Source organism: Malus domestica, chromosome 10 (assembly GCF_042453785.1).
Source record: "Malus domestica chromosome 10, GDT2T_hap1".
Lineage (NCBI taxonomy): Eukaryota > Viridiplantae > Streptophyta > Magnoliopsida > Rosales > Rosaceae > Malus > Malus domestica.
In genome coordinates, this window is record NC_091670.1 from 4,995,167 (window position 1) to 5,066,775 (window position 71,609).

General features: G+C 38.8%; 3 protein-coding genes and 3 long non-coding RNA genes across 9 annotated transcripts; 2 read left to right on the forward strand and 4 right to left on the reverse strand.

Annotated features, from left to right (window-relative positions):
• Positions 1-7,401: 7,401 nt before the first annotated feature.
• LOC139188879 (uncharacterized) lies at positions 7,402-8,014 on the reverse strand. The gene is made up of 2 exons (XR_011572258.1): positions 7,909-8,014; positions 7,402-7,622 (listed from the first exon to the last, which is right to left on the reverse strand). It is a non-coding gene; the product is annotated as an uncharacterized lncRNA (long non-coding RNA).
• Positions 8,015-8,877: 863 nt separating this feature from the next.
• On the reverse strand, positions 8,878-14,153 carry LOC103418560 (disease resistance protein RPV1-like). 3 transcript variants are annotated; one of them, XR_011572257.1, is made up of 6 exons: positions 13,528-14,153; positions 12,179-13,271; positions 11,661-11,933; positions 11,121-11,543; positions 10,186-11,028; positions 8,878-9,496 (listed from the first exon to the last, which is right to left on the reverse strand). XR_011572257.1 is itself a non-coding variant. In XM_070806917.1 (6 exons), the coding sequence occupies exons 1-6, from the start codon at positions 13,986-13,988 to the stop codon at positions 9,392-9,394; spliced, it is 3,078 nt and encodes a 1,025-aa protein (XP_070663018.1). In that variant the 5' UTR covers positions 13,989-14,153; the 3' UTR covers positions 8,878-9,391. The 3 variants fall into 3 exon arrangements, 1 of the variants encoding a protein (XP_070663018.1); XR_011572256.1 differs by having other exon boundaries at positions 8,878-9,502; XM_070806917.1 differs by having other exon boundaries at positions 8,878-9,502; positions 10,312-11,028.
• A 9,575-nt stretch (positions 14,154-23,728) lies between these two features.
• On the forward strand, positions 23,729-31,293 carry LOC114827248 (F-actin-capping protein subunit beta-like). Its single transcript, XM_070806919.1, has 5 exons — positions 23,729-23,786; positions 29,810-30,083; positions 30,258-30,328; positions 30,642-30,760; positions 31,215-31,293. Exons 2-4 carry the CDS (start codon positions 29,955-29,957, stop codon positions 30,757-30,759), a joined length of 318 nt encoding a protein of 105 aa, XP_070663020.1. The 5' UTR covers positions 23,729-23,786; positions 29,810-29,954; the 3' UTR covers position 30,760; positions 31,215-31,293.
• Positions 27,715-27,985, forward strand: LOC139189064 (uncharacterized). The gene is made up of 2 exons (XR_011572553.1): positions 27,715-27,871; positions 27,906-27,985. It is a non-coding gene; the product is annotated as an uncharacterized lncRNA (long non-coding RNA).
• A 3,479-nt stretch (positions 31,294-34,772) lies between the features above and the next one.
• Positions 34,773-35,934, reverse strand: LOC114827512 (uncharacterized). The gene is made up of 2 exons (XR_003776597.2): positions 35,428-35,934; positions 34,773-35,109 (listed from the first exon to the last, which is right to left on the reverse strand). It is a non-coding gene; the product is annotated as an uncharacterized lncRNA (long non-coding RNA).
• Positions 35,935-44,855: 8,921 nt separating this feature from the next.
• LOC103411698 (TMV resistance protein N-like) lies at positions 44,856-53,406 on the reverse strand. Of its 2 annotated transcripts, none has more exons than XM_070806920.1 (10): positions 52,750-53,406; positions 51,210-52,305; positions 50,456-50,734; positions 49,499-50,314; positions 48,712-49,176; positions 47,483-48,412; positions 46,798-46,876; positions 46,201-46,381; positions 45,550-45,671; positions 44,856-45,463 (listed from the first exon to the last, which is right to left on the reverse strand). In XM_070806920.1, the coding sequence occupies exons 1-10, from the start codon at positions 53,256-53,258 to the stop codon at positions 45,321-45,323; spliced, it is 4,620 nt and encodes a 1,539-aa protein (XP_070663021.1). In that variant the 5' UTR covers positions 53,259-53,406; the 3' UTR covers positions 44,856-45,320. The 2 variants fall into 2 exon arrangements, with proteins under 2 accessions (XP_070663021.1, XP_070663022.1); XM_070806921.1 differs by having other exon boundaries at positions 49,499-50,311; positions 52,750-53,378.
• Between the last annotated feature and the right edge of the window lie 18,203 nt (positions 53,407-71,609).

A 71,609-nucleotide genomic window follows, 5' to 3' on the forward strand; every position in this document is an offset into this window, starting at 1 on the left:
CCGTAAGTAATCACACTCTTGACTAGTATAAATACCCCCTTATAGGGTTCATCTCTAGTAACGCAGTCATCACACTCTAACTCTCTTACTTACTACTTGAGTCTTATATTTACTTACTAACCCGATCTTTGGCTTTCGCACAGTTGTTTGTTATTTTATAGGTTACTCGAATTTGTGCATCTCTACCACCTATAGCGATGCACGAATTTGGTTCCAACACAGACGTATATTCACTTAATCTTAATGTACTCTTTTTAACTACGCTTAGATGCAATTTTTCTTTTGTTTTTTTTTTTTTGCTACCTGACGAGGTTTTAACAAGGCACCCATCTTAGGTTGGTCATATCCTTGTGTTCATTCTACTTGCGTCCTAAAGGTGTTTAGTTTTGACTTAATGTAAGTTCTCATTTTTCTCCTAAAACTATGGGGATTTATCCTACTATGAGTTTTACCATAGTAACTTTTATGAATTCTACTACTTATGCATTCTTTCGTTTAATTTAAGACTTGCATTCCCTCACTGTGACGACGACTTCATCAATTGAACTTACTTCATCCTTGAAGACCTGATGCAACATTTTGTTTTAGTATTTACACACTCAAGAGGGAGTGTTGCAGTCTTAGTTTAGTTAGGAATGTGATTATGGAAATCCTATTGAGATTCTCCCCTCTTTACTACTATAAATAAAGGCACAATGAAGTGAGATAACACACACCTCATAATTCATTGATTCAAGGATCTAAACTGCCTATATTTCAATTCATCAACAATAGATCATCCTTAAAAAAAAATTAGACAAATCCAAAACCACTAAGACATTCAGATGTATTGAAGAAAATGAATTTGGGTGGTTTTTGATAGAGATGATCATTAAGAAGGAGATACAAAAGATAGACGGTTGGATTGTTAAAAGACATTACGGAGTGAACCCCACGAAAAGATGTGTCAAAATGTTGTAAAAAAGGTGTGCCTCCAAATCATCCAAACCCATAAATATACATATACGTATATTTGGGAAGTTTGGGAACAACATATAGGCTTGAGTCCCTGTAGTTAGTGTGCTAATATACTTATTAACTTTTCAGAAATCAAACCTTTAAGTATATATTTAAGAAGTTTTGGGAAGTTAGTACTGACACACCCTGACTTGGGTATCCAAGCGAACACCAAAATCGAGGCATGTTAGCTGACACATGAATGGGTGGTGAGAGCCATAACATGCACTGTCAGAGCATAGTTTAAACTAAATTAACTAAGAGTGAAGTGCGGGAATGAACCCTTAGTACAGTGATGCAGTGTCATAGCATAGTTAAAATTGAAATAAAAAATAGAATATTCTATCTTGGTTAGGATGGATATTATACAACTAATAGGAGGTAGAATTCTGACATTATTGTACGCAAATGTCAAAACCACCAGTGGTCCCTCATCGCCACAAAATCCAACTACTTAGTCCGGGAGGGGCGCAAATCAAAGAGCGTGAGTAGGCAAAAATAAGGGTTTCTAAAACCTTCGCTTTTCATAACATAATAACCCTTTGTTGTGAAACCCTTGTTGCATCAAAATACAGCCCTAGCCTTTGTGTGATGCATCGATGTAAACTTCATATTCACCACTCTCGTCAGGAAGTACAAGTACTGGAGCGTGAGTGAGGCGATATTTAAGTTCTTGAAAACTATGCTCACAATCATCATTCCACTTAAAAGTCGCACCCTTTCGGGTCAACTTAGTAAGTGGGGCAGCAATTGACAAGAAATATTTCACGAATCTTTGGTAGTATCCGACCAAACCCAAGAAACTTCGAATCTCGGTAACAATCTTCGGTTACTCGCAATTGATAACGGCAAAAATTTTCTTAGGATCAACAAAGATTCCCTCAGCCGAGATGATGTGGCCTAAGTAACCAATGTTATCCAACCAGAATTGACATTTGTTGAACTTCGCAAACAACTTCCTCTTTCGTAACCTTTCCAACAGTAACCTTAGATGACAGACATGTTCTTGTTCACACTTGGAATATGCCAAGATATCCTCGATAAAGATCATCACAAATTCATCTAAATAAGATTAAAAATCCTATTCATCAAATCCATGAAAGTCGCAGGAGCATTTGTCAAGCAGAAAGGCAAGACAAGGAATCCATAATGACCATATCAGGTCCGAAATGCAATTTTAGGGACATCCTCATCTCGGATCTTCAACTGATGACACTTCAATCTTGAATCAATCTTGGAAAAGACTTCTTTTCCTAACAAACAAAATTGGAGCACCCCAAGGCGAGATACTAGGTTGAATAATACCCTATCAACCAGTTCTTGTAGTTGAATTTTCAATTCTCTTAACTAGGCAGATGTCATATGATACGGAGTAAGAGAGATTGGATTGGTACCTGGTAAAAAATCGATGGTGAATTCAATCTCCCGATCAGAGGGCAATCTAGATAAATCCTATAGAAATACATTGAGGTACTTATTTACGATCGTCACATCTTCAACATTAGGGACTTCTTTTTCTTTAACCGTGACATGAGCAATGTATCCCGCACATCCTTTAGACAATAGTCTTTTAGCTCGGAGTCAAGAAATAAGACTATTAGGTAAGATCCTTCGTTCGCCCTTGAATTTGACATATGCTCCTCCAGGTGGACGAAAGATTACCAACTTCTGAAAACAATCAATGTGAGCATGATGTCTCGATAGCCAAATCATACCTAACATAAGGTCAAAATTTACCATATGTAGGGGTACAAGATCCGTTTCCATGAGTACTGCACTCATAAAGATCAGACAATTTCTAAATTCCCAGTTAATTCGAATGGTTTCTCCCATAGGAAACATAATCCAAATTCATGATCTAATAAAGTATGTTGAACATTCTCCATACAAGTAAATTGAGGAGATAAACAAGAATGGGTAGTGCCTAGATCAATTAAAAACTCAAGCAAGATATCCAAAAGCATTTAACGTACCAGTGATAACATTAGGATCCTTATCGGCCTACTGACGATTCATTTCAAACATATGATTCTACGTTGCACCACCCGAACCACCAGAAGTAAGTCCACCATGAGATCTATGAGTTTAACCCCGATGACCCTATCGGTTAATCTAACTCCGACTACCAGAAACTCCACCGCTGGACTGTCCCTAGGGGTTGCGTTTATTGCACCGAACTATCTCAGACTGGACTAGCTTTAGGGATTAAGCTAGACTGCTTAGATTAGACTAAGTTGGACTAACTTAGTGAAGTATTTGGTACAATGTCGGACTAAAAAGAGAATAATAAAAAAAATTTCTTTTTTATTCTTTTTCTTTCTATTTCTGGAACTCTCTATCTATTTTTCTTTTTCTTATTATTTTTGTTTTCTAGGACTTTCTATTTGATTCTCCATCTATTTTTCTTTTTCATTTTTTTCTTTTCTTTTCTTTTCTAGAACTCTGTATTCTCTCCCTTCTCTGTTTCTCCATCTGTAGTCCCCTAAGTTAGTCAAAGTGCACAAATTGATAATCACAAAATGGAGACATGCCTCACTTTCAATTCTCAATTCCTAATATTTTTTTTCCCCAAATTTCCAATTCCCACCAAAAACCCCAATGACTGCTCATCCCAATTCCATCGGCGACCATGTCAAGTTTTGCCATTCGACAACCTCTCTCTCTCTTTCCTTTGTTTTCTCGTCTAAATTCATCCGGCCAAATCCCTCTCTTTCCCAATTTCATCAGCGGGCATGGCAAGTTTTCCGGTCTAGGTGGTTCTGATTCTAAGATTTTAGGGGGTTTTTGGTGGTTCTGCACTCCATCGCGATGCAAGATTATGGTGGTGGGTCGAGGGGCTTTAGGAAGACAAGAGGCAGTGACATAGTCCTAGCTAATACCAAAGTTTCAGTCGGGACTAGCTAGCGACGCTTAGCGAAGTTCAGAGTCGAGGCGAGTCCGACCTAGAATCATTTAAGTTAGTCCCTTGCTACGCCAAACACAGGACTACACAGACTATTAGTCCAGTCCTATCCAGTGAATGTTAACGATGTCAAACAAACACCCCCAAGAAGTATTCTACTGAACCAAATGCGGAGAAGATTATGGAACTTAAGGCATAACAGGTTGAGAAAGCTGGTGAATAAAAGGATAGGCATATAAACTGGGCTGAAAAAACTATTGCCCATCAGCAGGATAAGGTGCAAGCTATTTATATGAATTATGCGGAACTTCATGTTCAAGTTGCTAAGTCATTTCATAAGATATCCCCAACTGTTGCCTCAGATAAGGGCAATTCCTTAGAAAATGTCTTGACTGACAACAATTGAAGCAAAGTCTCATACCCGGTCTACACTCCCCATCATGGTATGTGAAGCAAATAGTGTAGAAAGGTATGTGGTCCTTACAAAAAGAGCCACCCCAAGATTCATTGCCAGAGAATCGGCCATTGCTGGTAAAACCCTTGCTGGCATGAGGTGTAGTATTGTTAGATCCACCGTTAGTAGACCCAGAAAACTGACCTTTCTTCTTAATAGCTACCTTACTCTTCATTCCGCCCATGGACAATGCTTCCTTGATATTTTTGGCCTTAAACTTACTCTTAAATACACCAAACTGTCATCCACCACCACTAGTGCTCGTTTGTTTACCCTTCGCTATCTGATTTTCCTTCTTCTAATTAATCACTTATTCAACTCGCTAAGCTGTGTGGAAAGATGTCTCATAAGTGACACCGTCGCTAACAATGGCATAAGTGCACAATTCCGGATTAAGGCCAGAAATAAACTGCTTTCTCTTCTCATCAGCACTATCTTGAATACCCGGGCAATACTTGACCAATCGCCAAAATTCTCGCTCATAGTCAACAACAGACATATCCCATTGCTCGAGAACCAAAAACTCTCATCTCCTGATAGCTTGAAACTCAAGACTCAAAAAATTACTCTTGAACTACTCCTCGAAAAGATCCCAAGTCCAAACCTCATCAGCCTGAATGTTGTGACGCTCTGTCTTCTACCAATTCTTAGCGTTGTCAACCATGAAGAAAGTTGTTGTGCTTACTCTCTAGTCCATCGGACATCATCCATATGCTCCAACCAAGATTCAACTTCTTCCCCGACTCCACGACCGTCAAGAAAGTAAGGACCATGACTCACGACAATTTTCGCCTAAGTGCGACCACGATTTGCATCAGGAATCAGTTGGGCTAATGCCTCAGTTAACTGTTGTAATCCCAAAATAGGAATATGTTCACACCTAGGTGGCATAATTTGCCAAGTAGACATTAAATAATTAGCACAATTACTGGCATCATACAATGCAAATGTATGTTTCCCCTAACCATGCTCTGATACCAAACTGACACACCGCAACCCTAATAACACAAGTTATAAGGCCATAATGTGCTGGCCGACACTAAATTGACCATATGACCCCATTAAGAGACAACGTCACATGCCAACTTAATGACGAAGCCATAGTAAGGTATTTATGATGTGCAAGAATTTGAACAAAAACGTTCATCACTAATAAATCCAAAGCTTCTACAAGTTCGCTTATCAACCTCCCCACTTGGGGACACGAATTATCTCGAGATTAACTGTCATTATTATCACATCACATTAGAGCAACTAGAAGTTTCACACAACTATAAACACATAAAAGCACAGTATTATGCATGATCAAAAGTGCGATCATGCAACTATTACAATAAAGATAAAACTATAGTAAATGAACCATCATCCTAAATCCATATGATGAAAGCCTCACTGCCAAGCCCACTCGTCACCATCGGCATTCTCCTTATTCTCGTTACGTCCTAAAGGGGTTGACAAAAAAAACGTAAATGGACCAGTTTTATCACATTTAAAGTTATTCAACATAATAGTCCCTGTTTTGAAAACATGTATAGTGAAATTTACATACACAGTAATACTACAATAATAGTAGTCAAGACCAACTCAATCGTGCTCATCATATCAAAGAAAGTAAATCAATCACAAATAACGTAATGTATAGCAAGCAGGTAAAGTGACATCTACCTGATCGATATCTAGCATCTACTAGCACATTCTAGCCTCTATTAGAAAAAAGGTACTTGCAATAAGTCCTACGGCCATAGCTAGCTATATGTATGATAACCATGTGATGAAAATAAATCACCAATGATCTCAAGATATCTTCTAAATACAATTCAAGCATAAGTCTTGTAAGACCCAACAATATCACCTCTCCAGTGGACATAACATAAGCACGCACCCTAGGACACGACTTGGAGTGAATAGAAAGCTAAGCCTACCCCCGAAGAGGATCGATCTAATCAGGTGATACCCTGATACTATCGAATACAAACAAATCAACTCTGGAGAGAACCAAGTCAATCAAGAGTACATACTCCACCAGCTGTCCAGGTACTAGGCTGCGCAGGCTAGCCTGCACAATACCTTCTAGGCCACGTGATGTGCCATGCGAGGCAGTTTGGCACAGCCACTCCTCTCACCCACGATGGAGAAAAGACAAAGTGTCCTTCTCCGACATGGCATTCGTATGTCAGATCGATCTCCTTGTTGGACCCTTTATTCCAAGCTATGCAAGGGAATGTCTAGTGATGTGGACCGACTTCATAGGGGGCCTATAAATATGCCTGGTGACCCTTCACCATAGGTAAGCCCATCAACACCCCCATAAATACACTTTGCACCCCTCTCTACAATCATTGACTTAAGCATCGGAGCCTCCACGCCAGGAAATACCCTTCTCGGTGCTCAGACTCACAATGTTGGCCTGTTCTTCATCTACAGGTTTCACTCCACGGTGGTGGAAAATCGGCTCCAACAAGTCTTATCAAAGACTAACATAAGTAATATGCATCCGCATATAAAATCATATATATATATATATATATATGATTTTATATATCTATATATAATCGTAAAAACATTTAGTTGTTCAAAGGGGTCCACTCATAGGTAAGTAGAGTATCCCTCCTCAATATGCTCCTTGCCTAAACTCTTTCGATCCTCTAATAAGTCAGTAATAATCATATAAATCTAAGTTATCTTTAATCGACATTTTATGGAAAATTGTCCAAAACTACCATTTAGGTAATGAATTTGCACAAACGGAGGGTGTCACGTGAATTTAAAACACCGAAAAACTATGGATAGGTCACAGATCATGCACGCGCCGTAGCGATTATGTCATGCACTGTCATGCGCCGCCATGGGCCGTCAACGTCGTACTCACCACCGTTGTTCAGTGAGTAGACGTCACGCTTGCCATCGCCAGTATGGTGAGGTTTTAAGTGAGTTAACCAAATATACCTGCTCCGTTAGTAGATAACGGAAATTCAGTTCCTTCTATTAAGGTTAATAGATGATCATCGCCCGTCGCCATCGCTGGTTCCTTAAGTCTCGCCAATTTGAATGATTTCAACGCCAAAATTTGTGTAATTTAGTCCTAAATATGATCAGGAACTTACCTAGACCCTTTTTAAGACGATGAGAGGTTGAATCCACCTCAAATTGAACGAGTGAAGCTAGAAACTGACATACAACTAGGTTAATTACTTGGGTTCGATTCTAGTGGAGTCCATGCACCACCAGTCATAAACTCGTTGGAGTTCATCCGTTCACACTCGCCGAGAACTGCAAAAAGATATAAGGTGCATTCAGGGGTTAGGACTCGATTATGGAGTTAAAAACCTCATCCCAAGTATCACAAAAACTATTGGAGAGAATAGAAGTACTAGGACACCCACCGGTTTCTAACTCAACGATATTTCACCGAAATTCGTCGACAAGGCTGGGTTCGAAGGTACAGAAAATTGCTTGCAGAGGTTGAAACCCTCGAGTTTCAACATAAAACTAACACCACAGGGTGAAAAACAACATGATTAAACCCGGAAATTCAAAGGATAAACAGAGGCCTCACCTGGGTATGAAGTTTGAGAGCTTCTAGCTCTTTGCTTTAATGGTGCCGAGGTCCACACTGCACCGATCTCACATGCAAGACCACTATTCTGATCCTTGCATCCCACAGACTTCGAACATGTAAAATTTAGGTTTGATTTGTGAAGGTAAGCGATGTAAGTATAAACTAACACACAAATTAAACTATAAATTATGCAATCGTAGTACGAGTAAGTAGGGATCGCTCTCTTCTGGAGATTAGAAGTGATGCTAATCAACACAGATTGAACTTAAAAAACTCAAAACTAAGTTAAACTAATAAAAAAACAGTGACTGGGGGGATTTTGGACGAATTTAATTAAAACAAAAGTAAATGGCAAGAAGTAAATTAACTTGTGAATGAAATATGGATTAAAATGTAGCTAAAGGATTCTTCTCCACACATGAATCATATGCATACAAATCGATTTCCAACTATTGTTCCTATAAACCATGAATGACAATGCCCAAATTAATCGTGAATAGCACTAATTAACTCGCTAAATCCATTGAATTAGACTCAGCGACGCAACCAAATTATTCTTCTCAAGTTCCCTAACTATGAAAACCATAATAAAGATACATCTCAAAGATCATTAAGTTCTGTGAAAATCATAAGCATCGACAAAGCATTCATAACTATGAAAAACATGATATTCCTGCCAAGGATTTACTTAACATAATCAGAACTAGTAACTTTTAATACTTACAAATATAAGTTTATAACAATTAGGTGAAATTCTCTTATATTCTAGCATAAAATCCCTGCATGCAAACTAAGTATGCATCCTTAACAAGCATACAAGAATAAGTTCTCTATAAAGCAGATAAGTAAATCACATTCATGTTTTATGAAACAATAACTGGATGTAATCAATTTATATAAAACATGTGATCATGGCTTCGAATTCATCTCTAGCTGTAAAAAAAACTTAGTTGCACATGTTCATCATAAACGAAAAATATTCTAAAATAAACATTGAAACTTAAAGCAAAGATAGAGAGAAATTTGGAAAGTAAGGTTTACAAACTGATCCCTTGTAGATGGAATGGGATTCAAATGGGATGCCGCAAAGCCTTACAAGAAGGCTTATTTATACATGTCAGAAAAGTAAATAACCATACAAGTGGCTTTGATAAACAACACAAAGCAAGGACTAACACATGCAAAACAAATGATGGTGTTCAATGTCTTTACACCTTGTCAAACACATGCAGCAACTTTGGGCCTTTTACACACACATTTTCTGCTATCTTTCTGTTGTCTTTCCACTGATAGGAATCGACAGTTTCAGCCAACACATGGAAAGGTAGTGTGAAGGAAGCATGAGTGCACAAACAGCTAGCAGCACATGGGAAGGTAGTGTGAAGGAAGCATGAGTGCACAAACAGCTAGCAACACATGGGAAGCTCTTTTTGAACTTCCAATCTCTTTAACTAGGATTCCTTCAGATTTTAGCACACGTTCAACGCCTTTTAAACACCAAAATGTCCAAACCATATGCTATCCAACCCAAGTCCAAAACTGTTCCAAATTGCTCCATTTGATTATTTATTGTCATCTTTACCCACTGGACCTACAATAATACGAAAATGACTTAAATTACTATAATAAATGAAAAATAACTAAGTAAATGCAAAGAAATAAGATAACAAAGTCGCATGTATATGCTACTACCAGTAAGTGAGAGAGTGAGAGCTTTCTTCTCTTGGTGCTAGAGAGAGAGAGAGTGAGTTTGAGAGAGAAAAAGAGTTTAGAGAGGGAGTGTTCTAAAAATGAGGGAAGAGAGAGGACCGGATGTGGATTTAATCCCGCTTAAAATAATTTAAATGAAATCACCCAATTACCCTCCATAGTTGCAAAAATAACAATTATGCCCTCATGGTCTCGATTCGAAATTCGTTTCGAAATTGAACTAACTTCTGAGAAAATTAAACTTAGAGATAGTAAAAGAATATAAGTTTCGAGTCGAGGCTCGAAAATTAATTAAGACATCCACTCGGACAAAATAGTCATTTCACATATCTTGGGAATAAAATACAATATTTCAAGAAAAGGGCCGTAACACTTTGGGCATCCGAAAAATTTTAAATGTGTAAAGTTAAACATAACTAATGAATTTGCTGATGTGGATTATAATCAATGAATTTTATTCAAGTAAAAAACTTTTGTCGGTTTTTATGTGAACAAAATTAAGTTTCAAAAGCTAAAGTCATATTTTCAGTCAAAAAAAACTGGCTCGAGTTCCGTTTTACGCACCTTTTTTTCTTTTTCCTCCTAGTCCATGCAGCTGTTTATTGGGGCATCAATTTATTGTGCATTTCTTACAACACCGTTAGACTTCAGTCTTTTACAAGATCGATTCTCCTCGTATGAGAGTCTCACCTGGTCTTGCGTAAGATTGACATCCTTGTCATACCCCCTCCTTTTACGAGATCCATTCTCCTCAGATGAGAGTCTCACCTGGTCTTGCATAAGATTGACATCCTTGTCATACCTCTGTCTTTTACGAGATAGATTCTCCTCAGATAAGAGTCTCACCTCGTCTTGCATAAGATTGACCTCCTTGTCATACTCACTGGAAAGTGTCATAGGATTGGAAAATTCATCGACTACATTTTCCTGCTCCAGGTAAACCCCTATTTTCTGCACCCTCAGATGAATATCGTCTGTACTCCCGTGTCCTACAAAGCTTGCACCAACATTTATCTTGTCCCCAGCGTTCACTTTAAGCGTATTGTTTGATAAATGTCCCAGCCAAATATTACTTTCATGGCGATTTAGTACGGTGGCAAACATTGGAGAGCTTGAAATCTCAGTTTCTTTGGTACGATTTTCAACACAGATGCAAAGAGAATCACTAGATTGGGAGTCGTTGCAAGAATAAACGATGCACAGAGTCAATGCCTTTGCATCATCACCAAAACATTGCGGCACAACTATTTCTTTCTTAGGGTCAACGCATGTAAACCCTGATGGAAGATCATTTCCGGGGATAAAAAGAGCAGAAACTATTTCATCCTTAGGGTCAACGCATGTAAACCCTGATAGAAGATCATTTCCTGGGCAAAAAAGATCACCATTTCTGCTCGCGCTCCATCCCTATGCCATGGAGTAAGATTTGTACAAAAAGTTAATAAATGCATGTATGTATAGGCTGTATACGGATGGGTGCAGATAGAGAGAGAGAGGACCTGTAGGATTGCTTTTCTAAAAGCAGCAGTGAGATTGGTGCACCCTTCCATATGAATCCTTCTCATAGTGTTTAACGACTTATGCAAGCCTAGAATCTTAGTGAGTTTGGGGGAGTGATTCAGATGCAGTTCTACCATACTCGACATTTCCGAAAAATCTGGCATCTTTTTCAATGCAATGCACTCATCCGCTTTCAGGATTTCCAAATTTGTTGGTAAATCTGGGATTTCCTCAAGATTTTTGCATTTTGCAACAGATAAATACTTAAGGTTCTTCAATTGTACTACAGAGTGGTGAATCTCGGACAAACTCTTACAGGCTTCGAGTATCAATATCTCAATATTTGGGATTCTTGAAAAGTCTGGTGATTGTTTCAGGTGATCACAATAACCAAGATTGAGAAACTTCAACTTTTCAAGTGACTGCAAGACAAAAAGGGAAAACAAGTATCAAAATTCAAATAGAAGAGAGAGAGCATGATGTTGGTATGTAAAAACCTGGTGGAAAGAATTGATAGTTTGGTTGGGTTTGTATCGTACCACGTTGTCATTCCAGACTTTTATATTGCTATAACTCAGGTCGACATCAACTACGTTTGGTTGATTAAAATCTTCTGGTATGGCCTGCAGAGGAAAGTCAGACAAACTTAACCATCTTAACTCTTCGGGAAGATGTTTGCAGTCTCCAGTGAACTTTACGCCTCTTATTTTGAGTAATCTCAGGTTCAGCATCATTCTGAATGCTTCTGTACTGACGCTAAGCTTGTCAGGTTCTGAAAAATCTAAAGTGATTCCTTCGATTTTTTTCTTTTCCTGTTAGAAAGCAAAAGAAACTAAAGTAAGACGAGGGTTATTTGCTTAGACTTTAACCGGTGCAGAGCACCAGTACTGGATCAGTGACAAGAGTTTGCTTAGACATCAGTTTTGTTTGAACAATCTAAATTAGTCATCTGTGTTACAGGGATAATTTTCAAATAATTCAGTAAATAAAATCAGCATTTTTTTTCTCATTTATTACAAACATGTATTAAATGCAATTTGATTGAGGATGTACTTACACATTTTTTCGTCAATACGTGTTTTACATCCTCATGATGCCACAATCTACAGCGACTTTCAAGCTTCTTAGGGGATTTAGCACGTACAATTTCTCTGCCCGTGTCTCGAATCAAACAATGCATCATCAGATTGCCTTCTGGATCAACAGTTACAAGGCATCGCTCCTCGAGTTCCTTAATACCTATTGCTGGATTACTGTCACACCCATCCAATATTGCCATGACATGGTGCTTGTTCATTCCAATAAAGAAACAGGATATGTCAAGGAATATATCCTTCACCTTGTCATCAGTAAGCCCGTCATAACTTACCTTAAAAATTTCATGAGTTATGCTAGGCTGTAGTCTTTTCCATTTTTTCAATGCATCTGTCCATTCACTTGTGGTTTTTGTACATAGGTAAGAACCTACAGCTTCAAGTGCAAGTGGTAAACCCCCACAATAATCAACAGCTTCTCTTGAGACTTTGAGATATCCTTCATTAGGAGAACTTTTTCGAAACGCATGCCAACTAAGGAGCTCAAGAGCTTCATTGTTATTCATTGTCGGTAGAGAACATGCATCATCCACCACTTCAGGTGTCTTTAGCAAATTTTTATCTCTTGTTGTTATAACAATTCTACTTCCCGGACCAAACGAGTCATGTTTTATAGCTAATGCATTTATCTGTCTCACACTGTCTACATCATCAATTATGACAAGAACCCTTATGTTGCGAAGTCTTGTTTTTATCTCCTCCGTCCCTTCATTGACTGTACTCACATTTATGTTGGCCGATCTCAAGATTTTAGACAGAAGAATGTTTTGCAAATCAACCATTTTCTCATTTCTCACATTTTCAAGAAAACATGCACCATCAAACCTGTCCTGGTATGTGTTGAAAATGGCTTTTGCAATTGTTGACTTACCTAGCCCGCACATCCCCCAAATTCCAATTATGCGAACAACATTTGATCCTCCAACATCAAAATAATTACTGATTTTTTGGCGGCGAGAATCTATTCCAACTGGATTTGCGGCTACATTTAAGCATCCATTCTGCAGTTTTATAGCGATCTCCTCAACAACTTTCCTGATAAACCTTGCTTCACGCCTGGAATTAAAATTCATAATTAAGAAAAAGTAAGATCTACTAGTTAAACTTCTAAACATTCATTAGGAGTGTGTAAGATTCGAATATATTAGTTAAACTTCTAAACATTCATCACCAACACACTAATATTTAGTGAGATAGATCAAGCGTTTATATATTAATCCTCGTATCAGAGTTTCTAAGCTTTGCGATTATATTTTGAAAAACAGAACGATTCAAAGAATTACTTTGTTAGAGGAAATAAGCAAGTTATTACCCGTTATTCACTCGAAAATGCTCGCCGCTCAACTCTGCAGCTGCAGTAAGTGCCTCTCTCCACTCCTGGACTTTTTCTTCCGTAAACTTTTGTTCATGGTTCTGAAACGCGGTTGCAAAACTACCAGTCTGATGCCTGACATCTGAAGGATCAACATCGTAGAAAATCGGAAAAACAAGTTGACCCCGTTTTCTGCACTCCATGATCTGCACCAGCTCCTGAAGACACCATCTGGACTCCGCATAACGCTTTGAGAACACGATGGCAGCAAGTTTGGACCCTTTGATTGCTCGCGTCAGTTCTTCTGATATAGCATCCCCTCTAGGTAATTCGTCCTCGTCCAGAAAGACATTGAACTTGTAGTCTTTTAATGTACAGTAGAGGTGGTCCGTGATGCCCATGCGTGTTTCTTCGCCTCTAAAGCTCAAGAACACGTCGTACTTGCTGCCCGGGTTCTCCATCTGTTCAACGATTATGTCTAATCGGAACTGCAAAATGGAACCAGGGGCAGATGGTTTTTGAATCGAACTAGCAAAGGAAGTCAACCACACATCTACCCAAAAAAAATGAACCTTATAATAACCCTAGAATCGCTATTCACATACTCTTTCTTTTCCTTTTTTCTTTTTTCTTTTTTTCGGGTATAAACAGTTAATATTAAGGAAAACTAATGAAAAGGGTTTGAAAACTTTGAGTTTTAATGATAAGGACAAAATTAAGGGTAAAGTGAATAGTACCAGGATTGACTTTTTAGTGTAAAAATGTAGTTTTTCGTTAAAGTGAACAGTACCGGATGCTTTTCGTTAAAATCCCCTTATTATCATTGCCATAGAAAATTTACAGAACAAAGCTAACAAGGGCCCATACTATAAATACAATTATACAAAGCAAAAATTGACCTTACAAACTACATGTCAAGGGCCTAAAAAAGGGCTAAGGCCCAAAAACAAACACCGAAAGAAAGCCTTAGCCTTCTGCTACATCCGCTGCTGCAGCACCACCCGAGCAGCATGAACCATGGACACCAACGAACATCAAAATTCCGACCAATTAACGCCTCAGAGATGGGAGGAAGGAAGACCAGTAATCCATCAATGAAACTCTCTCCGAACGCAACCTCCAAGTAGAAGCAAACAAAGAAGCTTGTGAGATTCCCACAAGTGACGCTGCCAATAAAGACAGATCGAGAGAAGAAGGTTGTGCGGAAACCCGAGCCAATAAGCATACCGGAGCTCTACACACCTTCTCAATCAATCATTCCTATACTACAAGATGTATTCCAAAGTATTTACATTTTTTAACGAATGTATGGTTTTAATAACTTATTTGCAAATAAAAATCCAGGAATTAGAGGCTGTGAAGGCCTAATCGGATAAATGGTCCCCGTGATGTTAAGGTAATCGGAAAGTAGCCCCCGTGGTAAAAAATTTAGGATTTAAACCCTCGTGATGTGGTCCGTTAGCAAATTTAGTCCAAAAGTGATTTTTCATTAAATTCGTCAAATACAAGGGTAAAAACGTATTTTGATGTGTGCACCTTCTTCTTCAATGTTCAATGTTCAATCTAAATTACAATGAAAGTTAGGTCCAATTCTAAATTTTACTCGACACAAAATGTCGATGTAAAAAATAAAATTCAAAAAATTGTAAAAAATAAAATTCAAAAAATTGAAGTGCCATAGTGAAGCCTTGCAGCATGAGCAACAGAGATGCTCTTAACTGCATGAACCCTGGAAGCCCACAAGTCAACGTCCATGGTGGTGGTTCAACTCTCCGGCGACCCAAGTCAGCTTTTTTCAACGAGAACTGGTGGAAACCGCCCCTTGGGGAAATGGGTTTGGACCAAAAGGCTTAAGGTTTCAAGCTTCTCTTAGGGAAATGGGTTTGGACCAAAAGGCTTAAGGTTTCAAGCTTCTCTTAGGGAAATGGGTTTGGATCAAATGGCTTAAGGTTTCAAGCTTCTCTCTCTCTCTCTCTCTCTCTCTCTCTCTCTCTCTCTCTCTCTCTCTCTCTCTCTCTCTCTCTCTCTATATATATATATATATATATATATATATATATATATATGTTTGTTAAAATCCCAATTGTTGTTGTAAGAGCAACTCCATCATGGGAAACCCCCCCAGGCTATTTGAACAGTAATTGTCTTTTGCATCTTCACTGTTGCACTTGAATAGCCCTGGCAATAAGCAATAAAATATTAGTTTTTTTTAAATAATACAAAATAATTTTATTTGTAATTTCGGATAAGATTTTTAATAGTTCTCGTTGCGCCACGTGTCATTATCCGAAAAGACAATTATTGGTGATGGATTTCGATAAGATTTTTATCCAATGTCGTGCCACGTGTCGTTACCTTTTCAAAATCTTTGAGGATAGATTTCAATCAGATTTTAAATCGTTCTCATTGCGCCACATGTCATTATCCGAAAAGACAATTATTGGTGATGGATTTCGATAAGATTTTTCTCTAATGCCGTCGTGTCATGTGTCGTTACCTTTTCAGAATCTTTGAGGATAGATTTCGATCATATTTTAAATCGTTCTAATTGCGCCACGTGTCATTATCTGAAAATATAATTATTGGTGATGGATTTCGATAAGATTTTTATCCAATGTCGTCGTGCCACATGTCGTTACATTTTTAGGATCTTTGAGGATAGATTTCGATCAAATTTTTAACGAATGACGGCATGCCACGTGGATAGCACATGTATAGGCCAAGTTGGATGGACAAATTTGGAGTTCAAAAGGCTAGGAATCTGATAAGGAGATGAAGAAATTAAATTCAAGACAAAGAAGATAAGGAATCAGCTCAAAAGAATGAGATATTATCCAAAACCTTATCCAACCTTATCTTATCCAAACAAACATTATCTTATCCTATCCTATCCTAATCTTTTCCTAACTTAATTCCTGCTGCAAGGGGGAGTTAATTTCTGATTTAAATCACCTAGAAACCTTTCTAGAACGCCTTATATGTTCCTACATTGGTGTTGCATGCTTTTAGGCCTTGTTCTTCTAGAAATCAGCCACATAACATTGTTTCTAGAATTCCCTACAAAAGTGGCGCCCCAAACCCTTCTAGAAACCCTAAAATCTGCACAAACCCTAGTTCTTTTCCCTTTTGGATTGAGGCCCAAGCCTTGGCCCAAAATTCTAAGCCTTTTCCCATCAGAATTTGTGAAAACCCTAGCCTATAAATAGATGTTTTCAGCCACAAATTCATACACAACCCTCTACCATTCAGAAACACCTCTCAGCCGCAACAGTTCATCATTCTACACCATTCTACACCATTCTCCACCACCATACATCCTTGCCGCAGCCCCCCTTCAACCTAAATACATTCCTGACCCTTCCATTCACCCATAAACATCCATAGACACTTGTGCCGCAGCAAGGTGTGGAAGAAGAAGGGCATTGGTGTTTCATGCTTGCAGATTGGAGCGTTTTAGGTGTACTTCGTTCTTGTTTTCAATGTTTACTTTGTTATTACTTTCTGATTTTGATGTAATCATGAGTGGCTAAACCCCTATTTAGTTAGGGGGAAGTTTGAAGCCATGAACATGCTTGAGATATGAATTTATTACTTCCAATTGTGATTTGTTAAGTTGTGATTGCAATTCAATTATCTGTTTTATTGATAACTGATTCTTATATGTTTATTAAGGATGCATACTTAGTTTTCATGCATGAATTAGATGCTAGAATATAAATGAGTTTCATCTAATCGTTACAAGTTTATATGCATTAGTAGTGAAGGTTGCTTGTCACAATCACGTTAATTGAATTCTTGGCAAACATATCATGCATTCATAGTTACAATTGTCTCATCAACACTTATGATTTTCATGAAACGTAATGATCTCTGATTGTATCTCTATTATGCATTCATGTAGGGGACTTTTAGAGAATGATTTGGGTTGTTGCATGCATTCATCCAATCCAATGAGTAAAGGAAAATCTGAGGGTTAATTTGTGCATCACGGTTAATCTGGGGTGTTGAGCATCATAATCTATTAAAAAGCAATTGGAAATCGATTCATGTACAAGTGTGTCATGTGTGAAAAACGGACCTCTAACTAATCCATCCATCATCTTATTTCTCAAATTCGTTTTACAATCTGCCTGGTTTTATAACTTGTTTATTTATTTCAAATTCGTCCAAATCAAACCCCCCCCCCTTTTATTTTCTTGTTTCAAAGTGTTTCAAATCTGTTTTGTTTGTGTTTTTGAGTGTTTTAATTCAAGCCAAAACACTAAAGTCGTCCCAAGTTGTGTTAGAGTCAGAAACTGCCCAGTTTGTGTTTATAGGCATTTTTTGAGTGTTTTTAAGTTGTTTTGAGTATTTTGAACCTGGTTTGAGTTCCTTAAGTCTATTCAAATGTTTTTAACTTTGTTTTTATGTTTTTGAGTCAGTTTAGAGGTTTTAGCAAGCCCTCCTAATCCCCGGTTTAGAATGATCCCTACTTGCATTTATACTACAATTTGACAACAAGAGGGTTTAATTTGAGTGCTTAACTTTTATCACATCAATCAGTAAGAGGAAGAATTGTTTAACCAATCCAAAAGAATGTTCAATCTCCAGGTGGCCCAAAATGAGATGGAAGAGGATGAAGAGCGTAGAAAGAGCAATGACGAAGCAAGAATGGCTAGAGCCTCACATTCCTGTCGAGTCATCCAAGTTGTGGCTCAGATCTCCAAGCCCAGCCTTTCCATAAACCTTGATAGAAACATGCAACAACGAGGTGTGGACCTCTTGGACGATTTTGTCCGTAACAGTGCATTCCCTAATACGTATTTCAGACGTCGTTTTAGAATGGAACGACATTTGTTCAACAAAATCATGATTGTTGTTTGCAACCATGATTCTTACTTTGTGCAAAAGAATGATGCTTTTGGTGATATGGGTCTCATTCCTGAGCAAAAAATTAATGTTGCGATGCGGATGCTTGCATATGGAGCATTTACAAACCAAGTGGATGAGATAGCGAGGATGGGGAAATTAACCATTCTTGAGTCCCTGATGAGGTTTTACGGAGCAATCGAATCTACACCGTAGAGTACCTTCGGAAAGCTACTAACATGGACTTGCAAAGGCTTTTGATGAAGGCAGAGGTGCGAGGCTTTCCTGGGATGATTGAAAGCATCAATTGTATGCACTAGACGTGGAAAAATTGTCCAAGTGCATGGCAATGCGCTTATGGGGACAGAAAATGAGCAAAAAGTATCATTTTAGAGGCGGTGACATCTTTTGATACATGGATTTGACACGCCTTTTTTGGGGTTTCGGGAGCTCAAAATGACCTAAATGTCCTTGCCCAATCCACAATGTTCAACGATGTCCTGCAAGGAAAGGCACCAAAAGTCACGTACTGCGTTAATGGACATATGTACGACGGGCCATACTACCTAGCAGACAACATTTACCCAAAGTGGTCATCATTTGTTAAAACAGTGCCACGTCCGCAAAGTGCAAAGGAAAAACACTTAGCAAGCTGTCAATAGGGGTGTAGGAAGGATGTGGAGCGTTGTTTTGGTATCCTCTAAGCTCACTGGATGATTGTCAGGGGTGCTGCGAGAATGTTTGATGTAAAGTCGCTTCGATCCATCATGATGACGTGCATCATTCTTCATAACATGATTGTGGAAAATGAGTACGATTATGATGTCGTTGATGAATATGAGCCAAACACGATGAACAATTCAAGAACATGTATATATTGTGCTCATGACGCCACCGAAGAACCCGTGCAACATGAGCCATTAGAAAGGGATGGATGTTACAATGAATTGATCGTTCAACAATATACTGCACTTCAAAGGCCATATATGCACAATGCCCGATAAATTGACTTGATAGAGCATCAGTGGGAATTGAAACAAGCTCAAGATACTTAAGTTCATTTAGTGTATTTGTTTTTTATTTGGTGTGTTTATTTAATTTTATTTGGTGTGTTTTTTTTAGTTCATTTAGTGAGTTTTTTTTATTATTTGGTATGTTTATGTAATTTTATTTGGTGTGTTTATGTCATTTGAAATAAATTACCAAAAAGTACTTTATTCATCATCACTTTAAATAAAATACTAAATTCAATAAATTGGAAACAACATAAAGTATTCTATTCAATAAATAATAAATTACAATCCAAAATGATTGGAAAATTATGGGCTCCGATTACAAAAAGTACTCTATTCATCATCACTTAACCAATTTTGAAGACATCGCATGTACTTCGACTATGCTCAACATTAGCTCTTAACCATGTCTCACATGTGGCATAGTGAAGTGAGGTGAATCTTGGAATGATTTGAATATTCGCAACTAAGGTCATATCGTTGAACCCCCAAGATATTGCGGTATCCCTAATGGTAAAGACATAGACATTTGGGGATGTCCCTTGTGTGGGTTTGATAAACATCTTGCGTCAACATAACAAACAAGGCTAGGATCATTCTGATGATCAAGGGATCGGATCTGCTCGAGATGTGTTGGGATTAGCCCAAATCCGTAGTACCTTTAGGGTAGCAAAAAAATGTCCTTATTACCAATTCAGTGGTTGCATGTAGGCGCGATACTACATCTTTATTAATAGATTAACAACGAATGAGATATCATGTCTAACATAATGAGCTAAGTACAACAAAGCGTAAAGTTGAACTCAGATATGGAACTTTAGATTCCATAACCTTTTCAAGGGTCTCAAACAACGTTGGAACTTCAGGTCAAGGCATAAATGAGTCCTCATCTCAATTCCCATCCTTAGGTGTTAGACAGTTTTCTCAAGCTTTTCTAGAGTCCTAATGAGATGCATGTCATCGACATAAACTGTGACTCTAGCAATTCGGAATATGACTTCATAGTTTAACACGTAATGGCATAATTCATATCTCTAATTAATCAAATAATCACTTAGACATGTATACCACATCTGCCAGATTGCTTCAATTTGTAAGTGAACACCTCAAACAAGTTAAGAGGGTGTTTTGTGGTCTAACTATCTAAACCAGTTCATGTAATTCTTCGAGAACTTACATGTCAATCTCCGTATCAATATTCCTATTGAGAAACACTAACCACATTCATAATTCTACAGTCAATCACAGGGCGTTTAAGAGAAACATTGTGTCGTAAGTAATGTTATTTCATTCATCTCATTACGTTTCCTTTCCCACTTGTAACACAACAGGGTTACCTTGGACAATGTAGGAACGACATGTCCAAACAAACTTTGGTAAGGAATTTAACCTAGATTGTAATCTTGGTTGTCCAATCAGTTCTATGTTATCACTAATCAACGGAACGTAATTCGAAATCGTCGCTTTTCATTTATGTTTGTAGTTACCATATAAGTGAAAACATCATTGATGATAATCTCATTCCAATTCCATATCTCATCTAAACTAGTATACTGGACCAAGAACTTCAAGTCTCAGGAGTAATCCGGATTAATCTCTTGAGGTGGAAATTATTTGAGATGACAATCGATCATGAATTCACGTTGTGTCGTGATCTTTCTCTTTTAGGGAAGTGAATCTTATGAACCGAGTGATATGTCGTGCTTCAGGCCAAGAACAGATTGATTGACAATCCACCAGGGTACCAAGTCGCCCAACATAGACAACTAACACCCTTCAGGAATGTTGACTCAACGTCCATTAAGTACATATATCCTTGCATGCATGTTTGTAGCTAGTATATGATCTCATCACTTTAGCTAGATCAAAGAAATGCGACTGGACCAACATTCTGAAAGTTAGAATACATCACACATACTTATCACACTTGTGTGGATATGAGACATAGTGGGCAACGTCCACGCAAATCTATGTCATTATACAGGAACTTTGACATTCTTATCTCCCTCTAACAGCGAGAAGACTATCTCATTGAAGTGACAATTCACAAAATGAGTGGTAAGGAAATTGCATGCAAGGGTTGCAAAGAGCTAGTGCGAAGAAAAATCATAATCGACAAAGATTCACATTCTTCTTTGAGGAACCATATTGGTATGTTGCGGTGGCGCAAACTTGGCACATGGAATGCACACCCAAATGTGTAAGTATGAAACGTCAGGTTCGTCCCTAGAAACCAACTGTAATGTCGAATAGGCTGGGTGGCAATGGCCTTAAAGTAGATCAACATAATGGTGTACATGATTGCATAGCTCTAGAAATATGATCACTTTGTGAGGCTGTTTTGGGGTGAACATGGGAATTCAATGTCCAATTATAAACCCCAAAAAAAAAAATGCAATACTTCTCAAAAACCTTCGATATAAACTTTCTGGTATTGTTTAGTATTCTAGACTTTATAGGATAATTAGGGTGGTGGTGCCTTGAAATCGGCCAGGAGGTTTAGCAGTAGTGTGTGTGGATAAACATGTGACCAGTTTGTTGATTCATCAGCCAAAACCATAAGTATTTATATTGCCCACATTTTGATTGGATTAGTCCACATATATTCCCTTGAATACACTGTGAAAAGAGGGCCATTTCGTATCTTTGCTAGGGATGATTTAGAAATCCAATTTCCCAAATGAATAAGCTTGGCAAAGTGTGCGCTTGCAAACACAAGATCCTTACTTTGGGTAAGGAGATGCGTTTCGGCCTAAGTGTACCAAACGGTCATGCCATGGCAAGTAAACTACTCGAATCACCCGGCTCTAAGCCGGCCACACATGGCGTATCCTAGTGGGGAGGTAGCCTATTGGCCCTAAAATAAAACTTTAGGTTCATTTTGGGGGTGATGCAAAGACATTCCACTCTATGTTTCATCAGTGGTTTCATTCATAATCATTGTTCTCTCGATTATCCTAAAGACTCAACGATGTTCTTCAGGAATGAGAAGAACATAAGGTTTCTTAAATGGTAATGTAGTACCATTTATACAACGAGAAGCGTGCCAATGCTCCTAATCAGGTTGGATAAACTTAAAGTCGTAGTTAGAGATGTGATTTAGGTATAAGTTAGTGTGCGTAGTGTCGCATTTATCCAGACAACTAATTTTCCCACATTCGAGGACAATATCGATAAGATTATCCACAAAGTCGATATGATTATCCACAAAGTAAACCAAAGTTACTAAAGAGATTCTCCCAACAAGGTCATCCATGTCAAAATTTTGGAGAAAAATTAGTCTCACATATTGATTACGAGAATGGTACTCCTTAACGACATTGGTAGGGGCATGAAGAGGTGCATAACCAATGAGTCTAGTCCACCAAAATGGAAGTAGATTATGCAAGGTTGAGGTTCATGAACAATATCCCTTATTCTTGAAGTTTTAGGTCTTAAATGCCAAGGATCACACTTCGAGTTGTGATGCCACACCTTGACAGGCCCTAATTCTACCATATGTTGTAAAAACAAACTCGAAATTAGAGAGGCAAACCCATACTTGAGTTCGAAAGGTTCCAATCGAAGCTGGAGAGGTTTGTTCGGTATGCCTCTACACTGAAGCAGAGCATATATTTTGGTGGGCTTTGACCAAACTGGGTCAAGCCATTCGGTAAACTTCGGCCTAACTGGGCTTATACTGTTCGGTAGACTCTAGCCGAAGTTGGGTCTATACCTTTCTCACACGTTTTTTGTAGTAATCAGATTTGAGAATTTGGTAAACTTCCACTCTCTATGCTGCTGTTTCGAAAGCGAGTTAAAAATAAGAAATGATGAGAAAAGTATTCTCTAATCAAAATTCGATAGGATTTATAAACTTCAAAATCGTACTCATTCATGGACGTAATCATGGTATGCTTCAGGCAATAACTTTCATGATTAAATGGTCTGTAAGAGTGAGCCAACGAGCCATGGAATCCTTGTTAGGGAGGTACTTCCATTTGTTATGTTTCAAGCATAAGTCTTTGAATGAAGATCATGACAGAGGCTTATTCAGCTCTTCTTTACCATTGTTGGCTACAAATGGTTTCTCAGCTTCTTGATAGTCAAGTGGAGATTCACGTCTTATAGCCACATAAAGTGGTTTCAGTTAGAAACGTCCAAATCAGTGAAATCAAATTTGTGACAATCCATTGAATGGAGGGAACAAGATTGTGAATAGTGCTATGGAAAATAAAACATCTAGAAGCATCAAAGTTAGAACATCCGAATTCTAAGACATGTACATGAAAGTTGGACGTGGAAAAATTATTAATGAGTTTAAATAAAATTTCACATAATAATATAGTCACAAATAACTGTGTGAATGGGGAGTTGAGGAGTTCCCGCGAGGGAAACTCGGGTCAAACAAAACAAGGGGTAATTTTATTTAAACCCATCTAACCTATTTCTACACCCAATTTACTCTTTTCACCCATTTGATTTTTAACTAAACTATTATTATCTCTTTAAACCAAAATTTAATACCTAATATACCCTTATAAACCTAATTCAGTATGTAGATTTATTTTTACACCCATTCAAATTTTTAGTCAGATGTAAGATTGAAATCGAAGAAGAAGACTAGGAAGGAGAAGGAGCTGCTCCTCCATTTGTTAGCCATCACTCCATCAACGCCTTTTCTCCCCCTGCTAAATCTTCCCGCCATCGTGAATCTACCGTTTGGCAGCCTCTAGATCGTCAGACCCGCGGGGAGTCGAATCGACCGGCACTCCGTCGTCGTCGCGCGGGGATTTGGTTTCTTTGGACTCCTCGATGGGTCCCATACACTTTGCGCGACCCTTTTATACAGACCTCATTTGTGAGCTTCTATGCTGAGCTTGGTAAGTTGTGCGATGCGCATAAGGTGTTTGAGGAAATGTCTGAACCATGTATGGTTGCGTGGAATGCGATGATTGATGGGTTTAGGAAGAATGGGGAAATGGGTTATGCTATTTTGTTATTTGAAAGCATGCCGAAAAGGGACGTGGTTTCATGGACAAGCGTTATAAGCGGGTTTGGGAGAAATGGGTGTGGTTGTGCTGTTTTGAGTCTCTTTGCTTCCGTAAATTATGTCTCTAGTTTCGGTCGGAATGGGTGCTCTGAGAACGTCATTTCTTGCATTGGATGCATGGTGTGGTTACTTTGCAATCAAGAGGTAGGATTTGTTAAATAAACTCTCTTTATCTTCCTGCAGTTATTGATGAATAATTTGTGAATGTAATATCATTCACCCGTATCTTTATCCTTAATTTGTTAATGGTATTAACCTTTTTGCAGATTTGCATTTAAATGTCATAGAAAATCAGAGGCTGGAAGGGACATTGTGTATCCAGTAAATGCAATTGCATTCCACCCCGTGTAAGTTACTTTTTTCTATTAAAGTATTGCGTACTAAACTTGTGAACTTGTGTGTGTTGATTTATTGAAGTCATGAAAACGATAGGCCATATCTGGTTTCCTGTTGAAGGCATCTTGTGACTACAATAATAACATATGGGAATTTCATAGTAGTAACTTAGTTCATGGTTTATTCTTTGGTTGAATGGTTCAAAAAATAAGGATCAAAATTGTTCCTTGTTTTTGCGATAGATTATGGCTTAGATTATACTTGATCCGTTAGTTGGGAATGTTTAAAACCTAAATTAAGCTCGAGGGGAGCTTAATAATTTCATATATACGTAGCTCATGCTTTAATAAAGTTTATCAAGAGAGTTTGAGAATGAGATTCTTGTACATTATTGACTGTCATGTTTTCAAGCTATTTTGCCCTCTCGGGACAAATTGAAAAGAGCTATACATACTTTCGCTTGATGAGAGTTGCGATCATACTGCTTATTGTATGAGAGCAATGATGCTAGCAGTTTCTTTTTAGTCCACGTGCATTTCTTTTATTAGTTCTTTTCTGAAATTCAATTGCAGCTATGGTACTTTGGCTGTTTCTCAGCAGCAGCCATGTTGGCAAGGCGCCAGGAATACCTTTACCTGGGGGGTTTGCTTTCTTCTGGCCTTTCTATGCTAATTTGGTTACACTTTGCTTCTTCTGTCTTTGGGGGTTTTGCAGCTCTTTTCAAGTTTGAGGTAAGGAATTATCAATTAGTCATGTGAATGATGGGCAATGCTACATTTTGTGTATAAAAGCTAAAACAGGGTGATATATGTGAAGGAATATAATGAGATTTATGTGGGATTTCTAGTGACTAGCATGCATATACAATTCAAAATTTATATACATTAGCAACGGAAGCATGTTATCACATAATATCAAAGCTATAGTCATGCAAATCCCCTTCAAGAAGCATAGGTTCATATATGATGCATCTAAGAAATTATTGAAGAACAAAGTGAAGGTATAGTTTTATACCTCTTGATCTAGACTTGAGACCAAGGATTGACCACCTTCAAGCTCTTTGTTCTTGGAACTCCTTAAGCCTAGCCTCCCTCCTTGCTTCCTCCACCTTGCTAGAATGAGTGCTCCTTGGCTCTCCTTTAGTCTCCAAGGTTGAAGACCTCTAAAGATCCACACCCACTAGTGTAGTGAGATGGATGGAGGAATAACCAAAAGGGAGAGAAGATGATTAGCTACTTCTCCCTTATGGTGGCCGGCCTTGTGTGTGTGTTTGGAGAGAGAGATGTTTTCTTCTTTTGTGAAAAATGAACACACAAAACCCTAATGAAACTTTTTACTAAAAGTTCCTTTTATATCTCAAAGATAGTTAGCCAACAACTTGACTCCCTCTCTCTCCCTTTCCCTTTATTTGGCCGGCCCCTTTAGTGTTGTTTGGGCTTTGGGCTTTTATTATTTCAAGTCATCATATGCTTAAATAAAAGCCCAATGGGTTTGGGCTTAATGGGCCCATATTAACCCGAACTTTTCTTTAAGTCCAAAAACGATCTTTCATCGCTTCTATGATTTCTTTAGACTTTCTAATTAATCATAACACTTAATTAATCCAATTAATTTATTCCATCATCCATTAGTTGTCTCATTACAAGAGTGTATCGGTGTACAATTATTTTGGGTTCTAATTAGCAAGGTAGTGAGGTGATTGGCACCAATCCAATTGATTATATTTAATCCAATCACTTAGTGAATTAAAACTTACTTTTAATTCTCCTTCTTCTTTGACGACTACTTATTTAATCATCTAGAAGAACTCACAAGCTATGAGTGACATCTAACCATATATCATGGTTACCCAAGCTAATGTAGAATTTGTTCGGAGAACCTATTCAGTTGGAATTACAATGTAATTCGATCATTCTTTAAAACAATACTCTCAATCACATTATTAGGGTATGGATATATTATGTCAAACCCCTAATGTGATTATTCCATGTTATATGATTCAATTGAGTCGTATAGGAACGATTTCCTTTATTACGCTCGATACTTCGGCCGAATATTCCCGAATCATATCTTAAAGTATTCATCCTCTCATAACGAGGATTAGAGATCCCTTGTTGATCATTCACATGCCTCTGAGAATAAATCATTGACCTCAACAATGCATAGAACACACCCAAGATGAGGTGTGGTCACGTCTCGTTATCAAAATGATCAACAACGTATCCCCAAGACAACTATGATGTCTCAGGTCAAAGAATTACTTACATTATTCCAACCATTAGAGTTGTTTGCTTCACATGTAAGTAGACCTCCATGCAAGTACTCTCGTTCGATTGTGTTCAGTGAACTCATTCCCATAATGAGCACCTACATACCTGTCTTAGTGTCACTACACGAATGGGATGAGACTTTCCATCATTCCAATTGAAGGGGACATAGTATGTACTGGTCTATGCATTGTCAGTATCCCTCTGACAATCCTATGACTAGGAACCTTTTTGGACATGATGGTTATGTGAAGAAGGTATCTGTAGTCTAACATCATTAGATTACTTCTTCCATCGATCCATTGTCCATGGATTCACTATTTATGACATATATCGTTTATTGAGACAGTCCTAATTAGTATCTTTGCCTTTTGATGTATAAGAGTCATCTATACACTCATTCATTGTCCTGAAAGGTTTCTTCCAAAGATTGACTTTCAGGGCATATCTCCAACATTCTCTGAAATTGTGTTGCAGCTGTATTTCAGTTTTGTTGCTGTGTTTGTCCATATACTGGTTATCATGGTAAGTTCTCGTTAATGCTTTAAGAGCAAAATCCTTATCTCGGTCTTGTTTTCTATCATATTTATGACTGTTGGTGCTTAGACCATCTCCTCTTTTATTTTATATTGTGAGATGTTATATCTGTTAGGCTAAGTAGACTTGTTAACTAAAACGACTATCGTTTCTTTACCACAGTTGAAGAACTTGGCCGAGAAGAATGAGAATAAGAAGAAAAGAAAGGATTGATGCTCCTTCTGTAACCCTGGTGATGCAAAGCAATGCAAAATGAGATCATCACTTGTCTATATAGAGTTTTCCATGTGACCTCAAAAACAAAATGTGTAGTTGATATATTCCCTACTCTTTGGTGGGTGGTAGACTGATAGTGATTGTCTAGTGTTGCTGCCGTTAAACTTCTACTTACTGTTTTGAATGACATCGTTTTAATTCGTGACGAAGTTTATTGTTGTGTTAATAAACTGGCTAGCTCCTCCATCTGCACTACTTGTATGTTGGTATAGCAGGTTTCCAAGTAGCGATTTTGATACTTCTGAGTCCTTATGGAACAATTTTCGCCACGTCCAATGATCGATCGGTGGCAATAACCCCAGGAAGACAATAGCCATGAAGCAATGTCTTTAATCTAGTCAGGGCCCAAGTGTAATTGTCTTCTTTCTCAGCCTCTATATACACAAAAACAACTGAGAATGTCATATTAGTGGATGTCACACCCACAATTTTAAGAGTGGAAAACGATACCTGTTAGTCTTATATGTGCAATCCATGATAAGTACATGTGGGAATGCTCGTAATATCTCAATACTAATAGGGTGAGCCCAGAAAATGTCAGTCACAGTATCACCACAACTTCTCGAAAGTGCTAGTCGAGGGCGACTCACAAGCAAATGTTAGTCGAGGGCGACTCACAGTATTACCTTCACCTCCTAAATCAGACCTTTTAATAATAATTACCATATTATTCAGCTTTCCCTGTTCACAAACCCATGTAATCAATGCATCTTTTCCTTTGAATATCTGCACGTAACACATATTTTATTTCGAAGTAAAATTCTAAAATTAACTAACCCGTCAACGACACTATAAATATATAATTACCTCATAAGTTGTAAATTGATCAGTATAATCCACCACACATTCTTGTCCAACCTCGTTACCTCGATCAAAGGCATCATTGAATTCTTGTTGCTAAAAAATAAATGACAAAATTATGATTACAATAAAAAATCTTCAAGTTATGATTAAAACAAATGGACAAATATAGCTAACTGCAGCAATGTTTTCATATTACTGACTAAAAACAAATCAAGCCCCATTTTATAGTAAACAACAGACAACTTCAACTACCTTTCGGTTTCCTCTTACACAACAAATGGAGTTTGGAATATGTAGGACCAACAATAACTTTCATATTGGGAGGGAGAGGGAGACCCCCGAAAAATACAATCAGAGATTATCCTTGCTTTCTGACTTACAGTAATCAGGTTTATAGGGACAAGGCTCACCTAGATCCCGACATGTATCCCTCAAAGTTAGTAAAACTAAAGATGGCAATGGATATTTTGTAATCCAATAATTGCTTAGTGCAGAGATTTTCCAGTGCAGGAAACAATGTTGGAAACTTTGAGCCAATAAACCATTTGCTTCTAAAATGTTTTAGTCCTTGGGAAATCGAAAAATAAACCCCCAAAAGAGTCAACAAGACTGTAGAATCAAGGTTCAAGATTTTTCTCGAAAAAAATCCCTTCACATCAGTGGCAATTCAATGGGAAAGTCCAGACTTCCTCAACTCAAAAAATCTTCCATAAAGCAAAAAATTATAAGCTCATGAAGGACTCACCACCCAACCAAACATGACTGAAAGATATACACATGCGGAACAGAAACCTTAAAGACATCGTTCAATTCGACAAGTTCTAAACTTTAAAAAATTGAAATCGAACGAACAAAATATTCATAAATTGAGTCATACCTTGGTTGGAGGATTCAAAACTTCAAAATCACCATCCATCAATAGAAAATTTTATTTTTCTCTATGAGAGCTATTAGGGTTTTAGCAGAATGAACGTATGATAAACAAAGAATGATCGTAGGGTTTAATTATAATGTTTGGGTTTATTGATAAATTTGAGTTTTATTATTAATTTCACTTTGTACTTAATAGTAATTATACAATAAGGTAAAATAGACAATTAACATTCAAAATTTTAAGTTTAGTGTAAAAAGAGATTGCATGAATTTAAATAAAATTTCCCCAAAACAAGGCGCCTCTTTTCTTTTCGTTCTGGAGTTTTATCAACCCGAACAAACAAACAACCCAAAAAATAATTAGAGACTCGTGAAACGAAAGAAATCAAAACCGAATTTCGAACCTGAAAAAAAAAAGGAAAAAAAAAGAAGATAGGGAAAATGGAAGCAGAGATGGGACTGATGCGTCGGATGCCTCCCAAGTACACCGAGACGGCTCTATCCGCCCTTCTCTCCCTTCTCCCCCAGCACTCCTCTGATCTCCTCTCTCAAGTCGATCAGCCCCTCCAGGTTCTCCCCTGTTTGTTTCCCGAGAAAATCCAATCCAATTTTCACTTTCCATTTTCTTTCTCAAGGGTTTCATTTTAATCCAAAAAAAAAAAAAAAAAAACAAACAAACAAAATGTTCTCTTCAAATTCAAATTTTAAAGTCACCGTGCTGCTCTCTGGTTTCCCGAAATTCAGGTTTTGTGCGATATCGAATACGGAAAGCAGTTCATTTTGTGTGAATATAACAGAGACGCAGACTCTTACAGGTAAAACCCTCAAATCTTTGTCAATTTTGATGGATTGGTGTTAGTTTTCTGATGTTTTACACTTTAATTGCTACATTTTTTAGGGACATTTTAGAGGTAGCAGATCTGGCCTTGATTTGTGAATCTGGATGTTTGATATATTTTGATTAATATAACTTATTGTTTTGGTTCATATGCTGATTTAATTGGTGTGATTAGTGCAATACATGTATAACTATGTAATCTAGTAGTTTATTTTTTCGTATAATCGTTTCTGTTCTGTGAATATCGATTGTCCATGTTGATATTTTTGTGCTACTATATTTCCATGTAGATCGCCTTGGTCAAACAAATATCATCCGCCACTAGAAGACAGCAGCCTCCCATCTTTAGAGTTGAGGAAACTTGAAGTTGAAGCAAACGACATCTTCGCCATTTATCTTGACCAGTGAGGTCCTTTACTTACCTTGTTCTTGTGTTATTCTTTGCATTGGTTGAACTGTATAAAACACTTCTAAAATAATATTTCTTCCATTAGCTAATTTAAAAAAAAAAGAAAAAAGAAAAAAGAAAAAGGCAAGAATGTGTTGAAAGTATCGTCGTGCAATTTATTTAGCATAATGGTTCAGTTCTTTGTTTCATTCTGAAGATTTCATACAGCTTGGTTAACCGGTAATTTGGTAGGTACTATTTTTTATTTTTTTTTATTTTTTATTTTTGAATCTAGTGTCTCCGGGTCTTTGACCCGACTACTCACTCGGCCACCCGCCTGACCCCACAACATTTGGTAGGCAAGAAACTCTAGCAATTGCTAGGTGGGTACCTTGAGAGGTGTCGAACCCCAGACCTCTTGGTAACAAACCAAGGGCCTGACCATTAGACTAAACACTCTTAGGTAATTTGGTAGGTACTATGAAGGTGGCATTTCGTCAGTTTATATGTGGGAGGATGATAACGAAGGTTTTGTAGGCTGCTTTTTAATAAAGGTATACTGCCTAAACTTTCAATTTATGTTCTTGTACATGTATATATGCTGATTTTTATTATTTGATGCCCCGTTTGTTTGCCTTCACTAAGTTTCATTGGACTAGACTGGACTAACTCTTAGTCCAGTCCAATGTTTGGTATCACGCGGGACTCACGTTAATGAGATTAAGTGGGATTCGCACGGACTAAAGCTTTCACTGTAGGTTCTTAGCGAGAGTCCTCGACAACCATGGGACTAGCTAAGACCTGCTTTGTTCCTCCGCTTCGCTCGTCTGCATCACTTCGCGAACTCTTTTTGCTTCGCTTCGGATCGTCGACCCAACACGCCAACTCCCCCAGCGGGTCTCAAATCGCCAGACTCTCGCTCGGAGAAGAGTCTAGGTTGGTCGGATCTGGGGCCTGGGAAGATGATAGTGGTTTGATCAGAACAGTCCCCTCCGAGCATTGCCATCTCACCGTTGATCACAAAAAGGGTCTCCCAGAAATCAAATGGCCACGCATCTCCGTCCCTCATCATCTCCACCCAAATTTCAAGTTTCCCCTCCTCTGTTCTTTCTACTGTACATCGTTCCCAATCAGCAAAAGGGAACCGGAATTAGATATTCCTGTCTCGGAGGCCGCGTGGCTGGTGTTTTTCTGTAAAAAGGGAGAGAAATGGTAGGTGTTGACGAAGACGACAAGTAATTGGATAGATAGATGCAGATTATCAAAGTTTAGTTTCATTGAAAAATGGAAAAAGACATCAATATTGAATCTAAAATATGTTAGTCCGAGATCTAGTCCGGGACTGCACCAAACACTTAACTATTTTTATCCTGGTTAGTCCAAGCCAAGCCAGTCCAGCTTAGTCCTTGAAGTTAGTCCAGTCCGAGTTAGTCCAATGCAACAAACGCACCCTGAGGGGTTTCAGATGGCTCCAAGACAGGACAAGGTAGGAGAGGTTATCTGCAGGAGGGGGCATGGGATGCTATACATGTGATTGAGGTAAACTCTACTTGTCATGGTAGGAACAACGTGGATCTGTGGTGAAGGTGTTCATATAGTCCTGACACTCACCCCCTTTCACACTTACATGTGATTGAGGTATACACTTAATGTTCTTTATTTAGTGTTGACCAAAAAAGGAGTTTCAACACCTTTTAGCTATTTAAAGTTATAGTGAACAACTCTTCTTTCTCTTGATAGTTGTGATATGAACTTGCTGTTAGTTTGAATGGTGCCTTTGTTAGGTCGAGTCATTTGACATGATTAATCAAATTGGTTGAGTTAGGATTGATTCGGGATGGACACAAAGTGAGGAATAGAGAGCTGGAAAATTTGAAATTGAAGATCAAATATGTGAAGAATAGTGCTAACTGTGAGAATGTGAGGACAAAGATAGGTGAGTGACCAAACTATGCAAAGGGCTTATAAGAGGTTGAGTTGCTCTTCATATTGTCAATTAGTTTTATGATGGAACCTTAACTTTCTTCATGGTATATGAATAGGTTGACCCATGTGTAAAGCCTAATGGCCACATGTGCTCACATCGCCCTGTTTGTATCGTCCACATGTTAGGCTTGAAAATTCGCCATATATGAGGGGGCGTGTGAGAATGTGAAGACAAAGTCCCACATTGGTGAGGAAACAAAACATACAAGGGCTTATAAGAGGTGGGACTATTCCCTATATAACATATTGCCAATTAGTTTTATGGTAAAATCTCAACTTTCTTCAGTAACAATGCATGAAGATGATGATATCATAAGAATTATTAGTGGAGCGTGAGAGGGCTTTCTTAAGTTTAGGAGACAAAACTAATAATGTTTCAATAGAGAAAAATGAGATTTGATAGAAGAATTGTAATAGCTCATGTGGAGCTAGGTTTAAGGAAAGGGAATTTATTACCCTTTTGGGGAAAGTATGGGGGAATTTTTGCTATATAAGGTTTTTTGGTCGAGTGAGTATTGATAGAAATTTTCAGACTCCATTTAGATTTAAGGTGAGTGATTGTTTACTTTAGTGGTAGTCTAGGGTTCATGCCCTTCGCTAAGAGCAAGTCCACCCCTAAAGACTTTGCGCTAGTACCTAGCGCATTTATCCACTCAAGTAAATAGTAATAAACCCTAGTGAACAGTAATAGGCCAAAGCATCTCCACTCCTAAACAAAAAATAGGCTGGTCAATTTATTAAAATATTATTATTTTTATTATAAAATAATATTTTATTTTTACTTTTTGACTTCTTCCCTTCATCTTCTGCAACTTCCCATCCCTTCCACATAAAAAAAAACCCGACTCTTAGAATCATTGCTCCAACCCCAAAACTCCAATCCCAGAATTCCACTTTCCTAGAAAAGCTCAAAAGTTCCAATCTTAGGTGGTTGAATCGCGGGAGGCAGTCGGATTTGGAGGAAATGCACATGCAGATTTGGAGGAGCTCACAGGACGGGAAGCGGGAAGCGGGTGGAAGCTGCTCATGGAGGCGAATTAGCCGCTGCCGGTGGACAAAAGGGGGGTTTTGAGAGTGAGGTCGAGCTTGGCGATGTTGACGGCTCCGTGGCTCCTTCCCTCCGTGGCTCCTTGCCCTTCGACACCACGCTGACGTCGGCTAGGCGTCACTTGAGACGGTCCCAAGGTCTGTCAATTTTAAGCCGGCCTGTGGACTGGCTTGGGCTGGGTGCCAGTCGATTCCACGGGCTGGAATAGATTGGCTGAGTCTCAACCTGTTTTTTCCACTAGGTGCTGGCCTATCCCACCCCCGGTGGACTTGCTCTAAAAGTTTGGGGCAGGACATTTTTGATGTGGTGATTTACATCTATGATATTTAAAATTGATAAAATCAGTCTCTAAGTTTGTTCACAATCAATTATTTTGGTCATTTCATAAAAATTATTCGTTAAATAAGAATAAAATGACAAAAATACCCTCAATTTTTATCAAATTATTTTGGCATATTGTTTATTAAATTGAGAGTATTTTTTCTCATTTTGATCCTTACTTAATAAAGTTTTTCACGGAATGACCAAAATAATTAAAACTGGACAAACTCAGGAACCACTTCTGTCGCTTTCAAATCTCAAGGACCAAGTGAAGAGTTATATCAGTCTCAATATCCACTTTAGCTAAAAAGCCCAAGGTAAAAGCCCAAGATAACATTACCCTTTACCCCTTAATTTTAAAAAACTTGCAATGAAAGGGGGCTCAAAAAAATAATTTTGAATTGGAAAAAAATAGAAGCAGATTTGAGGTTCAAATAGAACCATCATAAATTCATTTGTTTTCTATTGGAAAAAAGGTTAGTTTTTGTTGCCATCTTGGTCTGTGTTTAACTAGTTTTCTTTTAGTTGGAGACGCATACGAGGTTGTGATAGGTTTCGGGGATGGGTAGTCTGGACTTGACACCCCAACAACTGGACCACTGACCCTTAGTGGAACAGAGTTGTCCTTGCTGAATTCAAGAGATGTCCAGTGTAATGGTTCAGCTTTAGCCAGGCGAATTTCAACTTTGGTGGACAGAACGTCAAATCTGCACTTTGTAGGTATTATCTTTCCAAATAAGCGAGGCTGAAAATAGTATGCATCTTCACCAGCAACATCAATGCTAACACTGAGTATTTGTTCACCAAATTCAACATTAACGTCTGCCATGCCCTTGGTGAATATAGTCACAACAACCACTTCTGGCTTCTGGTAGAATTCATGCCTGTATTTTGGCTTGACAGATGCTACGGCCAACTCGAAGGGGTTCTAGATGAACGCCTCCTTCACACGCTTTTTGAGATCGGAAGCCATGGGCGGACAACCGTCAGTGTGGACTGAGGGAGATGGAAGAGTCTAGGAAAGAAGAGTATACAACTATAGTTAATTGTTGATTTCTTTACATCTTTGAGATACGAAACTAAATACAATTTATAGTATTTAAAAAAATAAAAAATACCTTGATAAATTAATAAATTTTTAATTCATCGATCATTTAATATTTTGCTAAATAATAGTCTTCCTGGGTCTCGAGGCTATTAATTAAAGAAGTTTAATTATATAGAAAACCAAAAGCAAAAATCGGGCAAAATATAAAAATAACCAAAACCTAAACTTAGGTGCTAAAATTTGGCAAATATACGATATAACTCTAATAATTTCGGAAGTACAAACCTCGTCAGATGAAGTATTGCTCGGTACGGCACCAATCTCGTCATTGCTAGAGATGCGTCACCGCCATCACCATCATCCCAGAATAGATTAACTCCTGTTTTCATCAGTCTCCCTCTCCCATGAGCCTCTGTAACTGCAGAAATCGAGACTTCGTCCCCACTTTGCAAATGGAGTACATCATTTGATAATACACTTTGCAAACGGAGTACACTGTTAGCTACACTGGAAGTAGAATCTCCCCAGATGTGCAAAGCCTTACCCTTTGTAAATTTGTAACAGTTAATCCAGGACGATATGTTTCGAAAACACAGCACAGAGTCAATCCTCTAAAATTATGACCAATAAATTGAGGCACTTTAAAATGAACATTTTTGGGCTCATGAATAACAACAAACTGGAACCACTCCGGAATATCATAAATTCCATCGAGAAAAATGTCACTATGTCCGCAAGAAGTCCATCCCTAGAGCATACCATGTAAAGCCCGATTAATTTGTATAAGCAATAGCCTTAATTATGCATGCGTGTGTCATGTACATGTACAGTACAGGTCCTCTGTGGGCATGTGATAGAAAGAGGAGGAGAATACAGCTCTTAGAGAGAGATCTGTAGGATGTTCTTCCTAAAACTCAGAATGTACATGTCATTCTTATGCATAAGAAATACATGCATGTCTTAGGCGTGTATGTGTGGATCTATGTGTGTGTGTGTGTGTGTGTGTGAGAGAGAGAGAGAGAGAGAGAGAGTGAGAGAGACCTGTAGCATGCTCTTCCTAAAATCAGCAGTGAGATTGGTGCAGCCTTCCATATGAATCCTTCTCATAGTGTTTAACGACTTATGCTAGCCTAGAATCTCACAGTGAGTTTGGGGGAGTAATTCAGATGCAGTTCTACCATACTCGACAACAACAACAACAAAGTCTTTTCCCACTAAGTGGGGAGTTCTACCATACTCGACATTTCTGAAAAATTTGGCATTTTTTCAATGCAATGCACTGATTTGCTTTCAAGATTTCCAAACTTGTAGGTAAATCTGGGATTTCAAGAAGATCTTTGCAATAACTCAAATCTAACATTTTAAGCTTGGAGAGTCCACTGAGGCAAGGTCGGCTATAAAACAAATTGCCATCAAGCACCACAAACAACAACAAAGCCTTTTCCCACTAAGTGGGGTCGGCTATATGAATCCTAGAACGCCATTGCGCTCGGTTTTGTGTCATGTCCTCCGTTAGATCCAAGTACTCTAAGTCTTTTCTTAGAGTCTCTTCCAAAGTTTTCCTAGGTCTTCCTCTACCCCTTCGGCCCTGAACCTCTGTCCCGTAGTCACATCTTCGAACCGGAGCGTCATTCGGCCTTCTTTGCACATGTCCAAATCACCGGAGCCGATTTTCTCTCATCTTTCCTACAATTTCGGCTACTCCTACTTTACCTCGGATATCCTCATTCCCAATCTTATCCTTTCTCGTGTGCCCACACATCCCACGAAGCATCCTCATCTCCGCTACACCCATTTTGTGTACGTGTTGATGCTTCACTGCCCAACATTCTGTGCCATACAACATCACTGGCCTTATTGCCGTCCTATAAAATTTTCCCTTGAGCTTCAGTGGCCTACGACGGTCACACAACACGCCGGATGCATTCTAACACTTCATCCATCCAGCTCGTATTCTATGGTTGAGATCTCCATCTAATTCTCCGTTCTCTTGCAAGATAGATCCTAGGTAGCGAAAACGGTCGCTTTTTGTGATCTTCGCTAGATTGCTCCGGTCATTAGTGTGGATAAGTATATAAATGGATAGAGATAGGAAAGCAAACACAAGATGTACGTGGTTCACCCATATTGGCTACGTCCACGGAATAGAAGAGTTCTCATTAATTGTGAAGGGTTTACACAAGTACATAGGTTCAAGCTCTCCTTTAGTGAGTACAAGTGAATGATTTAGTACAAATGACATTAAGAAATATTGTGGGAGAATGATCTCGTAATCACGAAACTTCTAAGTATCGGAGTGTAGAGTCGTCTTGACTTGCCTTATCTGTCTCATAGGTAGATGTGGCATCTTCTCTGGAAGTACTCTTCCTCCATCCAGGGGTGGTATCTTTAACTGGTGGAGATGCACAAGGTAATGTATCAATTTCACTTGAAGCTTACTTGTAGTTTCAGGCTTGGTCAAGCGCGATACAAACCATGTAGTAGGAGTCCCCCAAGTCGCCGAGCTAGGGGGTCTGCTGAAAGAGGTGACAGACAAGGTAAGCAATCAGAGCTCCGACTGATTGTTCACCTTCTCCCCATCTTGCAGCAGCATGAAGGATAAAGAGAAGAAAAATGAGAAGAGATGATATGAGATACTTTTGCTTTTGAAGAAGTAACTTTCCACAGGCTTATTCTTGAACTGAGCTGGAGGGTTTTCTGGTTTCCTCCAGAGTATAAGGCCGACTGAAGAATTTGAGGGTCAAAACAAGTCCATCAAATCTAGAGTACGTTCCACCCTGCTGATATGGGATACTTTTGCTTTTGACAGAGTAATGGATGTATCGGCACGTGTGCTGTTACGCTTGTCTCCACATGCTTCCTTGTATCCTTCGCACTTGCCCTATCTGTTCCTCAAGCAGATGCGGAATCTTCCCTAGAAACATAAGATGTTGAAGATGAGTACTCGAGAGCAATGCCAGGTAAGTAATCAGGTAAGGGGTTCCAGGCAGTCAGTTCTTGGCTGGAAGCTTGATTCCAAGTGCTGACTGATTGCTCTCTTTCTCCTTGTCTTGCAGGTAAAAACAAGGCCAAAGGAAAAGACAGGGAAAAAGCATGATATGGGATACTCTTGCTTTTAACCCTGATGATATGAGATATTCTTGCTCTAGTATAGCTTGTTTACAGAGGTATTATCGGGGGGAAAGAAAGCTGAATATTTCGAAAGGCTTCGTTGGGAGTGTTTTCTCGAATGTGAGTAAAGGTTGGGAGTGTTTTCTCGAATGTGAGTAAAGGTTGGGCATGTTTGCTAGTCTACCTTTCCACGAAGCACAGAGGTTGACACACAGGGACTTTCCAATTATCCAGCAATGGTACTGTTCCTTTACCCTCTCTTCGATTTTTGAGGAAGTAATCATGTTGGGAGTCTGGCTCTCGAGATTCGGAGGGCGGTGCCTCTTCGATTTTGGAGCAAGCAATCTTGTTGGGAGTGTTTTCTCGAATGTGAGTAAAGGTTGGGCATGTTTGCTAGTCTACCTTGCCACGAAGCACAGAGGTTGACACACAGGGAGTTTCCAATTATCCAGCAGTGGTACTGTTCCTTTACCCTTGTGGGTAATAATATGGTAGCTAGACCTTCAAAATTTATGTGTCTAAACTTTGTTAGTGTTGTTTCTTTGCTATTCTTTTACCTTTCTTGGTCAGAGCGATGTAGTGGGAGCTGCAAGCTTCACGTGCTCAACTTTGGCAGAGAACTTTGGCAAAGTTATCTGTGGTACCCATGAGCTATTGTTGCGTGTGGGAAGTGGGTGATTGAACAGTAAGATTCATGTGCTTTCTACTTCACCAGAAGTCTTCGACAGAATGCCCATAATTTCTGCAAAGCTGAGTGTGCGTGTGACAGGTGCTGACAAGGCTAGAAAAGTAGGTGCCTCTTCGATTTCTGAGATCGGCCCTCGTGGTCTCTGAGCAGCCCAGCTTTTGAGAAAGCGAGCGCCTCTTCGATTGATTCGAAGAACGATGCCTCATCGATTTTTGAGAAAGCAGTCACGATGGGGGTCTGGCTCTCGAAGATTCGGGGAGCAGTGTCTCTTCGATTTTTGAGAAAGTAATCATGTTGGGAGTCTGGCTCTCGAGATTCGGAGGGCGGTGCCTCTTCGATTTTGGAGCAAGCAATCTTGTTGGGAGTGTTTTCTCGAATGTGAGTAAAGGTTGGGCATGTTTGCTAGTCTACCTTGCCACGAAGCACAGAGGTTGACACACAGGGACTTTCCAATTATCCAGCAATGGTACTGTTCCTTTACCCTCTCTTCGATTTTTAAGAAAGTAGTCATGTTGGGAGTCTGGCTCTCGAGATTCGGAGGACGGTGCCTCTTCGATTTTGGAGCAAGCAATCTTATTGGGAGTGTTTTCTCGAATGTGAGTAAAGGTTGGGCATGTTTGCTAGTCTACCTTGCCACGAAGCACAGAGGTTGACACACAGGGACTGTCCAATTATCCAGCAGTGGTACTGTTCCTTTACCCTTGTGGGTAATAATATGGTAGCTAGACCTTCAAAATTTATGGTTCTAAACTTTGTTAGTGCTGTTTCTTTGCTATTCTTTTACCCTTCTTGGTCAGAGCGATGTAGTGGGAGCTGCAAGCTTCACGTGCTCAACTTTGGCAGAGAACTTTGGCAAAGTTTTCTGTGGTACCCATGAGCTATTGTTGCGTGTGGGAAGTGGGCGATTGAACAGTAAGATTCATGTGTTTTCTACTTCCCCAGAAGTCTTCGACAGAATGCCCATAATTTCCGCAAAGCTGAGTGTGCGTGTGACAGGTGCTGACAAGGCTGGAAAAGTAGGTGCCTCTTCGATTTCTGAGATCGGCCCTCGTGGTCTCTGGGGAGCCCAGCTTTTGAGAAAGCGAGCGCCTCTTCAATTTTTGAGACCAGCCTTCGTGGTCTTTGAGCAGCCCAACTTTTGAGAAAGCAAACGCCTCTTAGATTTCTGAGATCAACCCTCGTGATCTCTAAGCAGCCCAGTTTTTGAGAAAGCAAACGCCTCTTCGATTTCTGAGCAGGCGCCTCTTCGATTTCTGAAGCTCCGTCGAGTGCAGATTTTTATAAGGGCTGGCATTAAGTTCCAAAACACACTTGAATCTCCACCAGTAGAAGCTTCATTCTTGCACTTCTAAGATCTTGATTTGTCCGACCTCTTCTCTCTTCAACACCTTTGAAAATGTCTGGCCCCTCCGACCGTCGTTTTGACTTGAACCTTGTTGAAGAGGCAGCCCCGCCTTCTCCAGACAACATATGGCGCCCATCCTTCGTCTCCCCTACTGGTCCTCTTACCGTTGGGGATTCCGTGATGAAGAATGATATGACCGCTGCGGTGGTGGCCAGGAACCTTCTCACTCCCAAAGATAACAGACTACTTTCCAAACGGTCTGATGAGTTAGCTGTTAAGGATTCGCTGGCTCTCAGTGTTCAGTGTGCAGGTTCTGTGTCTAATATGGCCCAACGCCTATTTGCTCGAACCCGCCAAGTTGAATCATTGGCGGCTGAAGTGATGAGTCTCAAACAGGAGATTAGAGGGCTCAAGCATGAGAATAAACAGTTGCACCGGCTCGCACATGACTATGCTACAAACATGAAGAGGAAGCTTGACCAGATGAAGGAAACTGATGGTCAGGTTTTACTTGATCATCAGAGATTTGTCAGTTTGTTCCAAAGGCATTTATTGCCTTCGTCTTCTGGGGCTGTACCGCGTAATGAAGCTCCAAATGATCAACCTCTGATGCCTCCTCCTTCTAGGGTTCTGTCCAGTACTGAGGCTCCAAATGATCCCCCTCCGGTGCCTTCTCTTTCTGGGGCTCTACCGACTGCTGAGACTTCTCCTAAGCAACCTTTGTGAAGGCTCCCTCTTGTGTGTTTATTTTGACTCATGTATATGTACATATTTGTAGCTTATCGGGGATATCAATAAATAAGCTTTCCTTCATTTCAACGTATTGTGTTAAATACACCAAAGCCTTCTTCGCTAAGTTCTTTGAATTTTCTTTTGTTGAAGCTTGTATGTTGAAGCTTTCTGAGTGGAGCATGTAGGTTGGGGTAGTGTTCCCTTAATTTTCCGAGTGAGGAAAACTTCTCGGTTGGAGACTTGGAAAATCCAAGTCACTGAGTGGGATCGGCTATATGAATCTTAGAACGCCATTGTGCTCGATCCTGTGTCATGTCCTTCGTTAGATCCAAGTACTCTAAGTCTTTTCTTAGAGTCTCTTCCAAAGTTTTCCTAGGTCTTCCTCTACCCCTTCGGCCCTGAACCTCTGTCCCATCGTCGCATCTTCTAATCGGAGCGTCAGTAGGCCTTCTTTGCACATGTCCAAACCACCGTAACCGATTTTCTCTCATCTTTCCTTCAATTTCAGCTACTCCTACTTTACCCCGGATATCCTTATTCCTAATCTTATCCTTTCTTGTGTGCCCACACATCCAACGAAACATCCTCATCTCCGCTACACCCATTTTGTGTACGTGTTGATGTTTCACCGCCCAACATTCTGTGCCATACAGCATCGCCGGCCTTATTGCCGTCCTATAAAATTTTCCCTTGAGCTTCAGTGGCATACGGCGGTCACATAACACGCCGGATGCACTCTTCCACTTCATCCATCCAGCTTGTATTCTATGGTTGAGATCTCCATCTAATTCTCCGTTCTTTTGCAAGATAGATCCTAGGTAACGAAAACGGTCGCTCTTTGGTATTTCTTGATCTCCGATCCTCACCCCTAACTCGTTTTGGCCTCCATTTGCACTGAACTTGCACTCCATATATTCTGTCTTTGATCGGCTTAGGCGAAGACCTTTAGATTCCAACACTTCTCTCCAAAGGTTAAGCTTTGCATTTACCCCTTCCTGAGTTTCATCTATCAACACTATATCGTCTGCGAAAAGCATACACCAAGGAATATCATCTTGAATATGTCTTGTTAACTCATCCATTACCAACGCAAAAAGGTAAGGACTTAAGGATGAGCCTTGATGTAATCCTACAGTTATGGGAAAGCTTTCGGTTTGTCCTTCATGAGTTCTTACGGCAGTCTTTGCTCCTTCATACATATCCTTTATAGCTTGGATATATGCTACTTGTACTCCTTTCTTCTCTAAAATCCTCCAAAGAATGTCTCTTGGGACCCTATCATACGCTTTTTCCAAATCTATAAAGACCATGTGTAAATCCTTTTTCCCATCTCTATATCTTTCCATCAATCTTCGTAAGAGATAGATTGCCTCCATGGTTGAGCGCCCTGGCATGAACCCGAATTGGTTGTCCGAAACCCGTGTCTCTTGCCTCAATCTATGCTCAATGACTCTCTCCCAGAGCTTCATTGTATGACTCATTAGCTTAATACCCCTATAGTTCATGCAATTTTGTACGTCGCCCTTATTCTTGTAGATAGGCACCAAAGTGCTCGTTCGCCACTCATTTGGCATCTTCTTCGTTTTCAAAATCCTATTGAAAAGGTCAGTGAGCCATGTTATACCTGTCTCTCCCAAAAGTTTCCACACTTCGATTGGTATATCGTCTGGGCCTATTGCTTTTTTATGCTTCATCTTCTTCAAAGCTACAACCACTTCTTCCTTCCGGATTCGACGATAAAAAGAGTAGTTTCTACACTCTTCTGAGTTACTCAACTCCCCTAAAGAAGCACTCATTTCATGTCCTTCATTGAAAAGATTATGAAAATAACCTCTCCATCTGTCTTTAACCGCGTTCTCTGTAGCAAGAACCTTTCCATCCTCATCCTTGATGCACCTCACTTGGTTTAGGTCCCTTGTCTTCTTTTCCCTTGCTCTAGATAGTTTATAGATATCCAACTCTCCTTCTTTGGTATCTAGTCGTTTATACATATCGTCGTAAGCCGCTAACTTAGCTTCTCTGACAGCTTTCTTCGCCTCTTGCTTCGCTTTTCTATACCTTTCACCATTTTCATCGGTCCTCTCCTTGTATAAGGCTTTACAACATTCCTTCTTAGCCTTCACCTTTGTTTGTACCTCCTCATTCCACCACCAAGATTCCTTTTGGTGTGGGGCAAAGCCCTTGGACTCTCCTAATACCTCTTTTGCTACTTTTCGGATACAACTAGCCATGGAATCCCACATTTGGCTAGCTTCCCCCTCTCTATCCCACACACATTGGGTGATTACCTTCTCTTTGAAAATGACTTGTTTTTCTTCTTTTAGATTCCACCATCTAGTCCTTACACTTCCAAGTCTTGTTCTTTTGTCTTACTCTTTTGATATGTACATCCATCACCAACAAGCGATGTTGATTAGCCACGCTCTCTCCTGGTATAACTTTGCAATCCTTACAAGTTATACGATCCCCTTTCCTCATTAGAAGAAAATCTATTTGTGTTTTTGACGACCCACTCTTGTAGGTGATCACATGTTCTTCTCTCTTCTTAAAGAAGGTGTTGGCTAAGAAGAGATCATATGCCATTGCAAAATCCAAGATAGCTTCCCCATCCTCGTTTCTCTCCCCAAAACCATGGCCACCATGAAAACCTCCATAGTTGCCTGTCTCCCTGCCCACGTGTCCATTTAAATCTCCTCCTATAAATAACTTCTCCGTTTGAGCAATTCCTTGCACCAAGTCTCCAAGATCTTCCCAAAATTTCTCCTTCGAACTCGTATCCAACCCTACTTGAGGTGCGTACGCACTAATCACATTGATAAGTTCTTGTCCTATTACAATCTTGATTGCCATGATTCTATCTCCTACCCTCTTGACATCTACAACATCTTGTACCAAGGTCTTGTCCACGATGATGCCAACACCGTTTCTCGTTCTATTTGTGCCCGAATACCAAAGTTTAAACCCTGAGTTTTCTAGATCCTTTGCCTTACTACCAACCCACTTAGTTTCTTGTAGGCACATAATATTTATCCTTCTCCTCACCATAACTTCCACTACTTCCATAGATTTTCCCGTTAAGGTTCCTATATTCCACGTTCCTAAACGCATTTTGCTCTCTTGAACTCTACCCTTCTGTCCTAGCTTCTTCACCCTCCCCCGTCTAATAAGATCAAAGTACTTCTTTTGTGTGTCCCGGGTAAAGTTGATAGGAGCATATGCTCCCAAACAACTTTGAGTGGAGTCGTTTGAAAAGAAGTTTCTATGGCCCCCTTGCTCATTTAACACTGCATCCGGGTGCCGATGGAGATACAGCGACCCTTGCTCACTTATCACTGTGCTCGGGCCACACAGCGCGCCACTTACGGGTGACGCCCTAGCTTTAGCGTGATTTTGTTCTGGATTCATTTTCATAAGGATTCGACGTGATCATGGAGTGCCGGCTGTCGACTACCTGACGCCCTCCCCCTCCTCCTTTATCCGGGCTTGGGACCGGCCATGTAAGACATAGGCGGAGTTTTGCCATCAAGCTCCAATATTTCTAAATAAAAATAGACTACCAAGATCCTTAGGGATGGAATCATCAGTTAAATTGCAGTTTCCAAGACCTAAAAATGTCAACGAAGGGCGCAAAAGATTACTTGATGGTGACCCTCTCAAACCCCATAGAAATAAAGATGTCAGGTTCTTCAATCTTGCAATTGAAGATGGATCTTGGCTTATCATTGTATCCGACACGTCGACCTAGATCCTTTGGGATGGAATCAAGTAGAAGAGAGAGCAAATACCTGGCTTATCATTGCCATCAAGCTCCAATATTTCTAAATAAAATAGAAGAGAGAAAGCAAGATATTGGTATTCACAGAAGCTGAAGAAAATAATAAATAATTTGTTTGAGATCATATTATACCACGTCAGTGTCCTCACAAACTCGTATGAGTTTGCTATAGCTCAAGTCAATAGCAACTAGGTTTGGTTGATAGAAATCGTCAGGTATGACCTTCGGAGGAAATCCATGCCAACATAACCATCTTAAATCCTTGGAAAGATGGTGGTAACTTCCAGTGAGCTTTATGTTTTTGAGTTTGAGCAATCTCAGACTCAGCATGTTTCTAAATGATTCTGAACTGAAGCTACGCGTGTCAAACTGTTGTATATCTAAAGCAAGTTAACTTATTGAAAGACCATGAAATTCACCATTTTCCCTAATATAGGCCTTTATACACCAAAAAATGGGAGGTCTATCAGCTGAGCACTTAACTGTTAGAAAGCAGGAAATTAAGCATTGCCCTTGAACGTTTGTGTTCAAGAGTCTAACATGTCTTGCTCTGCATCTTCTGAAGCTGAAAGGCCACTCACTTCTTCTTTGTCATCCTCCCAGTCACTGTCTTCCAATTGAGGACTCTCGGACCTCTTCTCTGACTCTGCCCCTTGCCTTCTCATGTGTTCTGAAATATTTCACGAAAGCAAACAATTAAAGACCGGGGGCATGTATAGTCTGGGGAATGTGAGGCAAGAGAAGAGGAAAACTTACTTTTATTGGTAATTGCGTGACGAGTCATGACCAAGAATTCATCCCACTTGAATTTCCTGAGTTCTTGCTTCTCCTCCTCAGAAAGCTCAAAATTTGGTTCCCTCCCACACATGAAAGCAGCCCTGAACACAAATAACAAAACCAACAAAGTTTATATGGCATATAATTTATTGCATTTGACACACAAAGCTTACCACCCATTTTCCCATTTGGCTTATCAAGTTTCATGTTTTTGAATGTCGGGGGATTGACACGAACCACTATATCATGTTGATAATGCAGACACAACAGACCTTCAGGTTTTAAAAAATAAAAAACCAGAAGTAACATAAAAAAGGACACAGGTAACCACTGGTTGGAATGAACATATAGGATGGCATGTTCTATCTGGTGACCCTGTCCAAAGAACGTGAACAAAAAAAACCAGTGTAGCAACAGTGAAAACTAAGATTGTTTTACTTGGTGTATCTAAAAACATGATGACGAACCACTAAACAAGAGAAGGCATTCGGTAGTCGATAGACAAAGGAAAACTGCAATGGTTTATGATTTTCAATATTATGCACTACTGAAAGATCTTGTATCTGCTGATCTTTCCTTATAGTGCTCATCCAATAAAAATTGTTCGTAGTGAAAAAAATGTGATCGTACCTGTCGTACAAATGAGCAGCCTCTTCTTGGGAACCAACAGTGCCCAAGTGGATTTGTTTCTTGTCAACTTTTATTGCTGCATGCCACTTCATATTCTTAAAATACACACCTCTCAGTAGACTTGGTTCCTGGTTTTGAGCATACTTTCTGCGATGTTGCTTTCTGTGTTTGACTGGTGGCCCTGAAAATAGCATATTATGTTTTAGAAACGAGCAACCTGTAACACAGGCCTCTCAAGCTAATTGTAATGGATAAACGTATATGTTATTTTTAATACTTCCATTATCAAGATTCAAGAATATGCCGTGTGCAGGAGGCCTAGGCAAATATACAGAATTACTGCAAAATCAAGAATATGCTGTGTGCCAAAATATTTCTATAGGCAAATATACCAAAAGTTGAAAATAACTGCAAATTAAAAATCTTGCATCTTCTCTGAGAAGACAATCATGAAGTTCCTCATAACGTAAAGACAGAAAATACAAGTTTCAAAAGGATGAGTTCGCAAATTTGTGGTCCAATAGTCCAAGACATCCAGCATTCTAATCTATGAATATGTAATTAGAAATGATAGAAAATTTAATTTAAACAACAAACCTGCCACATCGTGCTGCTCTTCGGATAAGCTAAAACCAGATGCAATGAAGGAACGAGGTTCTGCTTTCACAATGGTATTCTGGTAATAAGTAAAGCATCAGATAGAATGAAACTAAGAAGCTAAGAAATGATTGAAATGAATCCAGAACTGAAATGAAATATCCCAAATAGAGCTTTTGATTTCCTATTTATGGTATATATTTTTACTTTTTTTTCTGAACACATTCCTTACTAAAAAATGCTACTTTTTAGCTTTTTTGATAAGCAACTATGAATTAAGAGCATACTGGATCACAAAACCAGGTTTAGGGGCACCAACATCTCTAAGGGTTTACTGCTTATAGAAATGCTATTCTTACTTTGAATGAGATATTGTTATTTTATAAACCGTACTTAGGTCTTATATGGCGATCATTGCCATCTTACCATTTTTCTCTCGGTACCCTGCTAAGCTTACTTCACGTTAAAAAGCAATATTACGCCATTGAGACATTCTGCCTGCGGATTTTTGTTCTAAATTATATATATGGAACTTTTCTCTTACCATACATACATGTATATTAACAAAAAACGTAGAAATCCTGTCTGACGAGTGTCCTAAACAAGCTAATAAAACCTTCAAACAAAACAGTACCCCATATAATGTATGTATTTAATGATCGATTGATCAACAATCTTTTCTTACCCCATCTGGTTGATTTGCATCATTCAAAGGCATGGGATGCACAGTGACAGGATTTGTACGGGGTTTCGAGGATAGGTAGGATGGACTTAGCACTCCAACAACTGGGCCAGTGACCTTTAGTGGAACAGGGTTGTCCTCGCTGAATTCAAGAGATGTCCAGTGTAACGGTTCAGCTTTAGCCAGGCGAATTTCAACTTTGGTGGACAGAACGTCAAATCTGCACATTTCAGGTATTATCTTTCCAAATAAGCGGGTCTGAAAATGATATGTATCTTCACCAGCAACATCAATGCTAACACCTAGTTTTTGTTCACCAAAGTCAACATTAACGTCTTTGGCTGATATGCCCTCAGCGAATATAGTCACAACCACTTCTTCTGGCTTCTGGTAGAATGCAGGCCTGTATTTTGGTTTGACATATGTAGTGGTCACCTGATTGGAAGGTTGACTCGCAGGCTGAACATTTTTTGCAGGTATAACATTCTCTGTAATGTTTTTCTCCAATGAAGCCGTTGGTAGAACAGCAGTTTCCTCTGCAATTTTCTCATCACACTCTTTTATCAAATTAGCGAATCTTGTCTCATGTGGGGCCAAAGGAGCACCAATTTCCAGGGTTGCCTTTGCAGTCTGATATTCCTCGAGCTTGATGCAGGCAATTCCTTTGCGCAAATACGCTTTGTACAATAATGGATCGAACTCGATTGCCTTGTTCGCATCCGCAACAGCCTCAGTGAGATTGCCGGATTTGATGTTGGCCTGCGCGCGGTTGGTGTAGAGCTCGGCGCTCTGAGGGTTGAAAGCAATGGCATGGGTGTAGAGGTCAACGGCCAACTTGAAGCAGTCGTCGATGAACGCCTCATTGGCACACTTTTCGAGATCGGAAGCCATGGGCAGACAACCGTCCATGTGGACCGAGGGAGATGGAAGAGTCTAGAAAAACAAAAAAAGTATACAACTATGGTTAATTGTTGATTTCTTTACATAGATGAGAAACTAAATACAATGTATAATATTTAAGGAAAAAAAAATACATTGATAAACCAATAAATTATTAATTTACCGATTATTTAATATTCCGCTATATTAATAGTCTTCATTGGTCTCAAGGCTATTTATTTATAGAAGTTTAATTATATATACAACAACAACAAAGTCTTTTCCCACTAAGTGGGGTCGGCTATAATTTGGCAAATATACGATATAACTCTAATAATTTCGGAAGTACAAACCTCTTCAGATGAATTATTTCTTGGTACAGCACCAATCTCCTCAATGCTAGTGTATTTGTCACCGGCATTACCATCATCCCAGACTAGATTAATTCCTGTTTTCATCACTCTCCCTATTACTCTCCCTCTCCCATGAGCCTTTGTAACTGCAGAAATCGAGACTTCGTCTCCACTTTGCAAATGGAGTACATCATTTGATAATACACTTTGCAAACGGAGTACACTATCAGCTACCCAGCAGGTAGATTCTTCCCAGGTGTGCAAAGCCTTACGCTTGGTAATATTTGTAACAGTAAATCCCGGACAATATGTTTCGAAAACACAGCACACAGTCAATCCTCTAAAATTACAAGGCACTTTAAAACGAACATCATTGGGCTCATGAATACCAACAATCTGGAACCACTCCGGAATATCATAAATTCCATTGAGAAAAATGTCACCATGTCCGCAAGAAGTCCATCCCTAGAGCATACCACGTAAAGCCAGATTAATTTGTATAAGCAAGTCTTAATTATGCATGCGTGTCATGAACATGTACAGTACAGGGGCCTCTGTGGGAGTGTGATAGAAAGAGGAAGAGAATATGTCTCTCAGAGGGAGATCTGTAGGATGTTCTTCCTAAAACTCAGCATGTACATGTCATTATTATGCATACGAAATACATTCTTGTACATGCATGTTTTTGGTGTGTTTGTGTGGATATGTGTGTGTGTCTGTGAGGGAGAGAGAGAGAGAGAGAGAGAGAGAGAGAGAGAGAGAGAGAGAGAGAGAGAGAGAGAGAGACCTGTATGATGTTCTTCCTAAAATCAGCAGTGAGATTGGTGCAGCCTTCCATATGAATCCTTCTCATAGTGTGTAACGACTTATGCAAGCCTAGAATCTCACTGAGTTTGGGGGAGTGATTTAGATGCAGTTCTACCATACTTGACATTTCTGAAAAATTTGGCAGTTTTGCGAGTGCAATGCACTGATTCGCTCTCAAGATTTCCAAACTTCTTGGTAAATCCGGGATTTCAAGAAGATTTTTGCAATAACTCAAATCTAACATTTTAAGCTTGGAGAGTCCACTGAGGCTAGGTAGGCTATAAAACAAATTGCCATCAAGCTCCAATATTTCTAAGGAAAATAGACTCCCAAGATCCTTAGGGATTGCATCATCAGTTAAACCACAGTTTCCAAGACCTAAAAGTGTCAAAGAATTTAAGCCATGCAATGAAAGGAGCACAGATCTCAGGTTCTTCAATCCTGTTATTGAGGATGGTAATTTCCTTGTCATTGTATGGCTTGCTTGAGGTGTTGTCGATGATACCATCTCCCCCTTGTCCTTCAGTTTTATAAATCCTGTACAGCCTTTAAGAATAAGAGTCTCAACTGATTTTGACTTACAGAAATCCCCTGGAAAATACTGAAGCGTTTTGCAGTCTTCAAGATTTACCAATGAAAGTCTTTCAAGATGCCCAATAGATGGGTGAATCTTAGACAATCTTACACAGTTTACCAATATCAGTTTTTCAAGATTTGGGACTTTGGAAAGATCTGGTGATTCTGTTAGGTAATGGGAATGACTGAGATTGATGATTTTCAGATTCTTGAGCAGCTGCTGGGGGAAAAAAAAAAAAAAAAAAAAAAAAAAAAACAGAACACAAAATAGAAATTCAAATAGAAGAGAGAGAAAGCAAGATATTGGTATTCACAGAAGCTGAAGAAAATAATTAATAATTTGTTTGAGATCGTATCATACCACGTCAGTATCCACCCAAACTTGTATGAGTTTGCTATAGCTCAGGTCAATAGCAACTAGGTTTGATTGATCGAAATCTTCAGGTATGACCTTCAGAGGAAATCCATGCCAACACAGCCATCTTAACTCTTTGGAAAGATGGTCGTAACTTCCGGTGAGCTTTATGTTATTGAGTTTGAGCAATCTCAGACTCTGCATCTTTCTAAATGCTTCTGTACTGAAGCTACACTCGTCAGACTCTTGCATATCCAAAGCGAGTCCTTCAACGTCTTCTGTTCCCTATTACAAAAAATAGTTGAAAATTGAAAACAAACCAACAACAACAACAACAACAGAGGAACTAAGAAAAGGGTTATATGCAAGTGAAAAGGTGATTAATTCATACATCAGAACCACAAGGCCTTGAATTGGATGGATGAACCACATGAGAGGTGGACAATTACACAATATAGAACATGGGACCTCTCATAGGCAACTTTTATTATATATCTACTATAATATGCTTATATGTCTGGATTATAACCATAAAGTTGTACTTTACATCTGTCTACATTAATTAGGTATCTTTAGCAAGCTTCTGTTACAGGTATCATAATTCACAAATTGTACTTAACCAGAGGAGGACATGTGTGATTCTGTTATTTAATTTGAGATGATTCAATACAAAAAGCTCCTTTTTTGTCTCTTACAGTTTCCTTTCTCTGCTACATTAGTACATGCATTTAACATCAAATTTAATTGCAAAAGTACTCACAGATTGCTTCGTCAATACGTCTGTTATATCTTCATTATACCACAATCTACTACGTTCTCCAGGATTGTCAGGGGATTCTGCACGCACGATTTCTCTGCCCATGCCTTGAATCAAATCATGCATCATGAGATTGCCTTCTTTATCAACAGTTACAAGGCATTGATCTTGGAGTTCTCGAATCCCTATTTCTGGATAAAACTGACAGCCATCCAGTACTGTCATGACATAGTCCTTGTTCATTCCAGTAAAGAAACAAGAGATGTCAAGGAATATAGCCTTCACGTCATCATCAGTTAGCCCATCATAGCTTATTTCAAGTCTTCTGTGAATTTCCCGATAAGGCTGTGATCTTTTCCATTTATCCAGTACAGTTTCCCATTCACTTGTGCTTCCTGTACGTATATAAGAACCTAAGACTTCAAGTGCTAGTGGCAAACCTCCACAGTAGCCAACAGCCTTTCTTGAGAGCTCAATATACTCTTCATTAGGATAATTGTTTCTAAAGGCATGCCAACTAAGTAGTTCAAGAGCTTCTCCTTCATTCATTGCTGGCAGAGGACATATCTTATCCACATTAATTATCTTTAGCAAATGTTCGTTTCTTGAAGTTATAATGATTCTGCTCCCTGGACCAAAGGAGTCAGGTTTTATAGCCAAAGCATCTCTTTGTTGAACGCTGTCTAAATCATCAATTACGACAAGTACCCTTCTGTTGCCTAACCTTTGTTTTATCTCCTTGGTCCCTTCATTGATACTACTTACCAATATGTAGGCCGGTTTCAAGATATCAGAAATAAGTTTTTTTTGCAAATCAACCAGTTTCTCTTCGCTCGCAGTTTCAAGGAAACTTGCACCGTCAAAACTATGATGATGTTTGTTGAAAACGGCTTTTGCAACCGTTGTCTTACCCAGTCCACACATACCCAAAATTCCAATTATGCGAACATCATTTGATCCTCCAACATCTAAATGCTTACTAATTTCTCGCACACGAGAATCTATTCCAACTAGCTTCGTAGGTACCACTAAGCGATTGTTTCTGCTCAGTTTTCCAGTGATCTGAGAAACAACGTTCCTGATAAAATTTCCTTCATTCCTGGTTGTTAAAATTCAACAAAGCAAAAGTAAAAATTTATTATGCGACTTCAAGATCACATTAATCTTTCAGAAATTGACGAGTCAAAATCTCCAGATACTATTACAATTTCCTAAACTGAAATCTTGGTTGTTAAATTTCAACAAGGCAATTATTACCGATTATTTTTTTATTGTGTATATCGATATTTTTACACTAAGAAGAAGAGAGGGAATTCGGCTAGGTCACACAATAAGCAACATAATTTGGTATCGAATTCGCCATCCACGATATTCCAACATAAGATCTCTCGCTTATAAGTGAAGAGTTATACCATCAAATCCTAGTATTGAGTGGCTAGATAAGCCTGATATAATCATTACTTATACATAAATAAATAAAATGGAAGGGAAATTTCAGCCACACAAAGTAAAGAAAATAAAAAGGAAATAAGAAAGTAATTACCCGGCAGATTTGGTTCCAACAACGTCAGTCTGTCGAAAATTGAATCCGGCCAAACTTCCAGCTTCCTTAAGAGCGTTTCTCCAGAGAAGTACCTTTTCTTCCTTAACTTCCTGTTCATATTTCTGAAACGCCTGTGCAAAACTACCACTCTGGTTCAGGACATCTGAGGAATCAACACCATAGAAGATTGGAAAAACCATTTGACCCAGTGTTTTTCTGCACTCCATGATCTTCACCAGCTCCTCGAGACACCACGCGGACTCTGGATACCCTCTTGAGAAGACGACGACGGCAACCTTAGACCTTTCGATTTTTTGAATCAGGTGTTCTGGTATAGCTCTATTACTTTTTTCTAGCTTGTAATCGTATTCGTCTCCGTACATGAAGACGTTGAATCGGTGGTCTTCTAATGTACAGTAGAGGTGGTCCGTGAAGGTCGTGCGTGTGTCTTCACCTCCAGAACTCAAGAACACGTCGTACATCGGATCGTCTTTGGAGGATGAATCCATCAATTGTTACTCCAGGATGTCTTGGCAGGCAGCACAGATCAAATTTGAGATCTACAGACAACCGTAAGGGCAAAGTAAACTCAAAACTCCGAAAAGAAAAGTGGGAACTGGCAAGTGACAAGTCAATTACGATCGATCGACCCACCCATTTTATTTTTTGATCCAACGGTATCAAAAAGCTCAAGGAAGAAAAAAAAAATTTAACCAATTTTTTTAAGAGAATTTTAACTAAAAGCTACCGGTACGGTTTACTTTAACGAAAAATCATATTTTTACACTAAAAAAATCAATCATCGTACTTTTTATTTTATCCTTTATTTTGTTCCTATCGTTAAAAATTAAAGTTTTTAAACCATTTTCATTAGTTTTCTTTTTTTTTAAAGACAAAATAACACCTATCCTTCCTAGAAAAAAAAATAAAAATAAAAAATCCAACTGTCACCCAAGGGCCAAGAGCCAAAAGACACAAGCTGTGTGAAAGGTGCTAAATCGTCTCACTCCTTACTTTAGTTTAGTACAAGACTGGACCTTTGTATCAAGGAAAACGATAGATTGCCGATGAACTAAACCACCTAAAAAAATCTATGACAACTTTAAAGAAGGAAAAAAATATCTATGACAATTTGAAGAAAGCAGATGGCAAATCAAACAGTAAACACTGAATTAAAAACAATAAACTCATCCATACATCCAGCTCCCATCTCTCTCAAATCTGTCAGTCCCTCAAAGTCACCCATACCTCCCTCAGTCACCCCTTCCTGACCGGCCAACCCCACAAACTGCACACAACCATGCCTTCCCCTCTCTCTCTCTCTCTCTCTCTCTCTCTCTCTCTCTCTAAAATCAGAGGAAACCTCATAGATCCTGGCAGATGACGTAGATAAATCTCTCTCTCATTGAGTCGAAAGCCCTAACACCCATATCTCTCCAATATGTCACTCCCCCTGTCCTCCCCTAACCACCCGAAGCACAGCCATCTCTCCCCGAGTCAAAATTGGCGGCCCTCACTCTCTCTCCATTCTATCAGCTCTTATCTCTCTCAAATCTGCAGGTGACTCCTCTCTGTGGGTGATTGTGTGCCCAAACCCCATTTCCATCCGCCCAATACAAATCCAACCAAGCAAATAAAACCCCATCCAGAGCCTAAACCCACAAAGCCCATTTTTTAAAGGAATGGCATGCCCGTAAATAAAATGAAATTCGAACCCAAACACTATTCATTTCTATAGTGCTAATTCCAATGCTTTCCTTAGACTAAAGTAATTTTATTTTATGGGTTAATATCAGTTTATTACTCTAATATTTAGTGGTTTTCAACATTTGGTATATGAAGTTTTTTTCATCTCAGAGTCATACCTCAAGTCTTAATTTTGGAGCAGTCTCGTACTTTCGTTAGTCATTCTGTTAAGGACTCTGTTAAAACGTGATGTGGCACTTGATTGGGCAACGACAATGCAAAATGTGGCACTGTGGGCTCCACATAGACCTATAAAACAATTAGATAATTAAATAATATTTTTTGCCTACCTTTTCTCCAGTAAGAAGAACAAATAAATAAAAAATAAAAATATTATAACTCCCATCTTCTCAAAGTCTTTAAGCTTGTTTGGATGTATTTTTAAAATAACTGAAAGCGCTTTTGGTGAAAATACTTTTGAAAACTATCCTTAGTAAAAATGTTAGTAAATTCTTGAAAAGTACTTAGGGTGCGTTTGTTGCACCGGACTGTCTCGGACTGGACTAGCTTCAGGGACTAAGCTGGACTAACTTAATGAAAAGTTTGGTGCAGTGTCGGACTAAGAAGCAAAATAATAATAAATTCTAATATTATATAGTTTAATTCATAATTTATTCCTAATTCTAGAAACCTCTCCGTCCATCAACCTCTGTTTTTATTCCTCATTTTTCTCAGTCCCACCCTCATCCTCTTTCTCTACCCTCTCCCTCTCTGCCTCCTATCTCAAGTCGTGGAAAAGGAAGAAACTTGCTCTAATTCTCCTGCACTTGAGCTTCCAAGAAGGACCCAAAGTCTTGAGCGATTTTGTATTTCTTTTTTTTTTTTGTTTTTTTGTCAATTCACTGTCATTTTCCCAGGCCCCAGATCCGGCCGACCCAGACTCTTTTCGTAGTTGGAGCTAACGATTTGAGACATGTTGGGGGAGTTGGTGTGTTGAGTCGACGATTCAACGGCGGAGGTTGTGAAAGTCCAAGCTTTTCCGATGTATGTGCGGCAAGACACGCGGTGATTCAACTACGGAGTCATCGAGCTTTTTTTTGGAAAAATCAAACCCGTTTTCTGGTGGAGTTGGTGAAGGGAAGCAGACGAGCGACAGAGGAACGAAGCAAGTCTTAGTTTGTCCCATGGTTTTCGGGGACTCTAACTAAGAACCTCTAGTGACGCTGTCAGTCCCGATGAGTCCGGGCTAATCTCATTAATCTTAGCCCCGCATGATAACAAACACTGGACTAAACCAAAAGTTAGTCCAGTCTGGTCCAGTGAAACCTAGTGAAGCAAAACAAACGGGCCCTTAAAGTGTTTCCAGGGAGAAGCACATAACTGGTGCTTCTTGTAGAAAGCACTTAAAGTGCTTTTGGAACTCAAAAATATTTTCTTTAAAAGTGCTTTCAATCATTTCAAAAGCACATCCAAACGAGCCCTTTATCACCTACAACTTCTCCAACCACCCCTACATCTCCTCCGACAACCACGCTTCCCTAGCCGCCATTTTTCACACACCTAGAACCTAAATCCTCCATTTTCCTCACTGCCTCCATCTCATCCTTCGACTCTTTCGCTACCATAGTTATCTCCTTCACCAAACCCACAACCTCTATCGCTGGCATAGCTGTCGATTACGGCGATCCAGATCCGAAAACCTTATGGAAGATTCCACGACATGTTGAATATGGCCACGATAGTGATCGAATGCTCGGATTTGGCTACGGCGATGAGTGAGTTGTCTGGGATCGGGAACCCCAACTGGATTGGGACAAAACGACGACTTCAGATCTTGGCTTCGTCTGTACAATTAGGCAATTAGGAACCGATTCTTTGAACCATGAGGGATCCAAAACCTTGGCGACGTCTTCAGATCTCGGTCTCGATGGCGAAGATGAGCTATTGGAAATAGCTCGTTGTCGCGGACCAGATCCATTGCGAAATAGATCTTGGACTTGCTTGCCATGACCTTTTTAGAGTTGGATGATGTTGGGTGCTTCACCATCCTCATCACAAAGGACGATGTTGGGGTTCTTTTTTAGGTTTTAGGTTTTAAATTTTTTAATGTTTAATTTTTATATTTTTTTATTTTAAAAAAAATTAATATCCATGTAGGTCATATTGACATGTGGCGTCTATTCATTGTCTACATAAATGCCACATCACCAGTTAATGACTTTCTTAACAAAAAGACTAACAGAAATATGAGACTGTCCCAAAATTAAAACTTGAGGTATGACTCTGGGATGAAAAAAAACTTCATGTACCAAATGTTGAAAACCAGGAAATATTAGGGTAGTAAACTGAGATTAACCCTTGTTTTATATTATGAATACTTTACTCACTCCTTACTTAGTTTAGTGTTTTATATTATGAATATTTTATTAGGTAGATACAGGTCGGGCAAAGCAGACACTCTGCACTCTCAATCAAGGTTCTAAAAAACGTTAGGCGCTAGTCGGGCGGTGGGCTGGCGCCTAGCGCCTAGCGCCTAGGCGGCTAAGACCATCTCCAACCGAAGGGTCTAGAGGGCCAGAGGGCCGAAAATAGCCCTAAAACCGTCTCCAACCGAGGGTTAGGCTAGAGGGCTCGGGAATCTGGGAGGGCCCCACGGGATCGGAGAGGGCTGGAGGGCTGGAGGGCTGGCTGCTTTCGGCCAGCCAGCCAGCCTCGGGCTGGCTATTTTTTTTTTAATGTTTCTTATTTCTGTCGGTTACAACCGACAGAAATAACATTTTGAATTCAAACTTCCAACGGCTAGCGCCACTAGCCGTTGTAAATCCTTTTTTTTTTTATGAATTTAAACCTTTTTTTTCTTTTTTTTTCTATAACTTCCTATAACTTCTATTTTACAAAATTTGTTTCAATTTTTTTTTAATTCTATTTTTTTTCCTATAACTTATATTTTACAAAATTTGGTTCATATTTTTTTCATATAACTTCTATTTTACAAAATTTGTTTCATATTTTTTTTTAAATTCCATTTTTTCCTATAACTTCTATTTCACAAAATTTGTTTCATATTTTTTTTAAATTCTAATTTTTTCCTATAACTTCCTAAGCCATTATACAACATTAAATTAAATTAAGTAACATGAAACAACATTAAACAATATGAAACAACATTAAATAACATTAACCGACATAAAAATTATACAACACTAACCAACATGATTTTTAAATAAAATTAAGTTGTAGTTTTTAAATAATAAATTATGTTTGGCCCTATGGCCCTTTGGCCCTCGGTTGGAGACGGTTTTTTTTTACAGGGCTAAAACGAGCCCTCTGGCCCTCTGGTTCTCAGTTGGAGACGGAGGCAAATATGGCCATGTACTGTTCATTAAAATATTAATATCTTGGAGAATCTTAGAGGGCCAGAGGGCTAAAACGAGCCCTCTGGCCAGCCATCGGTTGGAGATGGCCTAAGAGGGTCTAGGCAGGCGGCCTAGGCAGATTTAGATAAATTTCTTGTATATCTTATAAATAAGTGCATATTAACACTTACAAAAAATTATACTTGTATGAAATCTATGGATAACATAATAAAAGAATGATAAAATGAAAAAAGAGTACCCAACAAGTCCAATTTAAAAACACATTAACCATATATGCCATATAACCATAATGAGGAGTATAGTAGGATGACACATGTATTACAAGTTCACAACTTAGACTTAGATAGGATATTTTTTTTAAATTTAAAAAATAAAAAAAATAAAAAATAAAATAATAAAATAATAAAAAAACCACTTAGCCTCCTAGCACTGCCTAGCTCGCCTAACCCGCCTAGAGCCCAGCCAATTTGCAAGAAAATGCCTTGGGTCACCACCGCTGAGTGCCTAGGCAATTTTTTAGAACACTGCTCGTAATTGAGTGCTGAGCAAAAATAAGGATGAGGTCTTCTTTGTGAGGATCTTAGAGATTCTCACATTTTAACTGTTTTGTACGATCAATTTTCATTCAGTACTATTTGTGTTTAATTTTAAATAAAATTTTAAAATGATTTCTGAATGCAAGATATACGATGAATGACTAGAATCGGATTCCCACAATTTATATCCGGATGGGATCCAAATCCCAAAAACAAGTCGTAAAAGAAATGTAACAAACAATTTACTCAATAAAATTTTATTCTCATTTGTTTTTTGGAAGATTATTAATTTTGAGGTCAACTCATTCTAAACAATGCGTTTATTAATCACACCTTTTTTTTTAATAACGAAATACGTTTTGCTTCTAACATGATAAAAATGAATTTTCGAGATCAATGTCTTTATTTGATTTTGCGGTTGCACTTAGGTGGAACCCTAGACTACCTACCTACCTTTTTTGAGGGATCAAGCCGCTTGTTCTTCATCATTTTCAATGAGTGAATGACTCACTGAAAAAGAAAGATTTGGTTATGCTGATAATAGATTGATTATGCATCCTTCGTAGAATCAAACTGGCATAATTCTAGATTTTCGATGAGTGTATGACTGAAAGAAATTTTTTATATTTTGGTGAATTTGGTTGAATGAACTAGGGATTTGATTTGAATTTGGACTTTGTGATGAATTTGGTTGAGGTGAACTAGGGATTTGATTTGGACTTGTTTTTGGTTTTGTGCATTTCCATCTAGATCGAATCTAGATTGCCTACACCTTTAGCGGATCAAATCTGATGTAGTTGAAGATGTTTTGTGTGGCTTTGTGCCATTTGGAATATGAAGTGGCTTTGTGCCATTTCGACCAATTCGGTAATTTTCATGGGAATTTAACCTATTAATGTGACTTGGTTCACAACTGCTGAATTTGAGGTAATTTGCCTCCATGATTTTTGAAGATTCGCATCCACTAATGTGACACGGTTCGAAGTTTTCTCCATGTTTTTCTTTATTTTGGACTACTTGGATGTGGTATGCCTCCGCCAAGCCGTTTCGTTCTTGGTCCTGTTTGATTCATTGAGCCTAAGTTTGAAAGCTATGACCATTTCCAACCGATCAAGCCAAAGGGTCATAGGCCAAAATATAGCCAATTTTGACAGAAAATCGTCTCCTATCGAGAGCTAGGCCAAAGGGCTTGTGAACCCCACTAAGCCATACTTCATCCATTAGGCCAGTGGGCTGGCCAAAAAGAGCCAGCTAGCCCGTTTCTAGCAGCCCAAAACAGGGAGAGAATAGGCGTGCCCCATCTCACTGAGACCGAAATTGCACAGATTCCAAAGACACGTGTCCTAGCTGAGAACGAAACACACCCTAAAATCCATGGAGTAGGATTCTCTCCCCTCTTTTTTTTCCCTCCCCTTCCCTCCCCTCCTATTTGAACGGTCACAATTAAGCTACATCAACATCTTATATTAATTTATTAAAGAAAGAGAAAGATAAAATAAAGAATGTGAGATGAGGAGATGGAAAGAAAAGGGTAGAGAATCATAATCCAAAATCCATTAATGTGGACAACTCCTTGCAAGGCATGTGTCATCCTTCCTCAGAAACAATGATGCCTCCAAAATAATATTCACATTCTTCTACATCCTTTCATCATTCTATATCATCTTACCTCATTTTATTTCAATTCTTCACATTCTATTCTCTTACATTTTTCAATAATCTTTCCTTTAATATTTTCAATAATTTTCAAATGGCCACATCTTCAATCAAAGAAAGGGCTTATTCATTTAACAACAAGTGGCACTCAAAATACGTCATAAAACCTTATTTTAATTCAATTAACAATCTTAATTCAATTAAAATAATAAATTATTGAGGGGGCTAAAAAATAGCCCCCTTCGGTTAGAGATGGTTTTTTGTTAAACGGGCTATGTTTTGGCCTATGGCCATTTGGCCCCCTCAGTTGGAGGTGGTATAAAATATAGCCTGATACTGTTCATTAAAAAATAATTTCTTGCATACCTATAGGGCTAAACATGGCCTTTTGGCCTCCTTTCAGGCCATCTCAACCGATCCGGCCAAAGGGTCATAGGGCCGAAAATAGTCCAAAATGACACGAAAATCGTCTCCAACAGAGGGCTAGTCCAAAAGGCTTATGGGCCCCACTGGGCCAAAAATACAAAATCAGGCCAACCCGCTGGCCCAAATAAGCTAGCTAGTTAGCCCTGGGCCGGCCCAACCTTTTAAAAGCAACGGCTACCTGGCATCAGCATGACGCCAGCTAGCAATGGCTAGCTGATGCCAGGTAACCGTTGGATTTGAATTTTTTTTTCCTGACAAAATTAAAAAAAAAAAAAATTCCAATTTTTTTCTATAAATACCTAATTCATTCCTACACCATTTCTCACATTATTTTCACCATTCCATACTATTTTACACGATTTCTCTCCTAAATCATTTCTTACCTTTTCCAATAATCTTTGCTTCAATTTTTTCAATAATTTTCAAATGGCCAGATCTGCATTGAAATGTAGGGCTTGGACCCGAAAAGAAGATGAAGCTCTTTGCAGGGCTTATAAGTGGGTCTCCAAAGATAGTGTGAAGGGGAGTTCTCAAACAAGTGAAGGTGTTTGGACTCGTACATCCAAAAAATACTATGAGTTCTACAAAAGCACCACTCCACCGATTTCCCAAAACCACGAGAGTTCTTCAAGATCGAAAAAACATCTTCATCCAAGTTTGAATAAATGACATCAAGCAGTGTTAAAGGCCAAAAGCAGACATGAAAGTGAAGCCAATTACTACGACCAAGTAAGTGTTTTCACAAGTTATTTTAAATGTTTAATTGGGTAAATTACATAGTAGCTCCTCAGGTTTGAGCTCTATTGCAATCTCATACAACATCTTTAAAACATTTCACTTTCATACCTCAAGTACTATTTTATTTCAATTTCATACAACCGTTAGATTTTCCATCCATGGATCTGTTAAATGCTGACGTGGCTGCCACATATATGACACGTGGCTGCCAAATGTCTGCCACGTGGCAAATAAAATAATTTTTTAATTTTTTTTTTTTAAAAAAACATATCTGCCATTTTTTTTTCTCTTTCTTCTTCTTCTTCTCTTTCTCTTTCTTCTTCTCTTTCTCTTTCTTCTTCTTCTAGGTTCGGACCTTTTTTTTTTTTTTTTTCTTCTTCTTCTTCTTCTTCTCCCTCCTCCTCCTCTTTCTTCTTCTCTTCTTCTTCTTCCTCCTTCTTCTTCTGGGTTCGGTCCCTTTCTTCTTTTTTTTTTTTTTCTCTTTCTTCTTCTTCTTCTTCTTCTTCTCTTTCTTCTGGTTCGGACCTCCTTTTTTTTTTCTTCTTTTTCTTCTTCTTCTTCTTCTCCCTCCTCCTCCTCTTTCTTCTTCTCTTCTTCTTCTTCCTCCTTCTTCTTCTGGGTTCGGTCCTTTTCTTTTTTTTTTTCTTTTTTTTTCTCTTTCTTTTTCTTCTCTTTCTCTTTCTCTTCTTCTTCTTCTCTTTCTTCTTCTTCTTCTTCTGGGTTCGGACCTTTTTTTTTTTTTTCTTCTTCTTCTTCTTCTTCTTCTTCCTTTTTCTGGGTTCGGTCCCTTTTTTTTTTTTTTTTCTTCTTCTTCTTCTTCTTCTTCCTCCTCCTCCTCCTCCTCTTTCTTCTTCTTCCTCTTTCTTCTGGGTTCGGACCCCTTTCTTTTTTCTTTTTTTTTTCTTCTTCTTCTTCTCTTTCTCTTTCTTCTTCTTCTGGGCTCGGACTTTTTTTTCTTTTTTTTCCTTCCAATTTCAGGTTTTTAAAAAAAAAATAAAAAATTATTTTATTTGCCACGTGGCAGACATTTGGCAGCCACGTGTCATATATGTGGCAGCCACGTCAGCATTTAACAGATCCATGGATGGAAAATCTAACGGTTGTATGAAATTGAAATAAAATAGTACTTGAGGTATGAAAGTGAAATGTTTTAAAGATGTTGTATGAGATTGCAATAGAGCTCAAACCTGAGAGGCTACTATGTAATTTACCCTATTTAATTATATTACATTTAATTTCATAAATTAATTTCCTTTAATTTTTGTAATTATATTTTCTAGGTACGCCAAGCGGAGGAATTGTATGTCAAGGACAACTCGAAACTCTTTAATCAACACAGTTGTTGGAGAATTTATAAGGGGTGGGTGTTATTTGAAGATCCACCTCAAGAAAGAATTGCTCCTATGCCGGTGTTCGGAAATGCATCCTCAAATGCAGTTGGGGATGAATATGGATCTCCTATCGTTCAAGAAACAAGGGTAGAAAATCTATCTTCGGGTGAAGGTTCCATACCTAGGGCTATGGGACGAAATAAGGCCCAAAGGGCAAAGCAAAGGATGATTATGCCTTTCAACAGGAAATGGAGTCCTCATTACGATTAATGGCGAAGCAAAATGCCTTTGCCGCGGAAGAAATGAATCGTAGGCATGAAGAACGGGCAAAACAAATTCAAGAAGAGATGGATGATAGGAACATGCAAAGGAACACTTCGGATTACACTTCAATGAGCAAGACCTATTTTGATAGGAAAAAAAGTGAAATTATGGTCCAACGGGAGTTGTTTACATCCGACTATAATCCTACAATGGCGGATGATGATGATGATAATTATAGACTTTAAATTTAAGTTGTTGTAGTTTTTAAATTTAAGTTGTTGTAATCTTTAAAATTTAAATAATAAATTATGTTTGGCCTATGGCCCTTTGGCCCCCACGGTTGAAGATGAATTTTTGTCACATGGCTATGTTTGGCCTATGACCTTTTGACCCCTCGGTTGGAGATGATAAGAAATATGGTCTGGCATTGTTGTTACGCCCCGGACCCGGGGTCAACAGGAAAACTCTCGAACCCAAATCCAGTGCACGAGCTAAAAATAGAATTAAATAAAAGGAAAGTGAAACTGGGTGGAAAAATATGAAATTCCTCTTATAACGAGAAATCGATAATTCTTTACAAGACTAAAATAAATAAATACAAAATTATATCCTCACCCTTAATCTGATCTCATCCCGTCTACCTTTTCTGACTGTTTAGTTCTTAAACCTACTTAACAATAGAGGGTTGAGCTTCAACAGCTCAGCAGGGACATAACCTTATCACAGTAAATTGACAATATTAAATTAAGTGTCATGAAATCATATGGCCAAATATCAAATCATTATTGATCATGAATGCACTTGAAACTCTTCGGCTACCCCTGTTAATTTATATAATAAAACAAGCGGACTTGCACGTTCCATACTGTAACATCCCACATCGCCCAGGGGAGTGATCCTTAAATGTATATTCTCATCCCTACCTAGCACGAGACCTTTTGGGAGCTTATTGGCTTCGGGTTCCGTCGGAACTCCGAAGTTAAGCGAGAACGTGGCCAGAGCACTCCCATGATGGGTGACCCACTGGGAAGTTGCTTCTGAGTTTCCAGAAACAAAACCATGAGGGCGTGTCAGGGCCTAAAGCGGACAATATCGTGCTACGGTGGTGGAGTAGGCCCGAGAAGTGTTCCGCCCAGGGCGGGATGTGACAAATGGTATCAGAGCCAATCCCTGGCCGGAAGTGTGCCGATGAGGATGTCGGGCCCCTAAGGGGGGTGGATTGTAACATCTCACATCGCCCAGGGGAGTGATCCTTAAATGTATATTCTCATCCCTACCTAGCACGATGCCTTTTGGGAGCTCACTGGCTTCGGGTTCTGTCGGAACTCCGAAGTTAATCGAGAACGTGGCCAGAGTACTTTCATGATGGGTGACCCACTGGGAAGTTGCTCGTGAGTTCCCAGAAACAAAACCGTGAGGGCATGGTTAGGGCCTAAAGCAGACAATATCGTGCTACGGTGGTGGAGCGGGCCCGGGAAGTGATCCGCCCCGGGCCGGGATGTGACACATACCATGCATTTTACCCTTGCATAGATGGTTCGAATATTCTATTATAGAAACTAACCCTCATATGATATCCCAAGTTCATTGATCTCCAGCCTAAATTACCCACATCGACAATTCCTGTCAATCCTATTCTAATGTGCACACCGGGCTCGCCTGGAACTAGTTTCACAATGATTAGATTCAACTACACAAAAGATCATTTCAAACTACCCTCATTTCCATACTTCCAATCTTAAGGCTGAAATTTCAACCACATCAACATGAATGATGCACAAACAATGTCATTTCATCTTTCACATGTATCACAGTACATTCTCAATGCATAGCATTTCAGCATTAATTCCATAACCAAGAACAAGTAAACACTTAACTGAACCAATTAGCCAATTATTATCCAATCACATTAATCAACCAAAAAGATCAAGAATATTATAGCACTTCACGAAATTGAATAAAATCAATTTCTGTAAAGGTTTGCCGTATTTCCCCTACCTGGATTCCAAAGCATTGCTCCGACTCTCTATTGCAAGAGTCTACCTTCAACAACTCCTATCCACAAGTGTAAGAAATTACTAAAAAAAATGACATGAACTTTAATCCTAGTCAGAATACTTAAGCTTGCTAATTACACACTACTAATTCAAAAGTCATTTGGTTAATTTACAACAGCATGGTCATCAGTGAAGGAAACTTTTGAACTAGAATACCTTTATAAAATAAGTAAAGGTATACTTCGAAATACATAAGTACATTAACATACTTCAGCCAAGCTATAGATAAAAGCACTAATCTGTTAGTATTATGAATGATGTAAAAGCCCTTTAATTGGCTATGGTTTTGGCCCAATTAGAATAGAACAAACAGCTTAATAAAATAATCTAAAAGAAAAGAAAATGAATAATATGAATATATAGTTCAAATACTACCGTAATGGTGTACTGAACTTATTTGGTTCAAAATAATAGTAAATTAGAGTATAGAAAATTGAAATAAAGGAATTAACGATTAAATAAGAAGTAATACAAAACTTTATGAAATTAATAAGTATATACAACACATAATTATATATAATTATTTTTGAAAATACAGGTCCTCACAATTGTTTATTAAAATATTAATTTCTTAAATGACTATAGGGCTAAAAGAGTCTCTAACCCTCTTTTGGTTGGAGATAAGCCTCAATTGGAGATGGTAGCCATTATGAATAATAATGATGACTAATCGTGACAAACGTTTGAAATCTACATGAGTAGGTAAGGTTTTGGCAGTAGGCAGTGGATGTCTCTTTTTGATTCCCATCCACTTGTTGTCCACTTGCTCCGTAAGTGCAGCTTTTCAGTGCCTTTTTTTCTTAAGAAAATTAATAAAAATAAGCTTTAATTTTTTACATTTTAATCAAAAATCGTTTATTAATTTTATTTAACAATAAAAATAAAAAGAATAAAAAATAAAATAAAAAATAAAAATATACAACTCACGCTGGGCGCACGTACCTCCCACCCTTTTACCTCTCTTTCACACTCTCCTTTCTCCCGTTGTCAGCTATCATTAAGAGTTTTTTTTAGAATAAGAAAAAGACTTCAAATTAAATTACATTTCTCAGTTTTATTTTTGTGGTGTTGTTTCCCAATAGTAATTAAGATGACGAGAGACTTTTCAATGTGTACAGAAAACGGGTAGTACACTACATGTCTCTATACATGTGGTGAGATTTTTATGTTAAAAATTATTAACGTAAAAAATAAAGTTTCTCACCACTTACACAATAACACGTGGTGTACCACTTGTGTTACGCGCATAAGAAATTTTTTCTCCAAGATGACACCTAAGCTCAAAGAAATTGGATGAAGAGTTACATTTAATTAATGCAGGTATGTAAAAAAGTGAGGAAATTTTAATTTGGTAACTGAAAACAACTTTTTAAATATAAGGCTAAATAGCCAAAATGGTCCCTGAGATTTGCATAACTCATCACTTTGGTCCCTAACATTTCAAATCAATAAAAGTGGTCCCTGAGATTGTCCACCATCCATCATTTTGGTTCTTCCGTTATGCTAAAACTCACAAAACCTCACTATGGTAAAACCCACAAAACCTCGCTATGGTAAAACCTAAGGTGGGAGAAAAAACTCATAGACTAAGGAGAAAGGTGAGAAGTTGCATTAAGTCAAAACTATACGTCTTCTGGATGCAAGTAAAAGAGCTTACAAGGGTATGACCAGCCGAAGATGGGTGCCTCGTCAAAACCTAGTTAGGTAGTAAAAAACCCAGTGGGAAAAATGCTATCGTAGAAAAAAAAGTACATGAAGATCAAGTGAGTATAATTTTGGATACTTCCGCAGAGTTTGACAAAATTTCCAAATAAGAATGACAAGCATTGCATATGATTAGTTAGGCATACCAATTCCTCAGACAAGTTTCGAGAAAGTAGACTTCGGCAGTGACGTCGTGTAAAGGTTGGCAAGGTTGTCAAGGATCGGCTTGCATAACTTCAATCTCCTGATGCTTTGTTGATGTGGTGTAGATGCAATATCTCTTGGCGTTGACTTCGTTGATGTATCATGTCTTTGTCGAGTTGATACATGCTGCATAGTCTTCATAGATTGTCGTTAGGACTCAACGATGGATGAAGGCATTGCATGTACTTCAAATATGCTCAACAATAGCTCTTAACCATGTCTCACATGTGGCATAGTGAAGTGAGGTGAGTCTTGGAATGATTTGAATATTTGCAACTAAGGTCACATCGTGGACCTCCAAGATATTGCGGTATCCCTAACGGTAAAGACATAGACATTTGGGGATGTCCCTTGTGCGGGTTTGATAAGCATCTTGCGTCAACATAACAAACAAGGCTAGGATCATTCTGATGATCAAGGGGTTAGATTTGCTCGGCATATGTTGGGATTAGCCCAAATCCGTAGTACCTTCAGGGTAGCAGAAAAACGTCTTTATTACCAATTCAGTGGTTGCATGTAGGCGCGATGCTACATCTTTACTAATAGATCAACATCGAATGAGATATCATGTCTAACATAATGAGCTAAGTACAACAAAGCGTAAAGTTGAACTTAGATATGGAACTTTAGATTCCATAACCTCTTCAAGGGTCTCATTTGCATATAGCGTATGGAAGATCATAGGTATACTCAAAAGATAACACCTTTGGGGTGTAGTTCGATTGGTAGACCAAAATATCATCAAAACACAAAACAACGCTTGAACTTCAGGTCAAGGCATAAACGAGTTTTCCTAAGATCCTCATCTCCATTTCCATCTTTAGGTGTTAGGCAGTTTTCTCAAGCTCTTCTAGAGTCTTAATGAGATGCATGTCATCGACATAAACTGTAACTCTAGCAATTCAGAATATGACTTCGTAGTTTAACACGCAATGGCATAATTCATATCTCTAATTGATCAAACAATCACTTTGACAGGTATACCATATCTGTCGAATTGCTTCAATCCGTAAGTGAACACCTCAAACAAGTTGAGAGGGTGTTCCGTAGTCTAACTATTTGAACTAGTTCATGTAATTATTCGAGAACTTACATGTCAATCTCCGTATCAATATTCCTATCGAGAAACACTAACCACATTCATAATTCTACAGTCAATCACAGGGCGTTTGAGAGAAACATTGCGCTGAAAGTAATGCTATCTCATTCATCTCATTACATTTCTTTTCCTACTTGTAACACAACAGGGTTACCTTGGACAGTGTAGGAACGAAAAGTCCAAACACATTTTGGTAAGGAATTTAACCTAGATTGAAATCTTGGTTGTCCGATTAGTTTTACGTTGTCATTAATCAACTGAATGTAATTCAAAATTGTCGTTTTTCATTTATGTCCGTAGCTACCATATAAGTGAAAACATCATCGATGATAATCTCATTCCAATTCCATATCTCATCCAAACTAGTATACTAGACCAAGAACTTCAAGTCTCAGGAGTAATCCGGATTAATCTTTTGAGGTGAAAATTATTTGAGACAACGATCAATTATGGATTTATGTTGTGTCGTGATCTTCCTCTTCTAGGGAAGTGAATCTTATGAACCGAGTAATACGTCGTGCTTCAAGCCAAGAACGGATTGATTGACTATCTGCCAGGGTACCAAGTTGCCCAACATGGGCAGCCAACACCCTTTAGGAATGTTGACTTAACGTCTGTTAAGTACATCTATCCTTGCATGCATGTTTGCAGCTGGCATATGATCTTGTCACTTTAGCTAGATCAAAGGAATGCGTCTAGAGCAACATTCTGAAAGTTAGAATACATCACACATACTTATCACACTTGTGTGGATATGAGACATAGTGGGCAACGTGCACGCGAATTTGCTTCGTTCTACAGGAACTTTGACGTTCTTATCTCCCTCTAATAGCGAGAAGACTGTCTCATTCAAGTGACAATTCACAAAATGAGCGATAAGGAGATCGCATGCAAAGGTTGTAAAGAGCTAGTGCGAAGGAAAATCATAATCAACAAAGATTCACATCCTTCTTTAAGGAACCATGTTGGTATGTTGCGGTGGTGCAAACTTGGCACATGGAATGCACACCCAAATGTGTAAGTATGGAACGTCAGGTTCGTACCTAGTAACCAACTGTAACATCGAATAGGTTAGGTGGCAATGGCCTCAAAGCAAATCAACATAGTTGTGTACATGATTGCATAGCTCTAGAAATCAATAGCTTGGTGTGTTCACCAAGGTCCAACGATCAATTAAACTGCGCTTTATGATCACTCTGCGAGGCTGTTTTGGGGTGAACATGGGAATTCAATGTCCAATTATAAACCCAAAAAAAAATGCAATACTTCTTGAAAACCTTCGATATAAACTTTCTAGTATTATCCAGTGTTCTAGACTTTATGGGATAATTAGGGTGGTGGTGCCTTAAAATTGGCCAAGAGGTTTAGCTGCAGTGTGTGTGGACAAACATGTGACCAGTTTGTCGATTCATCAACCAAAACCATAAGTATTTATATTGTCCACATTTTGGTTGGATTAGTCCACATATATTTCCTTGAATCCACTATGAAAAGAAGGCCATTTCGTATCTTTGCTAGGGATGATTTAGAAAATCAAATTTCCCAAACGAGTAAGTTTGGCAAAGTGTGTGCTTGTAAACATAAGATCCTTACTTTGGGCAAGGAGATTCTTCGTGGCATCATTGTTCGACCTAAGTTTACCAAACGGTCGTGCCAAGGCAAGTAAACTGCTCGAATCACCCACCTCTAAGTCGGCTACACATGGCGTATCCTAGTGGGGAGGTAGCCTATTGGCCCTAAAATAAAACTTTAGGCTCATTTTGGGGGTGATGCAAAGACATTCCACTCTATGTTTCATCAATGGTTTCATTCATGATCATTGTTCTCTCGAATATCCTAAAGACTCAATGATTTTCTTCTGGAATGAGGAGAACATAAGGTCTCTTAAATGGTAATTTAGTACCATTTATACAATGAGAAGCATGCCAATGCTCTTAATTAGGTTGGATAAACCTGAAGTCGTTGTTAAAGATGTGATTTAGGTATATAGTTAGTGTGCGTAGTGTCGCATTCATCCAGACAACTAACTTTCCCACATTCGTACCTAATCACGTTTTTAATTGAATTCGGTTAGAAACATTATTCAATTAACTCATATTCGAGGACAATATCGATAAGATTATCCACAAAGTAAACCAAAGTTACTAAAGAGATTCTCCCAACAAGGTCATCCATGTCAAAATTCTGGAGCAAAATTAGTCTCAGATATTGATTACGAGAATGGTACTCCTTAACGATATTGGTAGGGGCATGAAAAGGTGCATAACCAATGAATCTATTCCACCAAGACGGAAGTAGATTCTGCAAGGTTGAGGTTTGGGAACACTATCCCTTATTCTTGAAGTTTTAGGTCTTAGAGAGTATCCTACGCACGTTTGGTGACTTTTATCATGGCATTTATGATGATCAGTTTCTCTTTATTTGCAATGGTATGCAGGCCCTCGTTGATCTTAAGAATCTTCTACAACTCAGGACAATCGCAATTCTCGAGCCTCTCGTTTTTAAGAACTTTTGTGGGCTGGATGGTGCCTTGGAGATATTGAGGCAGCGACTACAGGGTTTAATGGTGGTGGAAGACCACAGAGATTATGCTATGGATGTGCAAAGCATCCGCAATGAAGTGCAGCAGAATTTTGATAGAAAGCTGGAAGAGGTGGTTGCTAAACTTGTTTTGGGTAGCAATCTGTTTAGAAATTTACTTTTGGTCGTAACTACCATCCTATTATTTTCTTTTACTTAGCGTCTTATGGAAATGACAGGTAAAGCAAAAGGGTGGCCAGGGGAAGACTGAAATGCATATGTGAGTCTTTCGGCCTCCAAAATGGTGGATTGACGTAACAAAGCCACCAGCTGGTTCCGTAAACAACATTACATACTTGGGTACATCTGGTGCGCTTGTAATTTATGTATTGCTCTTGATCTTGGATCTGTACATAGCGAACAATTGGAAATCTAGTCTCTTTCCCCATAAGGGAAACTAAGGTAGGCTTTGGTTGTAACTTGTAGTCATAAATTGATAGGTGAAACTTCAGGGGAAGAAATGTTATATGTTATACTATCTTCTTGGAAAATGAATTTATCTTGGCAGTCAGCTTATCCAAGCATCTTCGGTGAAAATGAAGTTTTGTTGTGAAAGTAATTGACGATTAGCAAACTAGTTTATATGCCTGTGTAAGATTAGTGGGGGTGAACATGCTATGATTGCGTGATGGAAGTTAAATTTTCGCTCAGTAACTAATAACCCATGTATCATGGTGAATGGGGAGGAGTAGTTCAACTCCTTAGAAGCTTTCTTTAACTTCTCAACGTACGATAATTCCATATTCTCACAGAAACAGCATGTAGAAGCAACAAAGAAAGTTTTGAAGTGATACTTCTACAGTTTGATACAAGAGTAAGACTCTTTCATGAATGAAGTAGGTGAACAATTCTTGTTGAACTATTAAATAGCAATTTTTCTCTTTGGTACCTAAAAACACGGACTATCGTTGCATGATTGATTGCTGGATTTGATCTAAAAACTTAAAAGTTTAACCTTTGGATATGATGCTACTGTTCAGGCTAGATCTGTCCCTCGCACAGCTCCTTGGAGCTCTTGCTTGTCAGGCAAGGTTTGCTGCAATATGAACTTGCTGTTAGTTTGAATGGTGCCTTTGTAGGGCCTTTGTTAGGTCGAGTCATTTGACATGATTAATGAAATTGATTGAGTTAGGGTTGATTAGAATTTGGGATGGACACAAAGCGAGGAATAGAGAGCAGGAAAATTTGAAATTGAAGATCAA

What these genes read in the sequence shown, in the direction of transcription:
- LOC103418560 (XM_070806917.1), bottom strand. Translation starts at nt 13,988, where the DNA reads ATGGAGAACCCGGGCAGCAAGTACGACGTGTTCTTGAGCTTTAGAGGC. An exon ending in CATTTTCGAGTGAATAACGG is followed by an intron (nt 13,272 to 13,527) that starts GTAATAACTTGC and finishes TTTTAATTCCAG; the next exon opens with GCGTGAAGCAAGGTTTATCA. An exon ending in TCAATCTTACGCAAGACCAG is followed by an intron (nt 9,503 to 10,311) that starts GTGAGACTCTCA and finishes GTATTATTGTAG; the next exon opens with GTCCAGTGGGTAAAGATGAC.
- LOC114827248 (XM_070806919.1), top strand. Translation starts at nt 29,955, where the DNA reads ATGGAAGCAGAGATGGGACTGATGCGTCGGATGCCTCCCAAGTACACC. An exon ending in AAGTCGATCAGCCCCTCCAG is followed by an intron (nt 30,084 to 30,257) that starts GTTCTCCCCTGT and finishes CCCGAAATTCAG; the next exon opens with GTTTTGTGCGATATCGAATA. An exon ending in AGAGACGCAGACTCTTACAG is followed by an intron (nt 30,329 to 30,641) that starts GTAAAACCCTCA and finishes ATTTCCATGTAG; the next exon opens with ATCGCCTTGGTCAAACAAAT.
- LOC103411698 (XM_070806920.1), bottom strand. Translation starts at nt 53,258, where the DNA reads ATGGATTCATCCTCCAAAGACGATCCGATGTACGACGTGTTCTTGAGT. An exon ending in GTTGGAACCAAATCTGCCGG is followed by an intron (nt 52,306 to 52,749) that starts GTAATTACTTTC and finishes TTTAACAACCAG; the next exon opens with GAATGAAGGAAATTTTATCA. An exon ending in TTTGGGTGGATACTGACGTG is followed by an intron (nt 50,315 to 50,455) that starts GTATGATACGAT and finishes TTTTTCCCCCAG; the next exon opens with CAGCTGCTCAAGAATCTGAA.